Genomic DNA, 67215 nt, shown 5'->3' on the forward strand with positions numbered 1-67215 from the left:
AGATCAGAACTGTTGGCATCCAGACTAAAAAAGAGGAATTTACTTTCTACAGATACCAAAATTACATATTACCGTAGTCGAGAAAAAGAACTACTTCCGCTGTTCAGCTCAGAAAATGATCTAGTTTTTTGCAATAATGTTGGTGGTCTTTTGACCAAAATGGGTATCTCAAACTACCAGGCAAATGAATGGAGACTTTTTATAGACAGTTCTAAGCGAAGCTTAAAATGTGTATTGCTACATAATGGCAACAAGCATGGTGCGGTCCCCATTGCTCATTCCACCAAATTAAAAGAGGAGTACGAAAACATATCTCTCGTATTGTCAAAACTCAAGTATCACGATCATCAGTGGGTTATATGCGTCGACTTAAAAATGGTAAACTTTTTATTGGGTCAACAAAGCGGCTACACGAAATTTCCATGTTTTATCTGTTTGTGGGACAGTAGAGCTAAAAGCGAGCATTGGACTAAAAAAAACTGGCCTGAAAGAAAAGGCTTGACAGTTGGAAAGTAAAATATCATAAATGCAGCGTTAGTCAGTAGGGAGAAAATAATTTTGCCTCTATTGCACATTAAATTAGGACTAATGAAGCAGTACGTCAAAGCATTAGATAAAAATGGTTCCTGTTTCAATTACATATCACAAAAATTTCCTGGTTTAAGCAAGGAGAAAATTAAGGCTGGCATTTTCGATGGACCGCAAATTAGGCTTTTGATGAAAGACAACAATTTCGTGCAATCAATGAACGATATAGAATCATCAACCTGGGTTTCTTTCGTCAACGTTGTAAAAAACTTTCTAGGGAATTATAAGTCCGAAAATTATGTCGAATTGGTTCAAAACATGCTGGAAAATTTTAGAAAGCTTGGATGTAACATGAGCATCAAAGTTCACTACCTCTACAATTTAGACAAATTTCCGGACAACCTTGGCTCTTACAGTGAGGAACATGGAGAGCGATTTCATCAGGATCTAAAAAACATGGAAGAAAGATACCAGGGTCGATGGGATGAACACATGATGGCTGATGACTGCTGGAGTATCATGCGTGAATGCTCGGAACAAATTCACGCAAAGAAATCACGAAAAAGATATTTTCTTCATGTTCAGTGATGTAATGAAAGGTATTAAATGCGAAATAAATGTATTTTTCCATATCTCGAAAACTACACGTACATTTAAAAAAATATACATACCGTTAGAACCAGTACAATGAGCTTATTAAAAAACAGTTTTAGTTTTTCCGGCACCAAAACCACTGTAGACCTGTGTAATCGACACTGTTTAAAGCACGTACGAGCAATAACAAGTAAGTGCTTTGAATAATTGACATTATTAATTACTCAATTACATTTTTATTGGTCACATCAAAACCAATTTTAACTTTAACAGCTGACCAATAAAATAACTTAAGGTAAAATAAACGGTAAAACTGCGGTAGTAATCAATTGTGAATATCATTTTTTTAAAACAACTAAATTTTTAATTTTTAATATAAACACTAAACCAAAAGTAATGCACCAAATTCGAGTACATATCTTTGCTATTAGTTATTTTTCAAAAAAATTCTCGAACAGGTCGTTTTTATTTTTTTAAATACTACATTTTGTAGCATTTATGATGTCATTCGTTTTTGAGTTGTGACATCATTATTAATTTTTTTAGTGATAACCGACATTTCTGTTTACTGTTTTAGTTAGTAAAAAAAATCTAATTTAAAATTAAAAAAAAAATTCAATAAAATAAGAAAAAATAAAATAAACCTAAAGGGCTTTATCGTTTTGTTCTTGACTTATTTTATAAGCGGAATTTGTGTTTTTATTTTGTGTAAAATTAGCATAAAAACATTTAATATATGACACCCATTAACACAAAAATTTAAACAAAAAACCATTACCCCTTCTAAAATAAAGCAAGACTAAAACATAATAATAAAGTTTTTTGTGTAATGCTTTCAATAACTTATATAAATTTTTTACTTAACTTTTTTCCTCTTTTTTTGTTTTTGTTTCGCTTTATTTTTTGTTTTTTTATATTTTTCAAAAAGATAAAAATGTGTACTTTTTAAAACATTAGAATAAAGTGTCAGTTATTATGTAAAAAAATAAAAAATGACCCAAAACCGAAAAACATGTGAAATGTAATTGTAGTATAAAATGTAGCATTTCAAAAATAAATCTTGTTTAAAGATTTTTTTGAAAAATAACTTATTCACCAAAGATATGAATTTTGTAGGCTACTTCTGGTTCAATCTGTGTCTACGTATATTTTTTAATTCATTTGTTGCTCGTTTGTTTCCTGTGATGTCGAATTTGTACATTTTAAATGTTTTGTACGTCATAAAAGATCAATGGTGATTTTTGTTTCCGCTAACTAAAGTTAAAAAAATATGATCTGATGTATCAAAAATTTTACTTATAAATTTAACTTTAAAGAGCTGTATCACGTGAAATAGCGTTCAGTCAATTGTTATATAAAATTATAAAAGTAGTGTATTAACGACGTCCCTAAATACATTCTTGTTTAGCTAAAATTATGTTTTATATTGCTATTAACAAATGGTCAACGTAAAAGAATTGATTGGATTTTCCCGGCGCATCCACCATTTTTGATAAAATTAATTTATTTCATTGTTTAACAATTTTACTCAAATTTACTCAATTGTTTGTAAAATGATTTGAAAAAACAATTTCATATTTTATCATAGTATTTATTTCTAATTGGATAGCGTTTAAAATAAAAATTTTAATATGATAATAAAATTTTTGTTTGCAAAATATGTAGAACGCAACAGGTCTTGTACATCATAAAAAATGGCTAATAATTTTTGATTTCGCAATTAAAGTCAAAAAATTATGATTTGAAGCATCAAAACCTAAACTTAAAAATTTAATTTTGTGGAGCTATCTCGTGAAGTACGGCTCAAATAATATTATTTTTTATAGGAATTAGTGAAAGTAGTGAATTAATGACGTCTATAAATACATTTTTTTAGGCAAAATTATTATAAATTAATAACTAACTAACTAAAGAAAAATTGTTATGGGAATTTCCCGGCGCATCCACCATTTTTGACAGAAAGTAATTTATTTTATTACCAATTTTTTTCATTGGAATTCACTTACTTTTTAGTAAAAGAATGAAAGAACTATTTTATAATTTGTTAGTAAGTATTTCTAATTGGTTAACGACTAAAATAAAAAATTGTAAATATTATAATAAAAATGTGTTTGGAAAAGCAGGAAAATCGTTTTACCGCATTTCTTGGCACCTGGTCTTTTTCACAATCGTAGCGGAAGGTGTTTAAAGCATCCCCTTTTTCACAGTGTTTCGCTCGCGAAAAAAGAGTGACTACAATGCGAGGGAAGAGAGAATCAAGGTTGTAATCCTCTTTAGGTACTGATTCAGATGATATATAATACTGGACAAGATAATATTCAATTGTGGGGTTCGTAAACAGTGGAAAACATCTGAAAAAACTCACATAGGTAACTTTTAAAGCTTGTCAAATAGCCTTGGTCGCTATACTGGCTGCTGCTGCTTTAAATACATTACATTGAATGGTTAATTGAAAATCCACTTTAAAGTTGTGCAAGCGGCTTCAGAATTGCAATCAACGATACAATTTCCACATTTTTAAATCTAATTTTAATGTAATGAGAAGATGCGGATACAAGAGAAGGGCGTCTAAAAAAGAAGCACGTAAAATATAGGAAAGAATGCTAATTAATTATTCCGAGGAGCTGAGCCGTTGAAAGTGATTAGCATTCTGGGCTTAGCAGAGGTTTTCGAAACGCGATATATACCCCCGTCACACCCAGACTGTCTTTGGAATCATGTCGATTTTTAAACGACCGCCGCTCGGTTGCTACTGCATTCGATAGGGGAGTGACGTTTTGCTCGTTTTGGTGCATTTGAATGGGGTTTCATTTGCGGACAGATTGATTCTACAAATATTGAAATATGCACCCCCTTTCTTTATTATTTTTGATTGACAAGTTTAAAATACTAATTTCTACGTTAAAGCGCGCTAGAGAGACGAATCACTTACCTACCTGCTGGGGAAAAACAGAGAATGTCATTTTTTCAAAAATCTGGAACGAAAAATTTAAAATTAATATTGACTGGTGAGTTTATTTAAGAGCAAACAAGTGGAACAAAAACTTATCATTTTTAGTGTTATTGAAAAGGATAAGAAAATTAGCTGTGTATAAAAGCCTTATATGGCACTGCTAAAAACATAATGGCAATAATAATTCGTTCAAACTTAAACTATAAACTTACATGACATTTTTTGTTCTTCTAATAGCCGCAGATATAACGGAGAAAAAAGATCTCTAATTGTTTCGCAATAAAATTGGTGGATAAATTGCATATAAAACTATTCAGGAATTTCCAAAAATCCCATCATAACCACAAAGTTCACTACGTCCGAACTATATGAAATTTTAGAAATTACTTAGGATAAATTTAATTTAGTTTAAAATAAAACTGTAATTAAAATACCAAAAATGCTTTACAAGTCCTTAGAGGATTTTTTTATTTTAAAGATCTAAAAACTCATACATATTCCACAGAAACAGTAAATGATCTAATTTAATGTAAAATGTAATTATTTGATTTCAAATAATAAGAAACCGAGGTAGACCTTAGTAAAATTTTGGTCTAACATAGTTTCTACTTATGTAATTTTATTTATTGTCTGAAGATGGGAAAGGCCGTTTTCGAAACTTTATATCATAATTGAACCATAAAACTGTTCCATTAAATCTCCAGGAAAACTTAAAAAACTGAAATGATTTGGTTTCGGATTTATTCTTCTCTCTGTATGTAGTTATTTTTAATTTTTCAGTATTGTAGCACGTAGAGTTGAAGAAAGTTACAAACTATTCTGAACACTAGATTCGTCTTCAAACAATGCTAAGAATTTTATTTTTTACGTGTTTAGCTTCTTTTGCTTTATTAACTCTAAACAATGAACCTAACAATTACTTATTTATTACTTAATAGTTTATAAATGAAGTATTTTCCATAAAATACCAGCATGTAGGTAACTTCAAAATTAGAGCTTCTGGACCAAAAATGTTTAAAGAATAGCTTCTTAAGTTTGTTATCATTTTTTTTTATGTCCCTCTTTCATAACTCTTAAAACTGTGTCTAACGTTTCTCGCAAAAGCTACCTACACTAGAATTTTACGGTGACTTGTGCATTCTCTCCCAAAAATACTCCCAAAAATTCTAGTTTACTTTTTACTCCAAAAAAAGTTATCATCAAATTAATTAACTTTTTTTAAAATTCGACTATGAGATAGTGATTACCTTTTACATTTTCTTCTTTCCAACACAAGCAGTTAAATTGTAGTGTGACTTAAACCACCGTCTTTTCTCCAATTAGTTGCTAAAATATTTCTTCACATTTCATTAAAAAAAAAAATAAAAAAAATCCAATTTAATGGTTAGTTTGAATCATATTTCTAATAGTTAAGGCTTTTCAAAATTTGACCACAAGATTAACTCTTGCATTCTCTTCTCTTAAAAACAAAAAGATAAAATCTAGTTTGGCTTAAACCATCGAGGCATTTGAATTAATTTTACAATATTTGTATACATTTCATTCCAGAAAAAAAATATTTAAAGAAAGTTCAACGTTTGTTGTTTTCTGTGGTTAATTTGTGGTCATTAACGCTTTTCAAAATTTGCCAAGACAATACTTGTAATAATTAACTTTTGCATTCTATTTTCTCAAACGCAAACAGTTAAATTCTAGTTTGTCTTAAACCACCGTTTTTTTCAAAATAATTGCTAAAATATTTGTTCACATTCAACTCTAGAAAAGGTTATTTAGCATCTGTAGGTATTCTCTTATTATTTAAGATAATTAACGGTTTTTAAAACTTGACCACAAGATAGTAATTACTCGTAATTTTTGCATTTTTTTTCTTAAACACAAACAGTTCAATACTAAAAATACTATTTAAAAAAATCATTCTCTGTTGCTTTGTGTGGTTAACTCGTCTCATACTTCTAATAATTATTATTTTTATTGATTAATTTTTGCGTTCTCTTCTTTTGAACATAAACAGTTAGATTCTAGTTTGGTTTAAACCTCGGCCTTTTCTCCAACTAATTTTTAAAATATTCGTTTACATTTAACTCCAGAAAAAATTACTAAATAAAATTTTCTGTGGTTAATTCCTGATCCATAACACTTTTCAAAAGTTAACCGCATAATATGATTAATTTTTGCATTCCCTTCTTTCAAACACCCACTTGATTGCTGAATATCTGCTTACAATCCATTCCAAAAAAATATTAAAATTATTTAACAAAAGTCGAATTCAATGGTTAGTTTGTCTTTTATTTCTGATAATTACCGCTTTATAAAATGTGACTACAAAAAAGTGCTCAAACACAAACAGTTCAACTCTAGTTTGGCTTAAATCACCGTCAAATTCCGATTAATTCAAAAATATTCATTTACATTTTATTTCAGACAAAAATATTTAAAACGTCTGTTGTCTGTTGGGTTTAGTTCGTCTCTTCTTTCTGATAATCAACGCTTTTTAAAATTTGATAGAAAATAGTGATTAACTTTTGCATTTTCGCTTCTCCCAAAAACAAACAGTTAAATTCTAAGTTTGGTTTAATCCACCGCACCGCACCGCCTTTTCTCCAACTAATTGCTAAAATATTCGTTCACATTTCACTCCACGCTCGGTCTTTAATAGCGTCATTGTTATTACACGGCTATCGATTCCTGTGTCTCAAAAATCTAAATGCTCGACGGCGTCATTATTACAGCCAACACCTGTAGCACGCGACTCGATCATTATTTCTGAAAGCAGATAGCTATTGACGCTGGAATTAATAGCTTTCGATTATTTCCTGAGTCAACACGTACATTTATGGGATCCTTTTAATTCACCCACCACCACAAGACTACGACGTCGACGACATTTATTTGCGAGTAAATATTTCACTCCAACTGATGATGAAGATGATCGTAGCGTACGTAAGTACTTATACAACAGCTATGGAAAAAATTGTTGTTTATCTTTGGCTCATTATTTTGCTTTAAACGCCAAAGAAGACCATTAAAAGTTTCTCCTCTCTGCGCTCACATCACAAGTTTTGGATTAAATACGACACTAACAAGAAAATTTCGCGCAAGGTACGCGCCATAATTAGGAATTTTACGTGCTGATTGATCCGATTAGGAAGCAGGAAATAAGTTTGCATTTTTCAGCACTTTACTTTGGCTCAAATACTCGAAAAGAATTATATTTCCGCTCACATATTTTCTTAATTTCTTTTGCTATTATTTTTATTAATCATATCTCGTAAATGTGACATTGTACGCATATTCTTCTACTTATGGGAGTTTTAATAAACAGGGTGTTGGGGAATGGTTTAACAAAAATTTAAATGTAAATAGAGAATGGTAAAACAAATCGATAAAGCAAAATTTATGTAAATCAAAAATGCATAGTTCTTCCAAAAAATTGTTCTGAAAATGAAGTCTCAAATTTTGAGAACCGCTGAACTAGAACTATAAAAAATAGCGTAAATTTTAATATTATTGCCAAAACCGGAATTCGAACCTCCAGGTTAGCCACAATTTTGAAAAATTCTCAAAACGCCCAAGCGCCACCAGCTCCGTTTTTAATGAAAAAATTAACTGCCATAAGGCTCGCAGTGGCTCTCAACAGGTAGGTTAACAAAAAAACTGAATACAAATTTAAAAAAAAAATTCAATGAATGCGAATATTACAATTACAATTACAACGAATTTCATTCATCCATTCTATCAACTGTAATTGTAATTACAATCACTTACATTTATGTAATTAGACTAAAAATAAAATAAAATTTATAATAATTTATAAATAATAATAAAATAATTTTAAAATAAAAGAACATATTAATTTAACAAAATAAATCGTAGATAGTTGACTGAATAAAAATATAAACTGTTCTTTATTTTATGTCTGAATGCCTTTGATAAAAACAAATACAAAACGAGTGAATGTAATTGTGATGTTCTTTTAAAAAATCGAATCTTTTTTTATTCTCACGTGCTTCCTTTCAAAAATCCCTTTCAATTTCAACTTTATTGCTTAATTATTTGCTATTGTTTTAGCGTGGCAAAATGGAACACTAAAATGGATCAATTTTTTCTTTTTTAATAATATAAAATAATAAAAATAAGTTAAAATTTGTGAAACTTTTATGCTTCTTAGTGTACGTTAGATTAAATTAAACCAAACCAAAGTAACACCAAAAATTGCATTTGCTTTATAATTATTTCCTAGTATTTCTTTAGTCTAAAACGCAATTATTTTGGAAGATTGTGACACAAATAAACTAATAAGATCACCTTTTTATGCGAGATTTTGCTAAATCAAACGGAAATATCACCACATACATAAAATCAGATGGCAATCAATTTTGCGATATTTTGTCAATAAAAATTCAATTACTTTTAAATGAGTTTTTTTTAATACAGGCGTCTTTTACTTCAAATTTTCTTAAAAAAAAAAACGAAAAACCATTACCTTAGCGTTTTTCTTCATTTTCGAAAGTTTTTGGCTTCTTCTGGAGATTTGCTAAGTCGTCCATAAAAATCACCAAATTAACAATGAAATTATGTTACCTTTTCTTTTTTCAGTTTTAATATTGTATTACTCTGAAATGCGAAATTTCGTAGTAATCCGAAAAATTATTAAAGAGAGCCTTTTTCGAGCGTTTTGAACTCAAAACTCACCTTTTTTCCCCAAAAATTTTGCTAATACAACATTACAAAAAAATCAGAAATATAATTATTTTGGAAAAAATTTTGGAAACAAAAATTTTTTTAATGATTCCTGTTTAAATGTTTTTCGGAAGATGTTCACAAATTAATTAACTTTCTAAATTCATTATTATTGCTGTTGTGGGTATTTTCTCTCAGAAACAATTTGGAAAAGATTTCAAATAGCGAAAAATCATTAAACAAATTCGAAATTTGTGTTATCTTTACTTTTTAGGTGCCCTTTACTAGTATAATTTTTTTGGCTAAAATTCTGATTTTGTCCAGGAAAGTCTGCTAAATCGAGATCAGAAAAAACACCAAACTAATACTAAGGTTATCTTATAATTCTTTGGCAGTTTTAATACATTTTATGCTCTGAAACAGAATTATTTTACGAAAAGTCGTCAAAAATAATTCAAAAAATCGGCAAGAATGCTTAAATAGGTTTGCTTTTTGTTGGTTTTAAATAGTTTTGAACTAAAAGCTTACCAAATATATTCGGAAACGCAATTATTTTGCGATATTTTGTCAATGAAAATTAAAAATTTTATGAAATTAAATCGGAAATTGCATAATTTTCTGTTTTTGTGCATAATTTTCGGTTTTTGTAAGTTTTTTAAGCGTTTCATCTGCTTTTTTCGGAAGGGCCGAACAAATACAAATTATTTATTTTAAAATGACTTATATTGGGAATGCAAAATGTTGAAAGAACATAAATCGTTATTGAAAAAATAGATAATAATAAGATGCAAATAAAACAGTTAATATTTTAAAAATAGATAATTACTGTACTTTATTAGCCATTTTTATTAAAAATCAACTTTATTATTGTAAAATGGATCAAAGATAACATTCCTCATTTTATATAAATAAATTAGGAGCCTTTGATTAATTAACGTTTTATTTGTTCAAATGTGAGGAAATCGATCAAAACCTATCTTTTTCAAAACTCTACTTTAGAGAGGTGTCGTAAAGAATCCATCCATAGTTATCGATCCTCAAACCAAAATGTGACTAAATAACGAATGTAGCGGAAAAGAATGGTCATCCATCAGAAGGGCAATGGCTTGTCCACGTGAACAAGAACTTTACGGTTTAAATAGAATTGTTGGACAAAACTATCATTGGCCTTTCGAGTGGAAAATATCGTCTTATGGTCCGTTCACATGTATAAGATGCATTGCGCATTTATCTGTAATGGGCTGAATTTTTTGGTTTAAAATTTGAGAAAAGTTAAGCGTGACAAGGCAACGACTTATTACCACCGCACTTTGAGGACGAGCCGAGAACAATGGACTCGTTAATTAAGACTTCTTTTATAAGGCACGAGACTTGAAAATTTCATTAAGGAACAAGTCACATGTACCACGATTTTTTAAATAATTACACTAGTTTGCAACGTTTTTACTATAAAATGAAACGCTGACGGCGAAAAAAAATTAAGACGTCAAGTTTGTTAAATATGTATTATAATTAACTCTATTGGACAATTTTTGCAACATGAAAAATTTTACAAATTGCTTCTTCTTTTGTACTATTACCAAAAACCTTAATTACTTTCTTCAATCTTGATGGAAACATTCACCATGTTCATAGGTTAGGCTTCAAGGTTTTGTTAGAATAATTAAACACAAACAAAGAAAAAGTTGTTTGGGCTTAATTTTCATTCACCTAATCATGGATTTGTTTAACGAATTTAACATATGCCAAAGACACCACGAAATTCAAACTCAAAACGTTTGCAAAATTGACACAGATTTGGGTTAAGTGGGAGTAGCTTCGGCTAAACTTCGCCTGTAATAAAGACTATTTATTATTATTATTATTATTATTATTATTATTATTATTATTATTATTATTATTATAACTATTATAAATAAATAAATAATATAAATTAATAACTTTTTTCTTCTTTCTTCTTCTTCTTTCTTTTTTCTTTTAGTGTAAGTTTGTCTTATTGTAAGATATATTTTTGAAAGTTGGTACTCACCCATAATACGTTGCGTTCTGCTTAATGGACATATTTCCAAGATGGTTATTCCGGAAATCGCTATCAACTTTTTTATTTGAAATGGAAACGTAAGTTTAACCGTTTTTGAGAGATTTAAGATTTTTTAAAAGTTTTTGGAATTGCACCTGTCACTTAAAAAATCTGTAACTCTCTTAGTTTTAGAGATTTAGAAATCATATTTGGAGAGTTAAAAGAGACAGCCTATATTTGTTCTCCAGTGTGTTTAAAATTGGAAGAAAGTTAATAAACCCAAATATTTTAAGGTTAAGTTTGGACAACTTCAAGTACCCATAACTTATTTTTTTCAAATGGGATGTCCTAATTTTTATTATATAAGATGGAGGAGATTTTTTTTCTACATCGATCTGTATTAGTATTCCCTACACCTGTCTGTAATAATTTTCAAGTTTTGTTGTTTTTTTGACATTGTAAAAATTTCTTACTAACCACAGCTATTTTTGCATAGTTTGCCATAAAACCATTTTCGATTAAACAAACGACAAACTCTGTTCAAAATTGTGTTGTCTGTCCTGTGATAACTAAATAAATTCCTTGAATGTGGATTTAGAAAACTTTATTTTCTCACATTTTTTTTCTTATTTCTATGGCAAACCTATACGAAAATGCCGATGGCTAATAAATTTTTCAATCCCAACAAAAAGTTATTGTAACTTGAGAACTATTAAACGTAAGAATAGGGAATGCTAATAGAGATCGATGCAGAATTAAATTCTCTATAATCTAGTGACATGAAACTTGTGGCATTTTATTTGAAAAAATAGAGTTATGGGTGCTTAAAGTTCTGAAAACTTAACTTTAAACATTTGAAGTTTGTTATTCTTTTTTAGAAAATCGAAAACACCGAAGGAAATATCTAGGCTTCTTCTTTCAAATAAGCTAAAAAATATTTCCAAATTTTTAGAAATGGGTGAGTTATCGATTTTTGAAATTAGAAGGTGCAAAACCAAAAAAAATTAAGAAACCCTAAATATTTCGTAAATGGCTAAATTTAGGTATAGGGCAGATTTATAAAAACTACCTTAAAATAACTCAAGTAATCCAAAAACAAATTAAAAAATTAGGCTTTTCATTTAAAATTAGGAAATTGATAGCGACTTCCGGTATAACCGGAAGCGTCACCATCTTGAAAATATTTTCATTGAGCATAACTTAACAGATTATGGCTGAATACCAACTTTCAGAAATATCTTTATTAGAATCTTCAATACTTCTAATGTGGGGTTTAGACGGAACACCCTGTATACACCAAAACCAAAAAAAAGTTTCGGAACTTTTAGTGAATATATTTAAAAAACTAGACGTAATAGACAAATATGACCTCTATTTTATTTATCTGCCGAAAACAAAATTTGGTATAAATTATCTCTTAGTAAAAGAAAAAAAATTGTAAACTAGTGTTATTGTTTTGAAAATCGTGTGTATTATGTATTAATGATAAATCAATCGAGCAAAACTTCTCTTTCCTCCAGGCTGGCTATGATTGATCAAGCACCCCCTAGAGCCTTGCTCATCATCGCCCTTCCTGTAAAAAAGAATTTTCAGATTGATTTCGGCTCTAGGTGTGGTGGCACAGGTGTTTTGAGCCAAAGCAAGCAAAAGACGAATGAATGTATTAAGATAAGGTTGAGCCGCATGTGAGACTTTGAGTAATTGTTGAAAGTAAAAATCCCTTTGGAAAGAAAGGAAAGTTTGTCTCTCTAGCTGTAAGTAGACATTTGCGTGCCCGTAATGTTCGATTTGTCCCACCGCGCGAGTGTCTGCAAATGGTGATGAAGTGGGAAGGAGGAGAAATGGGGGTTGTATCGGGCACGGAGTCGCGTAACGCGGATTCCTTCGGGTCTCTAATGTAGCAGACAAGCTGATGAAGACAACTCACTCGCATGGGACAACGAACCGGAGGCGGGATGGACCCCACACATACACACACACTATACCGAGGAAATTAACGCCAACAGTGGCGTGCCAAATAACCGCAAAATAAATTAAGAAATTAAGAAAAGAAAAAATGACACAATCTAATTATAATCGATATTTGGAGTGTTTGCGTTTTATTCCAAAAACCGCCAAACATAGACTAAAAGTGAAACTCATTGGTTTGTAAAAACGTTAAAAATTAAATGTTTTGACAAGATATCTTCAAAAAATTGCGTCTTAGTCTAAAAATTTACTAAACTGGTCAATATAACAAGGTAAACTCGTTTTACTTGTAATGCTATTTCTGTTGCAATAACTTAAATTCACAGTTCAAATTACTTCCTTTAAATATCAAGCGTTCATTTAAAAAAAAAACTCTAGAGTGCTTTGAAATTAAAAAACAATTGTTTTGTATGTCTATGATTAATTCGTGCACTTACTTGTCAAATTGAAAGATTTCATAACCTTACTTTTTGACAATTAAAAAATAACACATTTTCGTAAAAATATTTATTTATTACTATAAAAACTGTTGGAAATGTCTTTCTTGTTGCTCAACACACATAACACAACGCCTTCGAACACTGTTTAACACATTACTCAGTTCAAGTGGATTTTCGTTAATTTCATTAATTTTCTGTTGAATGCGTCGTCTTAATTCACCAATAGTTGGAATTGGTGTAACAAAAATTGAATTTTTAATGCGTGGCCAAAGATAAAAGTCGCAAGGCGTTAAATCACATGATCTTGGGGGATAATCATTTGCTGTACTCCTGCTAATTATTCTGTCATCAAAAAACGTTCTCAGAAAGTCTAAAGTTTCTGCTGTGCAATGCGCTGTTGCACCATCTTGTTGAAACAAACCTTCTCGTAATTCATCATCGTGAAGTTCTTCGATAAAAGGCGTAAGAATTTCTTCGCGATAACGAACTGCAGTTAATGTTCCTAAAAAGCACATCAAACTGTAGTTTTAACACTAGCATTACGAAAAAACACTCAACCTTGAAAGAAAATTGGACCGACAATTCTTCTTTTGCTGATAGCTGCCCAAACACCTATTTTTTCTGGATGAAGAGGTTCTTCCACAATTTCATGAGGATGTTCTGTTGCCCAAATTCTCATGTTTTGTGAATTCGTGTAGCCAGACAGGTGAAACCATGCTTCGTCCGTAAAGAAAGTTTTTTCCAAAAGTTCATTGTTATTTGCAATGTTATCCAAAAACCACTGACAATACTGTAATCTCCTAGGAAAATCCACAGGTTGTAACTCTTGCACAGATTGAACACGATATGGGTACACATGTAAATCTTTTCGTAAAAGTTTATGGCAAGTACCAACAGAAAGTTCAACTTGTTGAGACAGATGTCTAATCGAAGTTTTTGGGTCTTGCTCCAAAATTTCCTGTGTAGCATGAATAACTTCTTCTGTTCGCTCAGTTGGTCTTCCACTACCTTCTTTACGCGAGGTGGACGCAGTTCCACGAAACAAGTTCACATTTCGGTGAAGGGTGTTTTTAAATTCTTCATAGACGATAACAACCTCAGGAAAAGCTTCTCGAAACTCCTCCAGGCACGGTTGAATTGAATATTTCCAAACACCGTTCACTTTCTGTCCATTTCGGAAATAACTTTCCAACAAAAAGGCTTTTTGTTCACTGGTATACACCATGATTACAAATCAAGAAAACACGAAATTTAGTATTGAAAAATACTGTTTTTTTATGTTCGGTAAACAGAATCAACAACCACAGAAAATCACACAAAAACCAAGCTTGTTTTGGTGGAAACTGGCGGAAACGAAAAAAATGTAAAGTTATGAATTCTGGTTTAATAGGCAACCAACAATACAATGCCAAAATTGTGTACTAGCCATGGGCATTAGCTAAGAAATACGTAAAAAATTCAACGCATGCTGCGAGTTTTTTTTTTAATGAACGCCTGATAGTTTTCGTAGAGAAGTAAAAGTTTGTTTCTTCTATATTAAATTTATCATCAAGACGTTGTTTTTTTTTCATGACTTATCTATACTTTTCTAGTATTTTTTTTTGTATCATGTATCGTCTAAACTTTGCCTAAATAAATAAAAACACTGAGATAGAACTAAAACTAACGTACAAAATTAATACTTTTGTTACTAGTCATTTTTCTAAAAAAATCCTGGAGATCAATTTTATATTGTTAATGGATACATTCTGACATAATAATGACATTTTTAACGTCATTTATTGAGTAATAGCACATAAACCACATAAAAAAGAAAAAATTAATATATAAATGTGTATTGCTTTGATCCAAGTGAGCAATATCTTGCGAATAAATCAAAAATAACAAAATTTTTAATGACTTAAGATTTTTACTTTTTACTGTCTAAGTAATTGGTTTCTGAATTAATTTGTAATATATTTTGCTCCGATCCAGCAACATTTTGCGGAAAAAGGTCACCTTTTAATTCCAAAAAAATTTAGCAAAACAGCAAGTATAGCAATTTCTTTCTTTTTAAATAATGTAAATACTGACAAAAGTATTAAAACTCTCAAAAAGCACACTAAAATAATTAAATTTTTGTTTATTTTGTAGTCTTCTGATCAATTTCCGAATAAAATGTGAACTTTTGGCCAAAAATTTTGTAATGTTCACAAAAATAGATTTAAGGAACTTTCGTGGCGAAAAATACTCTTAAACAAAAATAAAATAAATTTGAAGTACCTTCTTGCAATAATGATATTATGAGATCGAAAAAATAGTGAATTAGAGCAAGCCTTGAAAGTGAAGTGTAACCTTAGCTACTTCTTATGCTGTGTAAAACCAAAAGCTAGAATATGTCTAAAGTTTCGCTTACACTGGTGGCTCTAATTCAGAATATTTTCGAACTCATAGTATTTTATTCCATCGTAAATAATAACAGTATATTATCATACGAGCTTTATAAAACGCAAACCAAAGTAGAAAAAATAATATTTTATGCATTATTTACTCCATGGTAAAATGAATTTTATCGTCTAGAGAAATATGATTCACAAACGTTGTTTTTCTTTTTCAGCTGAAACCGATCGCAAAGATAAAATATAACTTTAACGTTTATAATAATAAATAACTATTGATTTTTTTGAAAAATTACATTTTTATATCATTTTTTTCAAGCTTCCCATAGCAACGTGTGTTAAATTAAAATGTTCGAAAAAACAAAATTTTGAATAACACTCATACGAAAACGCTTAAAGTTCTCGGGTGTCTAAGTACGTAACTCGCATAAGCTCGTTGCATAACGACAGTCCTCGACTTTAAGCTTGTGTTTTTAGAAAAGATATACAAATTCTTTTATAAATATAAATATAAAGGAATTTGTAGATTGTAAAAATAATAATTATTTTTAATAAAAATTAAGCGAAGGTATCGATAGTGCTATACTTATAAGTTATATTTCCGAACGTGTTAAAAAAGCAAGTCTTGCATGTATTTAAATTGTTTAGTGTAAATATTTAATTTTTGAATAATTTTTTGGTAATTTAATTGTTGAAGCAAGTAATAATTTTTCTATTTTGATTTCAGGTAGAGGAGCGGAGGCCTGGGATTAGAAGAGCCGAAAATAGGTGAGTAAAAATATCGTTTTGAGACCAAAAACCGATCTTTTTATATTGAAGCTGCCATGCATGATTTAAAACCCGCATATCCACATCTGAACCGCAATATATTATAGCGTCTAACTTTTTATTGGAAGCAGATCTATCATACATACATCAGTGCTAGCGTGACAACTTAAATATTTAACAGGAACAAAGCTTAAAAAAAGTGTCTTTCGAAGATTGCGGTTAATATTTTTAACAATTTGTTTTTCGCACAACAGACATGAAAAAAATAAATCAAATTGAAAATTTTGAATGCAAATCCATTTATAGGCATTGGCTTTTGGCGGTCAGGTTCTTGTAATATATAAAATAGCGTTTAGTTGGTTGTTATCTCGATGGTTGCGCCTACGTGACATATTGTTGGCTGAACAATAAAAAGCGAATGGAGTTGTAGGCGAATGCATAAATACTGTGGCCACATTTGCCTGCGACGCGATAAAGAAAGACGAAGGAAAGGAAACCGACAAAACTGATGACTAATTTGTCGAAAGTCTTTGGAGGCGGGGAACAGCGATAAGAAGCGGGCTTGAACGGCGTCATGTGCACACAGACTAACGCCATGTTGGCCTGATTTACGACACTTGCGGTGGGATGCTCACCTGACAATTTTATTCTTTTATTAAATGGGCGGAACCTGATGGTCACCCCTCAACTTATAAATTAATTGGTTTAAACAAAATCTGAAGGTATTTGAAACCTTGGGATTGTTTGGACGGGCAAAAATCTTTGTATTTTGGTGGATATTTGTAATATAAAAAAATGTTTTTTTAGAAAAAAAAACTTTCTTTTAAAGATTATAAAAATAAAAAATAATGTTTTTAAATTTTAAATTTCAAATTCTAATTTGAAAAAAATAGCGACATTTGTTTGTAACGAAACCTAATAAAAATGATTAGGTATTAATATATTTCCCATTGACCAACATACCGTTAATGTTGGAATAAGTTACGGTATGTACACATCGAAAACTTATTTGTGAACATAACCTAAAACTTCAAAACCCCATTTAGGGGGTATTTAACCACATTGTATTGTATTGTTACGCAAATTAAGTAAGTATGCAAAATTTCAGTTCATTGGAACAACGAGGACCCTTTCAAGTTTGGCTCCAAAAGTATGAAACAGACAGACAGACAACAAAGCAAGTTAAATAAAAGCTTTTAAAAATAAAAGTTTTTACAAATAATAACTAAAAAATTATTTATAAAGTAAGTCTTGTCATGCTATCACTATTAGTGACATGTCCGTTTTAATTTTTAAACCTTTTAAATTATGTAATTGATACTGCTTAAGTTCCTGATGATGTTAGAATTAGAATGAAACTAGTCGACCAAAGCAATTTTGTTTTTATTTCTTGTCCCTGTAACTGGATCCATCTTACCATCATAAATTTCCAAGGCAGCAAATATTTGAATTTGTTCTGACCAAGTTGCAACATCCAACTATTAAAAAAAGCTGCCCAAAAATTTATGCAAAATTTCTAATCGATTTATAATGATGATTACATTTTTTGCCGTTTAATGAAGAAAAAAGTGAGACATTTCAGTAGAAAAAATTGACATCTCAAAACATAACTTTCAAAATTTGGAGTTTGTAGACATATTCAATTCAAAACCTTTCTTTCTCATTTGATTCTAAAGTATCCAAAAGTTTTAAACTTGTCGATATTTGAAGGAAAAAGCTACAAGTATAGAGAAAACTGGTAAACATTTCTCAAAAAGAATTTAACTAATTTAAAAACACAATAAGATACACAGGTTCTAAATAACACGACTAGTTGCAACGTTTCGTTTCTATAATGAACTTCATCAGGCGAAAATTGTACATAATCACCACAATTAATTTACATACCCTTCAACTCGCTCAAATTCTTGAAAGTAACATTGAAAGATGGAATTGATCTGAATGAATTTTGAATTAATTTAAAAGAGTAACAATATTGAGATTTACAAAACACACACAACACTACGTCTTGACACCAACTCATAAGGTCTTAGTTCAAAAAGTTTAATTGGGGATGGGTGGAACCTGTTGTTATCTTTGTGCAAAACGGACAAATGAAAAAATTTAAAAATTGATCTAAATTGCTGAAACTATTGTTTTTAATAAGATTTGTAATAAAATACCAACAATTTGAACGACAACCTATGAGAAAAGACCTATAGCTAATGAATTTCTCAGTCCCAACAAAAAGTTATTGTAACTTGAAAACTATTAAACACAAGTACAGGGAATGCTAATTCAAATTGATGCAGAAATAAATTCTCTACGATTTAATGAAATAAAACTTGGGCATTTCATTTGAAAAAATTGAGTTATAGGTGCTTATAGTTTTGAAAACCTAAACTTAAATATTTGGGATTTGTTTTTCTTATTTAGAAATTTGAAAACACCAAAACAAAAATCTAGGCTTCCTTCAAATGAGCTAAAAAATATTTCCAAATTTTAAAAAATGACAGAGTTATCAATTTTTCATCTTGAAGGTGCAAATTGAAAAAAAACCTTAAAATTCAGGTATAACGAAAGCTTATGAAAGCTATCTTAAAATTACTCTAGTGATTCAAAAACTCATTAAAAATATAGCTTTTTATTTAGAACAAGAAAGTTCATAGCGACTTCCGGTATAACCGGAAGTGTCACCATTTTGAAAATATTTTCATTGAACAGGACTAAAAGACTATGGTTGTATAATATATTTTCAAATGACTATCACTATTGAAACTACCATTACTTCTAATGTGGGATTCAGACGGAACACCCTGTATAAGTTGTGTTGCTCTTGTACTTTTGTAATTTATGTTTAAAAATACTCTAAAAATGATTACTACTTTTGTTCTGTACTGTGCTAAGGATAACAAGCACTCAACAAGAACACTTATTTAGTTTTTTAGGTGATAAATGGTGGATGCGCCGGGTCATTTACACATAAGTCTAATTTTGTAATTGTGATCGAATGTTACATTTCCAGTAAAAAGTAAAAATAGATAATTAAGGTTTTTATGCAACAATAATACTAACACTGATCTGTAAAAAAGAAATCTAAGTAAAGTCCAAAAAAAAGATTTTTCTAAGATTTAAATGGATTAGAGTTGAGTTAATGCAAAACCAAACACAACAAGTATAGAACTTTGCGACAAGAGATGAATAAATCACAAATAATTTTGGGAGAGAGGAGAAGAAGAATATGCTTGCGGACCAGTGAAATTAAATAATTACTCTTATTCATTTTAAATACATCTATGATAAAATGTATTTAAAAGTCAGTAAATAACAAATAACAAATTTAACAAAATAAAGTCAAATAACAAATTATGTTATTGAAATGAAAACAATGTGTAGATTCACAGAAAAAAAACAGTTACGTAGCAATGAAATTGTAATTAGCGCTTCAAAAGTCGTGTCAGAGTGTCTAAAGGCTATATTAATAAAAAGGTGGAAAAATTAAATGTAAATCATAACGAAACAGTACACAGAAAAATGACATTTTAAATGGTTCTTAATTAGCAAACTAAACCCACTCTCTTTAAAAAAGATTAAACCGTATGTTTGTGAAACGTCGTAATGCCAGATGACTGACATGAGCCGCTGCGGCTTTCACCCTTTAAACGAGGGGAAAGCCGAAAAAAGTAGACCTATTAACCCGATATACGGGTCATTCTTTTACTTGCCGCTTCTATGCGATATTGTCATTATTTTTTTAAGAAGCTGACAATACGAGGGGAATTTAGATTTTTAACGCGAACAAAACTATTAATTACTATTTAAATTAGTTTTAATTGTAAATGGCAGTTGTGACCCATCTTGAATATGCAAAGTGTCCCTAAATGGGTATGTTTATCGATGAGTTTGTGAAATGTCTGATGCGTCCTAAAAGCTACCGATATGAATTGTCATCTGATTTTAAAATGCAATTAGCATTTATACGTCTATACTTTTAATGAAATTTTAATCAGAAGTTTGAACTGTCAGCGCATGAAATGTGTGTAAAAGTGTTCAGTTTTCATTTCCTCGGACGAGGGTCGCTTAAGGGTTCATGCGAGCATAACGCCATGCTCTCATACACAGGCCTCCAGAAATTTCATTAAATCAAAACTATTTTTGAGAGTCTAGTAGGTGGTGGGGATTATTTTTGTACATTCACACACACACACAAATCAAAGAGCGATTTGTGAATGACGTAGCCATAATTAGAAACGGGGCAAAGTAAGTAAGCAAGCAGCTCGTATATCAGAGTACGAAAGCATAAATCTGGTTATATTTACAGACAGGTTCATAGATCGGTCCGAGATATCGCGTATGGTGGATTTCTTAAGGCGGCTGGGCCATATATCACCCAGTATATCACGTCGGGCCGATAAATCAGGGCGCCAGAGCGGACGGTATATGCCAGGTCGCAGGCGGCACCGACGTCGCACCCCCAACTACCTCCGACGCTTCAGGCCGAACAATATTTTCGATAATTACGCTTGCACGTCGACCCGGTTCAGTTCGACGGTTGTTTGAATACAAACCCCTTGGCTTTTCTGCACGAGAAGGGTTTGTGCATGGACGATGGTGCCTGATGCAAAAATAAATAACCACGGCTGAAATTTTTGGCCCAAAAATTCATTGAGAACTAATTATTTATCATTAAAAGTACTATGAGAGGCTTGATCGATAAAAATGTGTTTTAAACAAATCGTTTTTACAAATTTATACAATTGGCGCAGTCGGTAAGAAACGCAAAAAAGGGGTGAAATTATTTCATTATATATTTGGGTTGAAAAATAGAAATGTCTTTTGTACGAATTACTATAATTAGCTTAGTTATAGGAAACACAAAAATGGCAGACCTTTTCTACAAAAAATTATTGAGAACAAATTATTTCACTAATAATAATACATGAAAAACATGGAAAATACAAATTTCTTTTAATCAGATCATTTTTTAACAATGTCAAACAAATTGGCGCAGTCGGTAGGGAACGCAAAAAAGGGATGACATTTTATGCAAAATCTATTGATTCATAACAAATTATTTCATTACATAATAGGGTTGACAAATAGAAATGCCTTTTAAACAAATCTTTTTTACAAATTTATACTACAATTAGAAAACACAAAAGTGGCTGACATTTTATACAAAATAATTATTGAGAAGAAAATATTTCACTAATCATAATAACATGACCGACTTGGAAAATACGAATTTCTTTTAACCATATCTTTTTTCAAGAATTTTATACAAATTGGCGCAGTTGGTAGATAAGGTTAAAAAGGACAGAAATGTTTATAAAATAACAGTTCGTTGAGAACAAAGTATTTACCATTAGTAATAATATTAGTACTAATGCATAAGAGACTTGCTAAATAGTAATGTCGTTTAATGAAATCATTTTTACAAATTTGTATAATTGGCGCAGTCGGTAGGAAACGCATAAAAGGGGCAACATTTTATACAAAATCTATTGATTGATAACAAATTATTTCATTACATAATAGGGCTGAATAATGGAAATGTCTTTTAAACAAATCTTTTTGTGCAAATTTATACTATATTTGGCGCAAAAATGGCAGATATAATTGGCGATGTCGATAAATAAGGTGAAAAAAGACAAACATTTTTATTAATAATAACTTGTTGAAAACAAATTATTTCGTTAGTTTTATTCGAAAAAATTGATTTCTCTACATATAATTTCCAAGCTTTGGAGTTAATACAATTTTAAAATATTCAAAAATTTTGAAGTTATCGAATTTTAAAGAAGAATGTATAAGGAAACTTGTCAAAAATTACTTAAAAGTAATTCAACTATTTCCAAACCACAATAATAGACACTGTTTTTTATTTAGTGACAAAAAGTATATCGATTTAAAAAATTGTCACGCTCTAAGAACTAATACTTTCTTCTTTTCCACATTTTTTCAGTCTAAATTTTTTGATTAAGACAGTGGACGTTTGTCTTGTCTACTATGTCATTCGTAAACTTTTTTACTTTTCCAAATTGCATTAATTATTTACCATTAGTAATACTAATAATACATGAAAGGCTGAGAGACTAAGTAAATAGTGATGTCGTTTTATTAAATATTTTTTTTACAAATTCATATAATTGGCGCAGTCGGTAGGAAACGCAAAAGAAGGCAGACATTTTATACAAAAAAATTCAATGAGAACAAATTATCTCACAAATAATATTACATAAGAGACTTGAAAAATACGAATTTTGTTTCTAATCACATCTTCTTTTACAATTCTATAGAAATTGGCGCAGTCAGTAGGAAACAAAAAATACAGATTTTTTTTACAAAAACAATTTAATGGACACAAATTGATGAAAAGCTTAAAAAATAACAATGTCTTTTAAACATTTTTTAACTATCTTATAAATATTGGCGCAGCCAGTAGGAAAGGCCAAAATGACAAGCATTTTGTGCAATAACAATTTATTGGGAACAAATTGTTTTGTTCATAGTAGCTTGAAAAGTATGCGGTAGGAAATTATGAGCGAAATTATGAGACACAATTAATATTTTAAAGCTATGTATAAGTAAAATGTTAGAAAAATCTAGTTTTGAATGTATTTTTGTTTTTATATTTTTGTATTCTTATTTTGATAATCCAGCAAATCTATGAACAAATTTCGTATTTTTTATGTCATATGTGTAAAAAGATTTGTTGGTCTACCCGGAAACCCCAGAATCCGTAAAACAGTGAAATACTTATTATTTTTTATTGTTTTTTTTATTTTATTTTTTTGTTAGTTTCGGCAAGACTGAGGAAAAATTTTACATTCTTTGAGATACGCAGACATAAAACGTGTTAAGAATCGAATAGTGTCGACAAGATCGCAAAAAGCTTAGCGGTTTTGAAGATATCTCAGAACATGAAATTTATATTAAATATTTTTTGTATTTTTTTAATCAACTTCGGCAAAGACAAAATAGATTATATTTTTAGTACCTACCATGCGTATGTAAAATATTCTGAGAAATCGGTTGGTGTTCACAAAATCGCAAAAAACTACATTTTGAAGAATATTAATAAATGTTTTTATTATTGAAACCGTCATTAAAACTGCTGTAGCCAACGATGAAATATTGAAACATGCGGTTTCCATCACTAGACATCCTAGAAAACAACGAGCTTCACATACGAACCGCATTAGTGGCGCCATCTCCCGCCTCCAGGTTTCAATATTGTACTGGTGATTTAGACTCAGCTTAGTATTAGACAAAAGTAATATTCCCTTATTTAAAGCTCTGTAACCCCCGTTGAAAATTTCCTTCCAGTCAAATGTAAACAGTATCGATTCTGCAAAATTCATGTCAGTTCATAAAAAGTTCACTTTAATTTCAAACTGACGCTAACTTAGTCCGAAACTTTGCCGACACAAATTACACTTACGTTCTTTGTACTTTCTCTTTCTAACTCGCGTGAACTAGTTAGGCAAGTTGATAAGGTAGGTCTAAGAGTCGGAATTAGGGAAAAGTTTTTACGTTCGCTAACCTCCATCAAGTTTGTTTATTCCCAACGACCAACGGTTCGATAATTAAAGCAAAATTTCAGTGCTAGCTTTTTTAATATCGTGTCCTAATTTTTGCTAGTGTTCCCTCTGTCTGTCCCCTGTGCTAGATATCGACGAGTTATGGCAAAGGGGACGACTCCTTCCTTCCAGAAGCGAGGGTTGCATTCTTTTAGTTTGCGCGCGCTGCATCCACCACCAAAAGCTCCGAAAGCTCCTGCAGTTGCAACGTTGTGCGTGTTGCCTACGCACGTTAGTCCTTTGCGAGATCGCGTGCGTGCGTGTACTAGTCGCGTGTACGAAAATCAAATAAAATTGGTGATTTGTGGACGATGCTACAACGATGCAGTCTGTACTAGCTAGGTGCGTATTATCTCCACTCTGGCTCACTTAAGCCCCTTAAATCTCACTTTGAAGAAATCTTGATGTTCGAAAGTCGGGCTGGCTAAGGATTACCAACCTTAGCCAGGATAGTCCTTATTTTAGCTATCTGTATTTCGCAGGAGCTCAGGGATTTACCAACTAACTTACAGCCAACTGACGTACTTCTAAGCTGGGAGAGATAGTTTGCGGTAATTGTTATACATATTTGCTAATTACGTGGACGAGGCTTGATACAAGTACAAACCAAACGAATTTCATTCGAAATTTACTTTGTTTTATTTTAGCGAACGTCGGATCGTTCACATGCGGCGGCGAAAATGTTAAACGCATCGTTGAAATTTCCCAGTTTTGTGATGTTTACTAGCTGTTGTGCTGTATTTTAGCGAAATTTATACAACTCGCTGATTTTATTACATAAAATACTTTTCACAAATATCATGATTATATCGACTATTAACAAATATTTAGAAATTCATTCGTTTCTATAAGTTCTACAACTAAACTAAAACTGCAAATGTGATCGTAAAAACAAAAATTTAGTTCCAGATAAAAATATAATTTCCAAAATAAACAATAAACATAAACAAAAATAAAACACGCAACTGTTAGCTTTTGAATTAGTTGCCGAATTTTAGTTCAATGTCTGTTGGTGATCCACTGGCTTGTCGAATTCGGAATTCAATTTACATTTGCGACGTTAATTGTGCCTCCTTCAACTACCCATTAATCTATTCACATACAGATTCCTTAACTCATTTACCTAATTATTATTATTGTTATTTTTAATATTGAAGAATGTGAATTAAAGTTATCGATAGTTTTGAGAACATCATAAATATCATCAACTTCTAATTTTCATACTTTAATCTATATTTTATATTTTAAGATTTTAAATAATTTACTTAAAACTAAATTACTTTACCGTTAACTAGAATATACTTAAACTCTAAGTTTTAGAAAAAAATATTAATATAAAAAATTCCAGGAAATTCTAATGTTTTACTTTAGCTATTACTTCCTTTTACAAAAGGATATTGTTTTTTAGAAAGACGATCCAAATACACAACTTGCTGCTTACCAATTATTATTTTTTTCTAATATGTATGTTCGGTCTGTTTGTAATTTTTACCAAAAACTTAAGGACTTAATACTACTTAAGACCAAATTATTTTACTGTTAACTAGGAAGTAGCACTTCACTTGCTTGATTACCAGATTTACTTTTTCTTAATTTTTAAACATAAAAATTTATTTAACGTTTTTTTTTTCATTTTTAGAAAAATTCTAATGGTTTACTTTAGGTTTTACTTCTTTTTAGAAAAGGATATTTTTTTCTGAGGAAAAAAGCAATCTAACAACGACGGCTACTTTTAGCAAAAACTGTCAAATTTCGTAACTATTTTTCTCTTCTAATTGGTGGATTTTTAAGGTTCTTTTGACACTCGGTTTACACTCTTTAATACTGATGATTATTTTGACCTAAACTTTATGGACTGGTTTATAGAAAGCTTTGTTAAAATTAAACAGCACGATTGGACCAATCAAATTGGTTCAATTTGATCACGTGATCAGTTGATCACGTATTTAATTGCAGATTAACTTAATGAAGCTTTTATAAACCGACCCTTAACGATGAATCTGCATAGTTTTTAAAATAATTGACCATTTTTGAGAAAAACAAAGAGTTTTTATAAATTTATTACACAAAAACTAAAAATATCTAGAAGAACCATAGAGTTTTCACTATTTTTGAAGAAAAAGGTTTAAACTTAACTGTTCAGATGTATAGCGCATTGACAATTGAAGAAACATGCTAATGTTAAAAGTTAAGTTGCTGTTTTACTGAAAACATAAAGCAAAGTTAATAAATGAAAGAATATTTAACCTTATACAAGGTGAGTCTGCTAAAAGTATCTTACAAGTTATTTCAAAAATTAATAGTTGCATCAAATTATGTGTTTGCTATTCTACATTTTATGTTTTTCTCTACGTAAGTGAATTTTTAAAACTTTTTTTTCTCTTACTCTTAATTAAAATTAATTAATTAAAATAAAAAAAATAACTTAGAATTCATAGTAACATTTTACATTTTAATACAAGAAATAACAAATGTTTCCAGCTACTTAATAGTAATTTATTAATTAATTAATTTTAATTATTGAAAGGAAATATAGAAAAATTCTGAAAGAATTAGATAGTATAGAGCAATACACAAATCATTTGACAGCAATTGCTAAATTCTGTGCGATTATTAGTTTTTGAGATACAAGAAAATATACTTTCAATTGACTCACCCTGTAGATATTTCCAACTGACTGCATCACCTAAAATTAGTATTTTCAAGTACACAGCATGTTTTAGAAATGAGTTTTAAATGAAACACCCTCTTAATATTGAAGATTTCAACTTAAACTTCTATTGGTCAATTCTTCATATTTTTGACAAAAATTGCCTTTTTATAACTGTGCCACGCAAATAAAAATATGTACTAGAAAAATAAGGTTTTCATCATTTTCATCATGGTAAAGTTTAAACTAACAAAAAGTTTGTTAAAAGTTAAATAACTTAAAAAATAAATAAATGAAAAAACCTATTTTTTGTTTTTGTCTTACAAACTACAGACATCGTTAAACTTTCTAACATCAAAAAGTCATAAAAAAATTTACGTTAACAAACAAAAGATTTTTAACTTTATACACATATAGTTAAATAGTATCACTGTTCATCAGAACTTACTGAAATTTGGTAAACGCCTAAAAGTAGGTATTTAAATTCTATGATCTCAAAGGATTCTCAAATTTCTATCTCCATTTGATTTGGAAATAAAGGCTAACTTAATTTTTTTAATGTCGAATTTGATATTTTTAATAAAAGATTTTTTTTAATTATCGACCTTATTTAGCTTTGGAAATGTTGACTTTGTCTTACATTAGCTCTTTGGAGTCTAAACCTGACCTGACCTGACCAAAAGCTAAGTAAGAGTTAATTGTAATTGGCAAAAATAACACTTTTAATTAAAAAACCCACATTTTATTTAAAAAATTATTATAGCTGTATCTGTATTTATTGCGACCCTGTATATGTTAATTTTAGCAGCACTTTAATTCTAGCAGAAATTAATTATTGGTGTTAAAGCTACTAATAATAAAGAACAAATAATGGCCTAAACGTGAAACATGAAATTGAAAATGCAGCTGAAAATTAGCTGCAAAATGGTATTATTTAACTACTGAAACAATAGTTATGTTAAACAACTTTTGGGTAGTCAGACAGACACATTTATCTGTTAATATTTGTAAACAAGCAATTTAAAAGCCTTTCAGATGCAAAAATACAAAATAGTATGGTCGTTGTTCCATTTGAAATCCCTAACCAGCTTTCAAAAGACTTCTTCAATTTCTTTAAAACTCAACTACAACTCTCTTAAAGCACTGAAGCTTACAACCTTCTTCTTTCAAACTTCCTCAATTTTTTAATGATTCTTGGTTTCTTGGTTTTGTGCATTACATTTTTAAAAAGAGTGTGATTTTTTATCAACCGAAGTTTTGCTTCAAAACAAAATACTAAAAAATGTAAAATTAAAGAGTCTTTGTGTTTTTTGTATTTTCTGAAGCACTATCTACTTGAAACTAATTTTTGAGTTCGAACCTATAAAATTTGCACAAATGTACAAAAAACAGACATTTAATTAGTTTCTTTGTTGGTAACATTTTAAACCTTAATTTTAATATCTGAATTATAAACACTATTTTAAAACTCGTTCCCCATAGCAACGTGTTTTAACTATTTTAAAACACGCTTCCCATAGCAACGTGTTTTAAATTAAAATGTTCCAACAAAAAAATTTTAAATGACACTTAAAATTCTCGCATACACTCGTTGCAAAACGCACTTTGAGCTTGTGTTTTCGCTCTCGTATTATTGAAAACTATTAAATTTCCTCAAAAAATGTGATTTTTGGTTACAAAAATATTGTTTTTTTTCCAGAGCTAGTCGCCCTTTTGGTCTACCCCAGTTGAAAAAACGAAAACTGGACGACTCTAGCATGGCAACCGTTTCTAAAATTTTTTCAAACTCTCTCGACTCTGACGAAAAAAAGCGCCGAAAACCTGACGAAATAGAGCCAGCACCAAAATCTCTGATTTTACCACAGAAAAAGCGCGTTTTGCCTGCATCTTCAACCACCAGTCCTCTGAAAAAATGCCAGAAACTGTTGCCGACATCGGACGAAAGTGCAGCTGATGAAACACTAATTCGGGAAACTGAAGCAGCACTTAAGAATTTGTCGGGAAGTTGGCCCGGACCTCGAGGATCTTCGTACCAGAAAAAACAAGACGAGTCACCGGCTTTCGAGAATTTATTCGATGAGAAAAAGAGTGTTAAATTATCGCCTTCGTCTTCGAGTAATGGGAGCAATGATGTGTGCTCTTTGAAAGACGTTATCACATTACGAGAACCGCATGAAGAGGAGGAGTTGAAAGGAAGGACTCGAATTAAGCTGGAGGACGAAGGGAAGATTAAAATTAAGCACGAAACATCACAATACGAACCGCCTGATTTTAACGAATTGGTGGATGACTCCTCCAATGAGCTGGAAATAGACATGTCGGAAGCGGCTTCCGAGAAAAATGATAACAAGAAGGAGAAAAAAGTTGATTGTGATGACGGAAAAACAGGTATTAATACACTTTTTTGTGTTTTTTTTCTATTTTTTTTTATAGCAGATTGTAAAAATTGCTTTATTCTACTTATACCTGGAAGGGTCTGTAGGTAATATAATCAATAGTTGCCGGATTTTTAGAAGAAGGCATTAAAATCTGATATTTACTATTTAGAGTACAGCTGGAAAAACAGAAAAAAATATTGCACTAAATTCAATTACAATAATAAACAAAATAAAAAAAATATTTCGTTTTTTTGTAAAAATTCGTCTCAATCGAGGAAACAAACTCACTGTATGGACATATCTAAAGCAGATTCTACGAAATAACCTAGAAAAATGAAAAAGAAAACTAATTTTACCTCGTAACTATAAGAGTATAAAAATGTATAAATAGTTTAAATAATCTTTAAAAAAATTTTAAACAGGAACTGACCAAGAAATTTTAAAATTTAAATCTAACGACCTTTTGAAAAAATCTAAAGATATAAAGATAACTTCATTGAAAAATTTTCATAAAATTAAAATATTTAAAGAGGAATTGACAAAGAAATTCGAGAGAAAAATTTGAAGAAGGCTGTTAAAGTAAAATGTATAAAAGGAGTGAAAGAGTCCCTATAAAAATTTAAAGAGAAATTGTTAAACGAAATTTGAAAATTTAAATCTATCTAACTTTTGAAAGAATCTGGAGATAGTTTTATTGAAAACTTTTAATATAATCTAGGACAGAACAATATAATGAAGAACGAAAGAAGAAGAATGTATAAATGTGGAAAAAATAATTAAAATAAAATTGAATAGGATTTGACAAGGAAATTTGAAAATATAAGTCAAACAACTTTCTGGAAAAATTTAAAGATGGCTCCATTGAAAAATTTTGATAAAAACTAGGAAAGAACAATTTAAGGAAAAAAGTAAAATCTGTAAATGTATAAAAGATTTCTTACAAAAATTTAAACAAGAATTGACAAAAAAATTCAAAATTCAAATCTAACGACTTTTTGAATCATTTAAAGAACGTAAAATGTGATTTGGAAGAATCATAGACAGAGAACATTAAAAATAGATTTATAAAAGAATAATATGTTCTAACTAGACTGGTCATCGCACTTTCCCTAAAAAAAGTAAAAACAACAAGTAAAAAAGTTTTATGCACTTTTCTGTGTGTTTAAGACTCTCTACATCTCTTAAAAGTGTAAAAAAATCAATTGCTTCGATTTTGAATTATTTGATTTTTCCATTTTTTCAAAATTTTTGTTGATTTTAATTATCTATATTAAAAACAAATTGTTCTCCGACTAATAGTTTTTGAGAACAAAAGCAACAGTAGGTAAAATCCATAACTTAAAATCTATTGATAATTTAGCGAATTTCCAAACATTTTACACTGGTCTATATCAAACTATAAGATCGAAAGACTGGAAGCCTAAGAAAAAAATCTCTAGATGTAAGCTTAAAAAACTGTTAAATTGGAAAAATATCCAATTTTAAATGAGAAAGGTTAAACATAATTTTGGGATGTTTGAAACACATTTAGGATACAATATGTCATAAAAATGCGTCAAAACAAATTGTAAATTCCAAGAAAAATCCTTAGGAATCCTACTAATCGTCAGCAGTAAATTTCTGCTAATTCTGCTATGGAAAAAATAGAATTTTACCTAGTATGGAGTTAATTCACTTGCGACAGCGTCGCTCAGAAATAACAATTTTGTTAATCTAGGCCCTTTACCGGCAGAAGCGACGTTTGTGGGCTATCCGGTTGCCAGCGAGGATAAAACTAAAGTGGTCAAGGATGTGGAAAAATCTTCAGAGGACGTAAACAAGCAGTATACAATTTTACAGCCAGCTGCAGCGGGCTCAAGAGCAGCTAATGCCCTTCAAGAAGTGGCTAGGGAAGGAGTACCGAGTGTAACAGCCGTCGCCAACGAACCCAAAATGATTACGTCAACAGCAGCGCTCTCCCCCAATAGCATAGGAAAGGGTGAGTGAGAATTTTTCTTCTTCCTCCTGCCGCTGCATTTATCTCTACCTCAAATGATCATCAGCTATACCTAAGTGATACTTAATTACACATTTTTAACCGAAATTGACCGCGACAATGAATAATAAACCACAATTTTTAACACGATTTCAATTGTGGAAGGTTATTTCGTGAAAATAAAAGCGTTTCATTTTTTCGGCACAATTTATTTCCATTTGGACTGCGACGTCAAGTAATTAACATAGATAAGAAAAAAAACAAATACTTTTCATTTAAAGACGTATCCTCTGTTCCGATCATTAATGTGGTGTTGGAATCGATTATAATTATTTTTAAATATTTAAAAAGTTCGACTATTACAGGACCGTAATCAATGACAACTGCGTAGTTGTCTCCACATTTTTATTAACCTTAATCGTTTTTAAACAATTTTTTAAATTACGTATGAAGTTTTTTTTAAATGGCTTAGATCCATTTTTTACCTAAATGTTTGTCGCATATTTATTGATTATACCAGGGTAGGATTGATTATACCAGGGTAGGACAAAAAGTAATAATATCATATCGGTTTTGAATTTTGTAATTTTTTTCAACATACGCGTGTTTCCCATTCAAAAAAGTATTTTTTTTAGTTATATACAGCCATTTTTTCCCTCACGCACTCACTTATTATAATTAGAACTATTTAATTAAAGTTCGTTTCAACGAGAATGCAGAAAAGGAAATAAATTATAAAATTTTAACTTGGAATAAGAATTACTGAGGTACTATCTATAATAGGTATTGCCTAGTATAAAATTCAAATTCAAATTAAAGTAACTGTCATCAAGAATTTGAGAACAAAACAGTTCAAAGAGAAATTGAATCGTATGGTCTTCTAAATGGTACCAAAAATTGCCTCCTAGTGTAAGATATCCACTAACCAAATTTTAAACATCTAGTGCGATTAATTTTTTGCATTTTTAGCAATTGTTTGAATAAAACTCATTTCATTATTATCAACAGTTTTTTTCCAAATAAAATTGAAAATACATATACTTGTAAGACAAGTATATGAATTTTGAAATTTACTCATAAGATAAGTATATGAATTTTGATTTCTACTTGGCATGAACAGGTACTATTTAATTTTCTTAAAGTTTTTTAACACTAAATAGCTTTTTCTGAAAAAGTTCTAATTGCTAAAGGTTTGAATTATAGGTTCGCATAATCGAGGTCCTACTGTATATTTTAGTTTTTGATCGTAATTATTGTTCTTGTTAACATAGTTCTTTATGAGTGAATATGAATAATGATCAATCAAAAATCAATTTAACACACGAACCGAAGCCGAGTGCGATAATGTTTTTGTTTATAAAAAAGTTGTTTTAGGTTTTTTAAAAGTTTTTAAGAGTCATTTTCTCCATTGGCTAGTAAATTTGTAAAAGTCCGTTAAGAACAGTGACCGATTTAAATGTGATATTTTGGTAATTCGTGTTCTCAATAGCAGATTATAAGTAAAGTGTTCTAAATATTTTATTCATTTTATTCACACTCGTACGTTTATGTTATAATATAAAATAAAGAGATATTTTGTCAAATTTATTTGAAAGAAGGTATGCAGTTACTGCAAATAACATGTATTAGTGTAAATCAATACTTGTGAATATTAAATATATTAATAATAAAACTCTAAACAAATAAGTTTTTACCTGTCTTAGACAAATCACGTTGTGGATTGTTATAAATAAAAAAATAGACACTTTTGCATTGATAACAATGGTACATTTGTGGAAATTGTAAACAAATAAACAAAAATGAGATTACAGAACAAAACGTAAAAGAACGCTAAACAAGTGTAACTTATACTCGTATATCATTAACGTTATAGCCTAATAACAGCGTAAAAACCCTTACGAAAAATTCAAACAGACTTACAGTCACTCAAAATGAAAACAGCGCATCCATAACGTGTAACTTACTAGTAGTTTCGATAAACATACATTTCGTTTATCATTGATCATTGTTTGAAATGATTGCGATTTTTTTTTGGAAAAATATGTGGTTTGCAAATTTAATTAATTATTACTTTGTTGTATAACATACTTTTTGTATAACAAAATTTTGGCGAAATATTACGTCTCTGCGTTGAAAACGTGCTAATAAAACGTAAAATTTTAAAAATATAATTTTTGAGTTTTGACCCATTTAGGTTTATTTAGGTAATAAACTCCAAAACATGTTGAAAAAAGTTGAAAAAACAGACTTTCTGACCAAATTCTCATTTTTCAACGTATTCATGTTGAAGTTCCGTTCAAAAACAAACGAGATCGAGTGAAACAGGTAAAGTAACGTCAGTTTTATTTTATTCTTGTGATTTTGAGGCGTGTTTTAACAAGATCTTGCAAAATACATGAATTTCAAGCTCAAAAACCAACAAAATTGGCTTTTTTATTTTGAATGCGTGTTTATAAAAAACAAATCACTTACTTCTTTCCTCTCCGTTAGACGAAAAATGAATACAAATTAAACCAAAATACGTTTATTGTATGAAATATTAACAGTCTAGTCCTCGATCTTGACATCAGCTTGCAATCATCGACCAATACAACTCGCTTCAAATTTTTCTAGGATTTTTTGCCTTATTCTTAATAATTTTTGCGAAATAATGTTTCTGCATCAAGGTAAAAGAAAGAAGAATTGAAAAATGTTTTTGTATTTTTCAGCTCGGTTTATTTCGGTAATATATTGAAAAACGTGTTTAAATGCTCGAAAAAAGTAAAAACAACTATTTTTGACGAAAGTTTGTCATTTTTTAGCCAATTCTTGACGAAATTTCGCCCAAAAACAAACAAAATCGAGTGAAACAAGCAAAGCAACATTAGTTTCGTCTTATTTTTGTAATTTTTAGTCTTGTTTTGTCAAAACACCACGAATTTTGACTTATCTTGGACGCGTCATTTTCATTTTGGGTGACTGTAAATTGTAAGCCTGATATTCGTTCTGTCGTTGATAACACAATAAAACCCTTGACTATAAGTTTGAATTTTTGTACACTGTTAAATTACTTTCTGCCAGTATTTCTTACTCGTTCTTTAAAAAACCGTAAAGGTACAATTTAAGCTCCTAACTCAAAATCTAGACGTGAAAAGACGTTTTTGCTCATGTTTTCTCGTTTAATTCAATGAAATAAATCCAAAACAGGTAGGTAAATTTAGTGCAGTTATTAAAAAAAGTTTTTTGTTGGTAACATTTTAAGCCTTCTTTTTTATATCTGACTCCAATAAGCTTATAAACACTATTTTCAGATAGCAACGTGTTTTTAGAATTTCAAAACACGCTTTCTACACCAACCTGTTTTAAATTAAAAAAAATTAAATAACACTCATACGAAAAAGCTTAAAGTTCTTGGGTGTCTAAGTATAACGACAGCGTGTTTTCGCACTCGTATTATTAATAACAACACAAATGTCAGTTCAAATAAAATTTTCGACCACCTTTATGTTTGACACTACACTGATGCAAAATTACCGAAATACACATGGATTTTTTAAACACAACCAAAAATTTGCTTGTTCTAACAAAAGACAAATTTTGAAAAGGCAGTTGTGAGACAGAAGATACGAGGTTAATTTTTAAGTAAATTCATAGGACATGGTAAGTTCTTTTAATAAACATTCGAAAAATCACGTATAACAAGTTGTTTCCTCGTCGTTTTTCCTTGTAAAATAGTTTGTTCTTGTTTCGTAATATAGGCAAGCATTAGATACATAATGTTCCTCGCCCGTCCGTCCCTTAAAGTTGTAATTGGGGGTGAGGTGAGTAAATTCTCTTGGCACGTAGCTGTCACCTGGCTCTCTGGCGCCATCTAAGACGCAAGTAGTATTATGGGTTTACTTTATACAAGTTATAAGCTGGCATGTCAGCGACAGCGACGTGACTCGCTTCCGAACTGTGATGTTTCTTAACCCTGTCTTCGTCATCAACCCTTTTAAAACATAAATAATTACCAACACATCGTCAATAATGGCCGAAAGCTGGGATGATTTTTTCGTTCGTTGATTCAGTAGCAGCACCTGATTTAAGAAGAATCGTGATCGATTTTGGGTGGTGGTGGAAAACGCTTCGGTGGCGGCGGCGTCGGCGGCCGGCCAACCAGGGGGTGGCTGAGTGCGTTGGCGGCGGGCGCAGTTCGCAGGTGCGGTGACCGAGTCCGCGCGCACCCGCAGCGCTCTCCATTCACGGCTGTGGTTTCTTTTTTCCGAAAAAAACATTTTTACACTGAGTCTCCACCCGTTATCCGGGATAGGCTAATCGACCAACCAGGGCGGAGTTTTACGGACAAGATGTACACAAGAACTCGTCCTTCTCTTTTAATTTAAGAACGACGCGAGCTTTGCTAACTTCGGGAAGGATTCCTGACAGGGATGGAAATTATTAGTATTATACGAAAGGCCAGAAATAGATTTTTAAAAATAGTGCATGAATGCAAGGCGACAAAAACTACCTCACTTCCAGATGGATATTATTTTCATATTTTAATAACTTTTTATGACTTTACTGATTAAAATCTATGAAGCATTTCCCGCCCACCGGAATAGACTTTAGACAGACTGAAAAACTTGCGCGCTACGGTGATATAATATTTATTTTAATAGTAGAGGATTCGTATACCTCTCCTCTCTTTACTCAAGTTTTCAAACTTAAATCCGTTAACTGTACTATAGTCTGGCAGATAATGGGTACAATAAAACAAATGGAGTGGAGTACATATACCTACTTTATTTGTGAAAAACTCTAATAATGGAACATTATTTCGAGTAATGATCATAATATCATCACAGATTTATAATGTCTAAGGATGATGGGACCATCTATAACTCCGTTTTTACCTTTAGTTTGGTTTCAACATTTGACAAATTCAACCAAAAGACTTTTAAAAACATGCTCTATCACTTTATTACTTATTTTTTGGACTTTAGTTACTTTACAAACAACGGCCCATTTTTACACTAATTAATTACACTAATTTCTATAATTTGAACTGATTATTGTAAATTACCAACTTTTTTATAAAAAATATTGCTAATCCTATACAGGGTGCAATTGTTGTGGCATATTTCTAACAATTTCTTAGATTCAGCCAAATATACGGCTGTATTTCCCAGTAAGCACACAGACGTAGATCTAACGTTTTTTTAACGTTATAATGGTTGATAATGTTATACGTTGAAATTTACAACGTTGTTACTTGGTTGTAAGATTACGTTTTCCTTTAACGTTTATGTTACGTAACCTTGAAAACCATTTTTATTTGTTTTACCAATTTTTAATGTTTAAAGTACGTTTTAAAAGTATAAAAAAATGAATTTGGTTTTTTGGCTGTGTCTAACCTTTTAATTGAACGTTATATTAATGTTGTGGAACTAAATATAAATAAATGTAACTAATTAATTGTATAAAATTCTTGTATCTATTTTTGCCAATGATTATAAGATATAAAAACTGTTAAAAAATTATTAAAAAACAAATAAAAACAGCCTTTTTAGAATAATATCGACTTTTAGAAAAATAGGAAAAAGTACAGTGCTGGTATTACACAATACCTCATTTAAAGTTTTATTTAAAAAATAACGAGTTTTCAAATATGTATTTAATAACTGTGAGAAAAGCAAGTAAAAAATAGTATTTTAAATGTACAAAAAAATACATAAATAAATTGCACTCATGTTTCATATAATAGACGTTGTGGAGGCCTAGTTCCCCACATACCTGACACGTGGCGCTTAGCTCTACCTTTTTTACATACTCTTCGACCGAGTCACGTTATAAATTTTAATAATAGAATAAAATTATCTGAATAGATACAGTCCTTTTCATACCTAACTTGTTGACTTTTTGATTTTTGGTTTTATATTTTCTATAATTTTACGTTATATGTAACGTTAGTTTTACACTCATTTGATCAAGTTTTTCCAATAGTATAAGAAGGGCTACGGTGTTTTATACAAGGTCGCTAAAAAGTATAGATACAGTTAAATATTTTCAGAACGGTTTAACAACAAACCTTGAAATTTGGGAAACAGTTAAAAGTGTTTAAATTCTATCATCTGAGATTTATTTCAAATTTGTATCGTCATTTATTTTGAAAATGCAAGGCTTACTTGATTTTTTTTAATGACACGAAGGGCCAATTTTAATCATTTTTAAAAGAGCATTTTTTTCTGAATTCAATGATGTAACAATAATACCCACTTTTACATTTATTAAAAGGAAAAAAATAAAAACCCAAAAATTGTCTAGAATAGTAAAACTAAATTAAGTTTGAAAATATTGTTTTTAGCGATATCTGTCACTTGTATATTAGCCAAAAATTAAACTTGGGTGCAATAATTTGTTTAATAAAGGTACGTTTAAGTAAAACTGAGCGAAAAAAATTCTCATGTTGGGAGAAAGCCAAAAAGTTAGTGGAAATCATTTGCACATCTCTTGTACCATAAAAATCAAGTATTTCGTGTTTACATTTTTAAACTAAAACGTGTTCTTTTTCCGTTAAAACTGCTACTTAACAATTATTTTTAACTTTTGCTTATTTTATGGTCAATGTTTAAACCGCAAAGAGCAACGATTGTTAAAGACAACATTCCCAAGGATAACATAACAAAATTTTCGAATTTTTTTTTAATGTCGATTAAATTAACGTATGCATGTGTTATATTATAGAACTCAGAAAAAAATGCTTTTCTCAAAAATATTAAATTAGACCCTTGTTGCGGAATTTACATATTCTTAAGCATACACCAAATTTCAACAAGTTTTGATGAATAATTTTTGTAATATGTAACTGTATTCATACTTTTTAGCGACACTGTATAAATCGATAAGAAATGATAAAATATTACAAAATAAAAACTTCGCGACGTAATTGCTGAAAAACCTACTAAGACGCTTGCAAATGCAATAATAATTTACGTTTAGACAAAATTATGTAAATTTTAGCGATGTTTTAAAAAACTTTTGTAAAATAAATGAGCTTAGTTCTAGACCTATATCGAATAAAACAAGCTAAAATATGACCTAATTAATAAATTAATCTAATCTGCTGTTTTTTCGTCGAGTTTCAACAAAAAATAAATAAAACAGCTCAATTTTAATCCGAAAAATGTGAACTGAAAGCGAAACTCACAAAATGCCGTATTACAAATTTCTTAATTTTTGTGATATTTGTACTTACTTATTTTTTTGTTAAATAAGGAAGCCTGCATTTTAAAAAGTAATTCTATCGAGCGAAACATACTAAACTAATATCAATTTAAATTTAAATTTAATTTGATTTTTCAACAAGTATTGATAACACCCAATTCTATAGGCCCATGAAAATGTTTCAGCACTTGAAAACTATTCTTTCTATGTCTGGCTTAAAGAAATTTAATCTAGTAAAATAATAACAAATAACGCCATTTTTAACTAGTTAGGTGTTTTTTCTGTTATTTTTAACAAAATTTCGCTAAATAATTTCTTAAATTCAAGGACGTCAATTTTGATCTAATTTACTTTCCCTTATCTCTTATCTGACATCACATTAATATCAAAACTGATTTTTAAATTTGTATGTTTACGGAACTACACAAAAAATACACCAAAATGTAAATAAATAAATAGATTAGTGATTCGGCTAAAATGTAAAAATAATTTTTCAGAAGGAAGCAAATGTCCGACTCCAGGATGTACGGGTCAAGGTCACGTCACTGGACTCTATTCTCATCATAGAAGGTAATTCTTTATTTATCAATATTTTTAAAATTTTCTCCACGCTAACAATAAATTTGATACATAGTTTGTCCGGATGTCCACGTAAAGATAAAGTAACACCAGAAAGTAAGTCTGAGTGAATGTCCACATTCACAAAACAATTAGACTGGAATGTGAAAAGTTGCAATCTGATTGTTAGTGTAAACTTTGCCACCATTGCTTTTTCCTTGTGATCTCGTCTTTTTTTCTTTTACGGGGTAGAGAGCGTCAGTTTTATTTATTTTTTGCAATGTGTAGTTGGTAGCAGCATCCCTTGCATTTCCCGCATCCCCCTGTATAAGAATCGCTCGACACATTGAGTATAACGACAGAAATAATGTGTGTGGTCTGAAACGGTTTTTATTTTTACTCACTCTCTACCCTAAAGTTTGTGATGGTTTTCGTTCTGGATGTACACACACACATCAAAGGTTTGATTATACTCAATGTGGTTCTGGTGCAGTCCTGGCCATGCACGAAACCATCCTCAAGTGTCCTACTCCGGGCTGCAATGGGCGAGGTCATGTTAGCTCCAACCGGAATTCACACCGAAGTCTTTCCGGTTGTCCCATTGCCGCGGCGAACAAACAGGCCGCACGTGAACAAAAATACCAAAGCAATCTGCACCGTATCAAATCGCCCCATACCTCTGCATTTGGTAAGGGGATTCCCCCAACTATCTAACCCTCTATTTTTTTAAGTCTTGCTGAGGCGGCTCGCTTGACCTTATTTGTACTTTATAAAATTTATACTAGCTTTCAAACAGAATCAGAAGTAACTAAATGACTAAATTATCGGAACATCGACTATTTTCTTTTTTATGCTCAATAGAGTCCTTTAACACAGTTTCCGTCTTCAATAATTCAGTTGTTACTAGATACCGGATTTTTGGAAATTAAAAATTTTATTTAGGTGTTAAAAAAGGTTACAAAAAACAAAAATTAGATAGGTATTAACATCTGGTAATTTAATATACTATATAACTAGAGTTCGGACTTCATTATTACGGATATAAGCGCTAAAACAAAATTTATTTATCAAATGTTTTACAAAAACAATAAAAAAAAATAATTAGTAGTTACATCAAGTTTTTTAATACTAAATATTTGCATTGTTTTTTTTACAGTTGTAAAATAAGTTCAGTCTTCTGTAAGAATTCATCCCAACTTAGAAAATGGACTTACTGTATTTCTATACAGTCGTATACATGCTAGTATACTTAAATCAGGCACATCTGCATTACTACTCATGTTATTTATTTTTTTAATGAAAAAATATTAAAAATAATAATAATAATAATAAAAAATGGCCACCCTCATTATTAGAAACCCCCAACTATCAATATATTTTTTTCAATTAAAATTTTAATTGTCAATAGACGCGTATATAAGTTTGTTTGGAGAGTTTGTCTTAGTTTGCCACTAACTAAAGTAAGTTATTTTTCAAGGTGGCTTAACCAAAATAATGTTGTGCCTTTGCAGGGATTGGTGAATCTTTCCAATTAAAAGACATTGCATTCTTAAAAAATAATTAAATTGACTACAACTGGTATTTCCAATTAATAAAACATATCAAAAATGTTTTTTTAAAGCTTTTATTTAAAAGATGCACTAAAAAATCATGTTTTTCAATCACAGAAGAATATTTTCTCTTACAGTTTAAAATTCTGTAATTTATAAAAGCTTTGTGAGTTATAACACTACGGCAATACAGAGTTATGAGTACGTGGTTCATTTCACAATTCCCAAAGCTTTTGTAAATTTTGGAATTCTAACCTGCAAGAAAAAATATTCTCCAGTGATTAAAATTGCATGATCACGCAAATTACGTAAGTATGTGACACTTCAATCCATTCAGACAACAACAGTAACCCTCTCACAATTGGCTCGGAAAATATGAAACAGACAGACATGCAACAACACAAGTTAAATATAGAAGCTTTTAAAAAGTAAAAACATTAGAAATTTAAAAGCTAACACAGAAACTAGAAACACAAAAAACAAAATAATAGTGGGATTACAATTCTGAGAGACAATGTGACCGAAAAACTGGGAAACTGAAAAAAATATAGAACTGAAAAAAAACTTTAGTAAATTGAAACAATACATTCTAAACAAAAAACCAAAAGAGTTTTACAATATTCAATTTTTTTGAAAACTCATTTATTAAATGAAAATAATTTTAATTTTACGATTTTCTTAAATTTCTTACGTTTAAACTTTTTTGTCATTTTAGTGCTTTTTATTTTCAAGAGATGATAGCCCACTAATTGATGGATAAACAGCCCAAAGGATATTTAGAAATAATGACTAATTTCAAAATTACGTTTTATTAATTTTTGACAAACGTTCTAGGGCATTTGCTCCTGAAAAAATTTAAGCAATTCCTAGACCACGACTTAGTTTAAAAACAGTCATAAGGGAATTTAGATTCATTTTATAGTTTTAAATTTCAAAGTTTTTGTTTTTTGCTAATAAATAATAAACCATTTTTATTTGAATTGTGGAGAGTACAACTTAGGAGACAACGTCTAGCTATTCGAACTTAACAAAATATCAAGTACATAAACAGAAAAATAAGTTGATAAATAAACAAATAAACGAAATAAACTTTGCAAAAATTTTACAGTACGAAAACCAAAAAGTAGTGAAACTACCAAAGAAAGAGAACAGAAAATTAAACAAAAAGAATATGACAAATGTAAAAGCGAAAAGAACTTTCGAAAAAAATCAGAAGATTAGAAAAATATGCTTCTATTTTCTAGCAAAAATTGTTTACCAAAAGTTCATCTTTAATCAAATGAAAGTGTATAACTTCATTGTAGGAGAGGGAAAACGTGATGGAAACTTGAATGAAATATTTCATTTTATAGATAAATATTGACAAAAAATAATTATTTATTTACTTGGCCAACCAAGTTATTTTCCGCACTATAAGGTCATTTTTTTAATTTATAAAAAACGAGAATTCGATTTCTTTTTGTAAAATAGGTTGAAACGATAGTTAGTTTAAACTTAAATAATAAACAAAAAGACCATAGTTAAAATTGGAAAGCACCAGTGACTCGTATTTTAGTGGAATATAACAATTTTTTTACAATCAAGTTGACAAAACGAGTTTTGTAACAAGAGGATTATGTTTTTTTAATTCTGCATCAAAATGTCCAAAAATAAACATTGGTTCCAATTTAAAACAACAAACATAAGAAGCTTTAACGTTTGAAAAATTTGATAGTAAACTGTGCTTAACGTGTACTAAATTCAGATCAATTAAAATTAAGTAATAAGTGTGTTAGACCTTGTTCAGTGCGTACTTAGTAATAATGTTATCAAAAGGACACTGTTTGTCTAACTGTTATTAATTTTTAAAACTAAAATTCGATATTTTCTTATTGAAATTTATTCAAACTTATCCTAGATTCGATTTGAAAAAAAGTAGCTAAAAGGGCACTTTTTTGAGACACGATACAGGAATCATAAATGCGCCCTAACGTATAAATAACTTCTTGAAAATAATTATCAAAACTCCACCTTTACTAATAAACTAATAACTGAGCTACAGAAGACGAGAGCTGTGCTGAAAGACCCTGTATATTATTTTAGTGTTAGCTCTCGCTTAGTTATGAATTCACGAGCCGCCACTGAACTTTTAGTTGTTTTTTTCAACCCTATTTCCATTTCTAGCAGTTTCTGGTGAATTCGGCCCACATTCATCCAGTTCTGAAGACGTAAAACCCAGTTACTTGGTCAGTTATCAACACTCGGACCAAGAAACGAAATCATCGTATGAACATTTCTACAGCAAAGCGAACCCATCTCACAAATCCGACTTAATGAAAATTCCAAAGACCGAAATCAACCAAAGCAGTTGCTGTTCTGGCCAAACTGAACTTTTAGTACCTAAATCTGAAATAAATGCTAGTACTTGTCGGTCATCACCGAGGAGTACCTACGAACCTTACATTAACCAAGATTCAAATTCGTCGTCTTTATCAAGTATGGATACTGTCAATTCGCGCGGACCTCCACACCAAATTCACCATTTGAGTCCACATCAAAGTTCGCAGTCTAACTATGGCATAGAGCATCAGATACCTCATCGGTCACCCTACCACCAAATGTCTGATGATATGTACCATCGGTCAGATAGGTCGTATACGGATATAACTGATTCGATAGGCGGTACTATTCCAAGACCAGTGGTTACGTACTCTAATGAAATCGTGACACGATCTTATGATTCTTCCGTGGTCAATTCAGCAAGTCATAGACCATATGATCCTGGTACTGCTACAGCATTCGAAAGATACGATTCTGCTCAATGTCTAGCAATGCAACAGGGTTTAGTACCACCAAGAGTACCACCACAAGGAATGTATGGATATGCTGCGATGGAAGAACAACAAGACCAAAGGTACCAAGAGGGAGTTAGTGTTCAACATCATCAAATTGCACCGCAACAAGGGTTACTGAAGACTGAAGCGGGGCAAGAAACGTCGGGACCTCTCTATCCCAGGTAATTTGAAATAATGACGATTTTACATTAGAAAACACAAAAAAGAAATTTATTGTACGAATATAGAACACCTACAAAATTTAGTAATGTTAAACAACCTGCACATGCTCATCAACAAAATAATATTAGTTTAAATGCTGTTATTATTGGTAATATAAACAAATAAAAAAGGAATATTATTTTATTGGTGTAGAACTTCTTCCACTAAGTAACTTAACAGTTCATTTGAATTTTTCGACAGTTTTTTGTCTACTATATAAAAACATTATTGTTTTTGGTTACTTAAATATTAAAGATTAAAGTTTTCGCAATAAACTTGATGATTGCTTTAATACGTTTGCATTTGTACAACTAATAAAAATGGAAACTGCTACCATGGAAACATGCTTCTATAAGAACGTCCCATGTGCTGATGAAGGAACGTAACAAAGGATGTAAAAAATCATACAAAACTAAATAGATAAAATATTGAAATAAAACAACTCAGAAATTTAATTTTACCTGTTTTACTATAAGGCACAAAAAGTAAGTAATTCTTAAAGTAAGTAAAATGCGGCTAACAGTTAATATTTATGGAGAATTCTAAAAAAAACTAATACCAACGCAACAAAAAAACTGCTTTCTCTGTTTCTAATCCAAATAGATGGCTATTTTCTATCAGTATTTTTTTATATATTATGGACAAAAAATTCAAAACAAATAATAAGTTTTCGTTAATTCTTATAACTTGTGATGATGTCTAATAATTTCTTCATTAAAATATTTATTGTCAAACTTCGTTGTTTGTAAGTTTTTATTTCATATTATACATTGTTGTATTGAGCAAAGTTATTACATAGAAGATTGAAAAATCGCATTAATTTAATCTTTACCTAAACAACATGAATTAAATGCAGTTTCTAGTTGAAGGGCCATTAGTTTACTACCAATTCTGTAAAAAGCGGATCCAGAAATTATCCAAAAAATGTTACAATGCTTTATATATTTCTTAAATAAAACATCCTATGTTTTGTGCATTTTTGATTTCAAAGTAACACAAAAAATATAAATGATTGTAATTGTAATTTTTCAAAATAAGCAAACAAACAATCAACTTTCATACAATTAAACAAAAAGTTAAAGCCTTTTATGTGTAATTAATTATCAATGTGTTTTATGCCTTTTTTACTTTATTTTCTTTGTACTTTGTACTTTATTTAATTTTTTTGTACTAACAGGAAGATAAAAGAATATATCTACTATCAAAAACAGTAACCAAAAACATTGATTGCCATTTAAAAAAATGAAACATGTCATCATTATTCAGAAACCAGTGATGTCTTAGATGTTAACATGGTGTCCAAACGTTGTATTTACAAAAATAAAATCGATATGTTCGAGGATTTTTTTTTAAAATGGCGTACAACTTGGATCACATTAAGAAAAACAAAACACTCTTTTTAAAAATTAAAAAAACTACAAAGTAAAATACAACTGTCTTGTATTCCTCTTTGATTATATGATAATAATTCTTTGGTTATTATTTAAAAATCTTTTGTTCATTAGGCTTTTATATTAAAAAATTTAAATAAGCTCTTTTTCTACATTCTCTCTTGAACACTGTTAACATTGTTAACAACATGTTGTCAAATATGCTAAAAAAGCACTAGTTCTACTTGAAACAAGTTGTAAAGAACAAGTAAAATCTTATAGAACATTTATACTGCACATGTATTACCTATTTTAAAATATTCAAATCGTGAAGCTCTTGTTTTGCAGATGACACTCATGTAGTACGCTAATTTATAAAATGTATAAAATCAATTAAATAATGATCTAAAGACAATAATGACTCTGAACTTAAAACAATGAAGCGAACTGTTCAGTTTTATACATATTTTGCTCCTAAAAGCTATAGAAATATTTTAAAGAATAATATTACTATTAACAAAACTAGATTAAACGTTTTTGAAAAAATTAAAAGCCTAGAGCTAACCATTGATAATGATCTCCGATTTTAATCACATGTTTCAAACATTATCAAAAAATGCTTTATCTCTTTGAAACTCTTAAATATTTTAATTATCACATCTTAAATTTAATTGACAAAAAAACGTGTTGAAACTTTGGTAATTCCTTCCATCTATTACTACTTTATAGTGATTTATCTTTGTTTAGACGCTGTTAATAAATATAGTGGGTTGCAAAAAATTCAAAATAATTATTGCAGCTTTATCATTGGATTAATAAAAATCTCATGACGTCTCTAAGTATATTTCGGAGTTATAGTGGTAACAAATAACATATATAGTGGCGGTCAGCTCGATTTGCGTGTGCGTCATCAATTTAATTTTTTCATTACCAACACAAAGCTATAAAAAATTATCAAAAACAATGCAAATTTAAACAGCTAAGGGCTATCTAAGGGTGGTATCCTTGAACATTAATTTACATGTGCACTTCGACAACACCGTCAAGTGTCACGAATTTGTCAAACTGACATTGACAATAAATTATAGACGTCGTCGCATGGTTGTCGAAAGTGTTATCGGTGTTAATCGCAAGTATTTTCTGTTCGTTTATTGTGTTTTGTGATTTGCGTTTCGTTAGGTTTTTGATTCTGCGTTTATTAGTTCTTGTTTTGTGAATCTGTATTTTTTGTAACAACTCATAATTTAAACACTTCGTAACCTCAAAAAATATTTGGTAGTTTGTCACCGCTATGCCCCTGCTATGTAAACGTAGTGACAGAAATGTCAGATGACGCACACGCAAATGGAGCTGAGCGCTACCATAGCAATGTTTTTAACTTGTTGTTTTTTCTAAACTCTAAAACTAATTACCATAAAAATAAATTCCATGAACGACAAATTCTCATACTTGCTCCTTTTAGTCTTCGTAACGCAACACAACTTTCATTACCTAGGTTTCCTACATTTCTGTGTCTTAGATCTTTCACTTTTAAATAGCAAACTTAATCTCTTTAGCAACGTAATTATATTAAGGAAACTTCGAAAACGAATGCGAAATAATTTATCTGAAATTTAGTTTAGTGTTTACGGTTTTATTATCCATTTGTTCCTATTTTGTTTTTTCTCTTTCCTTCTCAAATTCACTCTTCTTTTTTGCCTACCGTTTTTTATTATAGTATAATTAGACATAGTCTATAATGTACGTTTCCTTTTTGGAATATCAGTGTAATTATAATCTTTAAGTTTTACTGTATTCTTATAAGAATAACTAAACTTTGCTCTTTAAATGAAATATTATTATTATACAATATAATACAGAGGAGCTAAGAACTTTAGAATGCATTGCTATAATGTGATGTACAGTAAAATAAAATCTTCAGTGTATATTTTATATTATTTTATTTTAAAACGTCTTTTTTGCAGACCGATGTATCAGTACGATTCATCGGGCGGTCCACCACTGCCTCTCGGCTTCTCTGCGATCAACTTGTCGGTAAAATGTGTAACAACAGCTCAAGCCCAAATAAAAGGTCCTCATACGTCCCCTGGTGGAACAGTTATCGACCTTTCGACATCGAGCGTTACAACAACGAGCCCTCAGGTCTCTAATCGTTGTCTCTTTTGAATAAATAATGATTTTGGTTGGGGTTTTAGGTGGCCTACAGTTCACCACATTATGGTGGTCAGCGAGTGAGTGGTAGTCCACAAGCGGCCGCAAGTCCACATCTTTCAGCTAGCCCTCAAGTTCCTAGTCCACAAGGTCAAACTTTAGATCTTAGCGTCAGCAGATTGTCCCACAGGTAGGAAAACAGAAAAAGGAGTTTCAAAACTATATTAAAAAATGCTCAAAAATATATAAAAACCAAAAGTCACTTTCTGATCTGATCCAAAAAAATAATTAAGCATTAGTTTAGTTAAAAATATCTGGTTTTGTAAGATTTCCTAAAAAATGAAAGAAGCTCTATTTTAATAAAGAAAACACATAAATTTTAAACTGAATACAGACGCTTACTTTCGTGAAATTAATTAATTTTAAACAACTCCTCAAAATAAATTGTCAAAATTCACCATCAAAAACCAAAAAAATCGTATTATTATTATCTGGCCAAAAACGACTATTTAGGCAGAATTTTAGTTGAAAACACTTGACTTTCAACGATTATTTGAAAAAAATATTTAAAATTTTTAATGATCCCTTACACTTAATTTTCTAGAATTACTAGAATATGAATTAGAATTAGAATACTAGAATATGCGAATTCTTTGTTTGATAAACATGTAACAATTTATTTAAGTATGGACGTTTTAATTACAGGTAAGCTCAAAGATTTACCTTTACTAAAGGTTTAATAAGGGTTTATTTAAGTAGCCAGAAAATTTTTTAAACGCGATAATCAGATTAAATTAATTTTTTGTCTCTAGTTTTGTATCTGCTGTTAAATTCTTCAATATTTTTAACATTTTAATTTAATAATCAGCATCAGGAACTTGGAAACTCAACGGAAAATACTACTTCAATGTAACAAGCCAATGTCTCAGCCCCTCGCATTTTAGCGAATGATCTGCTGCGAATTCGTCTGATAGAATAGTTTAAAAAAAAGATTTCTAATAACTTACTTAAGAAAAAAATTGTTTTGGAATGAGCTAAATCGCCTTGTTTTGAACGAAAATAACTATTATTGATATTTATACTATAGTTTCATGGTCGGTTTTGTGAGAACAAGTTGATTTTAGATGATTTTCAGTTTATAAACAAACTTGGAATAACTTAAGTCGTCTTATTTTGCCTAAAAATACCAGTTTTTCTACCGGTTTTGTTAAAATATCTTGATTTTTTACAATTTCTAGCTTAAAAACGAACCAATGCTTTTGTGGAAAAACCTTGATCTTCTACGTCTTATTATCGAGCCAGTTATACCTATATTTTCTCTGAAAATTATAATTTTTGAACCAGTTTAAAACGAGGCTTATCATTATTTCTTGCTTATAATTAGTCTGTGAATAACTTAAAATTTCTCTGGCAATTTTACCTATTACAAATGTCTTATTTTTTATGTTCCCAATTTTTTAGTACTTTTTTCCTATTTTTAATTTTTGATTTCGAACGCTAATACGAGTGGGTTTTTCGTTCGCATTTCAAAGTAGTTTTTATTTTTATTTTTTATAAATAAACTGAATCGATAATGATATTATTTGACAATTTATCGTCCAAAACATAGTGTTATTTTTATCTTTTTCGGGTGCTTGAAAACATTTGTGCGCTAAATACTCAATTTTTACGAAGGTAAATAAATTGCAAAAATGAATGTAGTGAATTGAAAATTTGCACTTAGATACTAGGGTTTTGTACCGTTGATAAGCAACTTTAGTTGGACATCTCTAATGATAAAAAAACAAATACTTTTCGAGAAAATCTTAGAAACCAACCAAAATATTTCTGATAGTTGTCAAAAAAAGACTGAAAGTGAAATTTCCGAGAATCCTATTCTGCATCTTATTTATACCTTTGTTTATTACTTTTATTCTTTATACCGGTCATGCTTTTGACTATACACCTAAAGGCAACAAAATAAACGAAAAACATCACCTAAAATAAAGCAAGAATAAAAATAAAGCTTTTTGTGTAATGCTTTCAATAACTTTTATAACTTTTTTACTTTGTTTACTTCTTGTTTTTTTTTTGTAATACTTATCTGAAAGATCAAAATGTGACAACTGTATACTGTGACTGCTGGCAACAGTATCTTCGTTAGTAATTTCCCACATTGTAGCCGTATTCTGTTTTTCTTGATAAATATTCAACTTACAACCCCACAAGATTGTTGCATTGTTGTTATCCTTTAAAATTTAAATTTAGAATTGACAAAAGAATATCTGAATCAATCTGTATCTAAAACACTAATGAAAAATGTCAGTAGTATAATATAATATATTATTATACTAGTTTTATACGACGTTCTATTGTAACACGAATGGTTTTGGAGCACAACGAAGGAGTGTTCTGTGGCGTCTTGCCGAATAAAATTAAGAATCAAGTGATAGATACACAACGTACATTTGGTAACAGTTTTTAAATAAAGAACAAGTTATCAAGAAAAATAAAACAAGAATTAAAAAAATGTTTCTTAATTTTTTGATTTTGTGGATAACACATCTATAGCTCCAGTAGAATGAGTGCCACAATTGAGTCTTATAAAATGAGTGTAATATACGATTTTTTCTACTTTCTATTTTGTCGTTTGTTTTTATAAAAATCTGTTCAAACTATTTCTTCTTAATTTTGTTAATTATTCGGGCTTTATCAATAAACGACTTGACGCTGTTGACAGATGACACACTAAATTACAGTGATGACTGATGACACCTAGCCCAGCACTGCCAATACAACTCCTAAAAATTTTACAAAAGTTCTCTTTGTGAAACTACTTTTGATTTCACAATGAATAATTTGTGAAACTAAAGTAGAAAAATGTTACTATGGGTTGATTAGAAACCTTTCTTCGTCCAGACCTCGAATTTCTATTTATTGTTCTTAGTTCTCTCCATTTGTCCAAACTTTTAAATTTTCATCAATATTGTAGTACTGTCCTCCAGCTTTTTTTGACTAGTAGTTTCAAATTTATTCAACAAAATTTTGTCATAACTGTACTTAGTACTTTGTACACAACTGTACTTAATGAAAAAATCTATTTTTATTTCACAATTTTGAACTTAGCTTTTAAATTTAGTCCAGTTCTCTTGAATTTTTCACTATTTTTCGAGTATTTTCAAAATATAATCTAAAAAAAATTCTGGTATCCCTTTGTAAGTATTTTTTAAGTTCGTAATCTCTTCTAACTTAAAAAATGATGAATTAAATCCGTTAACGCTTGTAGCAACTAATATTTAAAAAAAAAAATACACGGAAGGGATTGACTTGGCACTCTCTATTCATCCCTTTGGTACAAACTTTCTATTTCGAACTTTTGTTAGCAGTAATACAAGTCCTCAGTACCAAAATGGTCATGGCGATAGTGTTCCTGTACAAGGTTTTGTGGGTCCTCGTGACGAACAAACGGAACCTGTCGACTTTTCAACAGCAAATGAACCTGTTAATTTTAGTGGAGTACGACCTGTTGCAACATTTGCTGGAACGGTACTCACACCTGGATCGGGATACAGCCGCGAATCAACTCCAGATAGTGGGGGATCACATTATATGGACGCTTACAGAGATTCCGCAGGTAAAAATATTCACCAACTCCAGAATAGTTATTAATAATACGAGTGCAAAAACACAAGCTTAACATTCGAGGGCTGTCGCCACCCGAGAACTTTAAGCGTTTTCGTATGAGTGTTATTCAAATTTTTTTTGTTGGAACATTTCAATTTAAAACACGTTACTATGGCAAGCGTGTTTTAAAATAGTGACAACATTAATTTAAAACACGTTAAAACACATTCAGGGTATGGTCCCATGAGTCCGCACCCTGGCTATGGTATGACTTCCGTTGGTAGTGACTACAGTTCAAACCCATACACGCCTTACCCCACCAGTGGGTATTCTTGCGCGGGGGGATACCCAGGTACAGTGACAACAGGGTATCCCGCACCTCCAGGCGCTTATTCTCCTGGTCCTTGTTATTCAATGCCACCACCACAGCACACAATCTCCCAACATGAGAAACCAACAAATAAAGACAGCAGGTGAGTTGTTGGTTTAAATGAACGCGTCCCAAAAAATAAATTGCTTTATCGGAACATAATGACGGCTTTTGATGGCAGTTCGCGTCGACCTATCTACAACGGAGTACGTCCCTGTGCTAAGGGCAGGGACGGTAAGGAGCTGATTCAGTGCCCGACAATTAACTGTGATGGCATGGGACACGTGTCTGGCAACTACGCCACCCACAGAAGGCAAGCATTCACTGTAGAGCTAATTGTCAGTCCCCTAAATGAGGCTATGTTCATACCGACTGTACAAAGTTACTAAATTTTGACGTGTCTTATACCATATATTTTTTTAAAAAATTTAAAATTGCACAACATATCGCAGTTAAGTACTGCTGAATACAGCTTACAGGTGTTCCTTCTAAACCCACATTATACAGGCTGTTCCGTCTAAACTCCACATTAGAAGTATTGGTAGTTCTAATAATGATAGTCATTTGAAAATTTATATACAACCATATACTCTCTTATATACTCTCTTAAGTCCTGCTCAATGAAAATATTTTCAAGATGGCGATACTTCCGGTTATACCGGAAATCGCTAGCAACTTTCTTATTTTAAATGGCAAGTTATATTTTTAATGCGTTTTTGAATTACTAGATTTATTTTCCGTAAATTTTGCCGTTTACGAAATATTTAGAGTTTTTTTTTTTGAATTTGCACCTTCCAGTTCAAAAATAGATAACTCTGCCATTTAAAAAAAATGGAAATAATTTTTAGCTCATTTGAAAAAGGGAGCCTAGATCTCTTCTTTGGTGTTTTAAAATTTTTAAAAAAGAATCACAAACCCCAAATGTTTAAAGTTAAGTTTTCAGAACTTTAAGCACCCATAACTCAATTTTTTCAAATGAAATGCCACAAATTTTATTTCATTAAATCGTAGAAAATTTAATTCTGCATCGATCTGTATTTTCTACAATGTCAAAAAAAAACAACATAACTTGAAAATTATCACAGTTAGGTATAGGGAATGCTAATACAGATCGATACAGAAGAAAATTCTCCTCCATCTAGGCAATAAAAACTGGTACATCCTATTTGAAAAAATTAAGTTATGGGTACTTGAAGTTGTCCAAACTTAACTTTCCAATGTTTCGATTTATTAACTTCTTTTTCAATTTTGAACACACTGATATAGGCTCTCTCTTTTAATTCTCTAAATATGATTTAAAAATCGCTAAAACTAAGAGAGTTACCGATTTTTTAGGTGACAAGAGCAAATCCAAAAATTTTCAAAAAATCTTAAATATCTTGAAAATGGTTAAACCTAGGTATAGGGAAAGTTAATAAAAACTGCCTTAAAATAGCTCAGCTAATTCAAAAACGCAGTGAAAAAAATAGCTTTCGATTTAAAAATTAAAAATAAAAGAAAGTTCCAGTACCTATACCTAATGTTAATTTTTTGAAAATATTCATAGAGCTCTTATCTGCAAAGTTCTCTTCGGTCATGTCAGGCCAGATCGGTAATTAATTTTGATATCTTAAGTATAAAACTAATTTTTGATTGCGTTTTTGGATTACTTGTGTTATTATTGAGTTTTCGTCAGCTGTCCCCTTAATTTATTATTGAATTTTGTACTGCATTCCCTATAACTAAAAAACCTAAAACACTTTTCTAAGTTATTTTGATTTTTTTGATATTTCTAAAAATTCATTACTAACCATAGCTGTTTTTGCACATAGAAATATTTCTCAAATTCTTTTCAAAATTGTGTTATAGGTTCTCTACTTACTAAAAATTCTCATTTTAAAAAAATTTGAAGGAAATTTCTGCAAATTTGTTTTAACAGTTTTCCGAATTGACGATTGACAATTTCAAGTTAAGATAAAAGCAGTTGTATTCCCAAGAGTCTATTACAGGGCCAAAGGTATTTTATGTTATCTTTAACATTCATAGTTGATGGGAAATAATGTTCAAAAAGCACCAACGTTTTTTTTAGTTTTCAGGATTTTTTTTTAATTAAGTAAAGCACTGATTTCATTTTAAAAGACTTTCTCCCCTAGAATCCAAGTAGAAAAATGTATCATGTAAATCGGTTTTATAATTGTTACTTAAAATGGTTGTAAAATATTGAAAAAAAATATAATGATATTAAAGATTTTCCAAATATAACTTTAAAAATTTGGGTTTGTCAATTTTAAAAAAAATTAAAACATCACTAAATGAAAGACTTAAGCTTTTTATTTGAAATGCATTAAAGCGATTTCAAAGTATGTATTTAAATTTGAGAAATTTACCGATTTTTGCAATCCAAAAAATTAAATGTGCAAATATTTCAAAAACTTCCGTCTATTTTCACACATTTTTAAATAACTAACTCACAAATTCAGCGATGTAACACATTTGAATAAAAAAGTAAAATAAGCAAATAACAAAAGCGTAAAAAGATAATTATTGTAAGAAATACAAATTCTCCGATTATTTTTTTTTACTTTTTCTAAATTGTAAAAAATCTTGTATCTTTTCTCTCTTCATAAACTCGCTAAACCATATTGTAAATAAAAAAAAAAAGACAAAGAAAAATATCAAAGTTCTCATCCTGGAAAGTTATTATGTTATTAAAAATAATTAATAAGGAAACTTGTTTATTTTTGCAACTTTCTGTGTGTATTAATTTACGTGTTTATTTACGAGTAGATACAGACAATATATTCTAATATTTCTCTTACCGTTTTCTAATGACTAAATTTGATTAAAGAAAACAATTAATGTTGTGAACTTTAATTTGTTTCATAATTTTTTAACGAAAATTAACAATGAGGACATAAGAATTTTTGGTTAAGAATAACTTTCATTATCGGTAATTATGGTCTCCAATACAATAGCAGATTATTTAAGTAATATTTGACAAATTTAGAACCTAATTTTGCGATTTCTTGCATCATCTGGTTATATCTGAACCTTTTTTTAAATTTCTTGTTTCGGTTTCAACTTGCAAACTTTTATTTAGGAAGTCGTCACCAGAAATCAGGTATAAGCAAAGCCTTTTACTTCCAGTTCCTGCTTTGTAGTTGTTGCTTTCCTTCGCATTGTTGTTATAATAAAACTAATAAAAATGCCGTCTGTGACCATGTCTGAACAATTGGCTGAACAAACTGAGTCAGATCCTTGATGTAAAAATGCGACTATTTATAAAACATTGACTTCTTTTTAAAACATTTAATGATAATTAATTCTATAACATTTTCAGTTTGTCTGGGTGTCCAAGGGCCGACCGAAGTCAAATTCAAGCACATTCTCAGGAATTGAAATGCCCTACTCCAGGATGTGACGGTTCCGGACATGTCACTGGAAACTACTCTTCACACAGGAGTCTTTCGGGATGTCCGAGAGCAAACAAACCGAAAAGTAAACCGCGAGATGGACAAGACAGCGAACCTCTAAGGTAAAAGTCTCAAAATAAACAATTTCCGCAACTGAGCAAGTGTAAACTTGTTGCTTATTAAAAATCTTGTTAAAAAGCACTTTGAAACAAAGCGAAAAATTTTTAAATTATAATATTGTGTGTAATAAATAACAAAGAACAACGAACTAAATGTAGAAGAAATTAAGAATATTAAGAATTAAGGGAATTAAGGAAAATTTAAAGATTTTCCTGTTTATCAAGTTACTTAGCTTAAAATTAAAAAAGAATTATTTTAATTTCCAAATTTGTGTTTGTACTATAAAGTGCAAAATAAAATTCAAGCTCATGGTACAACAGTTTGACGAAGATGGACATTGGACAAAGTTGTTACAGAATAATTTTCATTTTCTCAACACTTTTCTTATTTTATTAAAATGAATTTAATAAGATAAATTAATAAACAATAATAGTCATAATACAGACAATTTATAAGAGAGTATAGGATCTCAGGTGGAAAAAACCGCAAACTTTTAATACCTACTACGATCCTACACTCTTTCATAAACAGTCCAAATATTAAATAAAATAAAATAAAAATCTAATTATTTTATAAAAATAATTTTATAATAAAAAATATCAGTCATGTTTATTAATAATTTCTGCGTATATTTAGTTACACTATTAATCACTAGAGACCGTATCTTAGGAAACTTCCGTAACCTACAATTTTAAGGGATTTTCTTTAAACTTTCTTTAAACAAATCTCTATTGTTAAAAGTGTAAACAATTGACTATTTTTATTTTTCCTAAAAGCCCAAATCTTAAATGTGTTTTAAACATGCTAAAGCTGTTTTAACCATCTTAATTTACAATAGGATAATTTTTAAATCTTTCTAATAGCATTTAGTTTAAAAAACAGTACATCAGATTTTTCTATTTGATTGTATTTTAACTTTATATCCACAGATTTTTTTCTTTACTAGGTTTTTAGTCTTTCAATCTCATAGTTTCTTAATATCTTAGTTATACAGTTTTTAAGTTTTTCAGTATTTCACCTGTTTCGATTTCGTATTTATCTACTAATTTTTTCAGTCTTTCGTGGTTTTATTATCTCATAATTTCAGCTTTTCAACTTGCTAATGTCCTTATTTTGCAGTTCTAGTGTTTTAATAATTCCTTACTGTTTTAATCACTTAGTACAGAATTTCATTCTCATACTGTATTTTATTTTTTTTGTATTGACATACGTTCAGCTTCTAAGTTTTTTTTTATAGTTTTTCAGTCTCTTAGTTTGCTGATTTTTTATCTAGAATGTGAGTGTTTCAATTTATTGGTGTTTTTTTCCCAGTTCTACAATTTTTTCAGTTTCTCACTAAGTTCTTCAGAATTTCATTCTTTATATTTATAAGTTACTGTGTTGTTATTTTTACAGTTTTTTACTCAAAAATGTTAGTTTTTTAGTTACTTTTCATTTGGAAATACTAGTTGTAGGTACATTAAATTATTTTTTAAGGTTCTGAAGATTCACGAGCTCTTGCAAAAGCACAGTCTTATTTTAGTCAAGCCACTTTGAAAAACGACTTATTAGTTTCTCATTTTGAAATTTTAGTAAATAGAATAACAATACTAGAGGGAGCACACCTGTCATTTATTGAATAAATTTCAATTGTACTCGTGAATAAAGTGTAAATTTTGTAAAAAATACTCCAGTTCTAGATCTAGAAAAATTATGTTGTGACAAACTGCCCAAAACCAGTTCTGGATATAAAAATCGGCTAAAAATGAAAATGTTAATTGAATGAAAAAATATTGGTAAGGCAAAGTTGTCTCGTTTTATTACCAGTATGAATTGCAGTAAGTTCGATTTCTTACAGAGGAACGTTCTAATTTTATAACAGCAAATTTAAAACAATATTTAGGTTCAAATTTTAATTAACCATTTATAGCTTTTTTGCGCTACAAAGATTTTTTAGATTTTTACAAAACTTTTTCGTTTTATTGCATTTTTTACTATGTTATGTAGGAATTAATAAAAAATGTATGCTAAATCCCCACATTTTAACTTAATTTTGATATTTTTCAAACTTCTATTGACACCTATATAATGTTTTTAAGTCCCCAAAATATCCACTCTCTGACTATTTCTTTTAAATGTTTTACACTTTTTTTTTTAACACTCTATAATAATTTCACGCTGTCAGATGTCCCATCCCGGGTTGTGATGGTTCTGGACATGCGACTGGAAAATTTTTGTCGCACCGAAGGTAACTGAATAACATTTATGTAGTTGTTTCCTATTTAATGGTATTTCATGTTTGTTTGTTCCTAAATCATAATTCACAAATTTTGTTTTATTAAAATATTTGTTTATTTTTAGTGCATCTGGCTGTCCCATTGCAAATCGCAACAAAATGCGAGTTCTGGAAAGTGGCGGATCAGTGGAACAGCATAAAGCAGCAGTGGCTGCAGCAACTGCAATGAAATTTGAAGGAGTCAATTGTCCCACTCCTGGTTGTGATGGTACAGGACACATAAATGGTTCTTTTTTAACCCATCGTTCTTTGAGCGGCTGTCCTGTGGCAGGCCAGTCAATTAAAAAAGCAAAATTTCCCGAAGAAATGCCTTTTTACACGAAAGGATACACAGGTTAGCATATTAGGTTTTGTTGAGGGAAAAATTCTTAACAAAGCATAAGCTTTTTATAGGTTTGGAGCAGCCTAACAACGGTGAAGATCTGATGACTTTGGAGGCCGAAATCACAGAACTCCAAAGAGAAAATGCAAGAGTTGAGTCACAAATGATTAAACTCAAATCTGATATCAATGCTATGGAAAGTCATCTAAGTCACGGCGAAAAGGTAAAACATTTATTTTTTTTTATATTAAAATCTATGCTTCAATTATAATATTAACCCGTTTGCACAATAACTACAAAAAAGTGCAAGTGTACAATATTTTATTAAAGGTAAAAGGTGGACCAGAAACATTTGCGTTTTTTGCAAAATTTGGCGCTTGGCTTCTTCTAAAAAACATGTCAATGTATGCAAAAGATAAACATCTGCAAATAAAATTTATTCACAATTTTTTCAAAAAAAAAAAATGACTGAGTGAAAAACTACAATTATCTTCAGTATTTTATGGAGAAATCAGTTCAATTTAATAAATTTTGGTAACTTGATGAAAATAATAGTTGACACAAAGGACAAAGTCAACACACTTAAAATAGTGCAATAAAAATGCTCAAAATTGTTCTTTTTTTTGTAAATTGGTAATTTTGAACACTCAGCTCAACATTTTTGACCTAATTTGGGACTTTGATGCTTGAATAAAAGGAAAGATATCCAACTTGGCTATTTTTTGGCACATTTTTGAAAAAAAATTACGAAATAAGTGGATGATTTGATAAAAACATGTACAAAATGGTAAAACAACGTCATTTTTGACACAACTTTGTGATTTTGTTGGATTAGTTTTCGTTTAAAAAATGGATAATTTCTCAATTATCTAACTCATTTTGTCAGTTTTGATTTAATCCTAATAACGTTTGCTCTGTATTGGCGTTTCTGGCTAAAAAATATGCTAAAATGTTCAAAAATATAGAAAAACAGTATAATTTTTCAACCTAATTTGAAGATATTTTTGTCGATTTAAATTTAATGATTTTTGGTCAGGTCAGGTCAGGTCAGGTCAGGTCAGGTCAGGTCAGGACCTAACCCAACTTGACGATTTTTTGGTTTATTTTTGAGAATATTTTGTGAAATAATTGGATGTTTTGATTAACAACGTGCAAAATGGTAAAATAATATCATTTTATACACAATTTTGTATATTTTTGGATTAGCTAGTAAAATTTCCGAAAAAAAATTTTCTAAAACTTTAGAAAAATAAAAAATTGCTCACTTTTCCAACTAATTTGGTGAATTTTTATTTAATCTTTTTCTCTATGTGTCTCTTGCCTCCGAAAGTGCAAAATCTTTGTATAAAAAAACGTGCAAAAGTAAGAAAAAATGGTAAATATAAGTGATTTTTGCCACAATTTTCCCATTTTTTGGATTAGTTAGCAAAATTTCCTTAAAAAATCCTTCTAAAACTGAAGAAAAATAGAAAATTGCTCACTTTTCGAACTAATTTGTTAAATTTGTATTTGATCTTTTTCTCTGTGTGTCTTAGGTCTTAGAATGAAAAACGTGCAATGGTAACAAAATGGTAAAACAGTCATTTTCGATACAATTTAGTGATTTTTTTGGCTCAGTTTGAGGAAATTTCCTCTAAAAATGAAAAATTGTACACTATTCGAGTTAATTTAGTGAATGTTTATTTAATCATCACGAACTTTTGCTTTATATTCGCCTCTTACACTGAAAATGTGCCAAAATGTTTAAAAATAGAAAACCAGTATAATTTGTTGAACTTTTTGGTTAGGTTTAACACAATCTCACAAAAAAACTTAATTTAGAAGTTAGAAATTTTTGACGCAATGTGGCAATTTCTTGTCCTCTTTTTTTCGCTAAATAATCTAGTGTGAAAATCATGTTCAGATGTTCACTAAAAAGCATTTAAATGATCAAAATGTCGCACAAAAAACAAGTTATGAGCCTAAAAACAGGTTTAAACTATAAAAGAAACAAAAACACAACACTGTGAACTTCGTTTAGTTATTTTTTCACTCTCTTGATGCAATTTCGCGAAATAATTAAAAAATAAAAAAAATAATACTTGTGATAATAAATAAAATGATTGCACCAATTTTTTTAAATAAGCCTATGTGACAAAATTGACATAATTTTTGCACATTTTTAAACCAAAAATCAAGTTTTTCTTCTTGTTTTTATCAAACTAAAAAAATTTACATTTTCTGAGTGTTTGTTCAGCAAAAACACAATTAAACAAAATTTCTTAAAAAGTAAGTCAATAAATCATAAAATATTGTCAAATATGACTTTATTTTTGCAAGTTCTAAGGATTTAACAAGTTTTTAGGCCAAAAATCAAGTCTTGCTTCCTGTTTTTATTAAATAGAACGCAAAAATTATTAAATTTGGTCGAAAATCACCAAAAATTCACTTTTTCGAAGCATTTATTCAGCAAAAACTTAATTACTACGCATTTTTTTAATGACCCAATAAATCATAAAATGATATGCCTGACATTTTTTAGAAGAAGACACAAAAGTAAAAGAACAAAGTTTCGGAAAATAAGACGTAATTTTAAATATAATGTTTGCACATATTTCTAGTAAAAACTTTCTAAATTAGTACAACTAATCACTTGTACGTTGAATTTTCGCTAGTGGTTTTTATTGAACTATTGTGCACATGGGATATTTAAATAAAGTCACCATGCATTCAACTAAATTTCTGTTGGCACCATTGAGTTGAATTGTTCAATGTTGTCAACTTAATTTTAATAGAAATGTAATTGAAGGCATGTAATAAATTTGAATGAATTGGCGTCTGCACCTAACACATAGTTTCATATCCACCAGCGTTATAAAAAAGCAATAGGACTACACTAACCCTTTCCCACCAGGAAACTCAAGCACTCACTCAGCGCTCCAACAATCTAAATGAATACTACGAAAGCTTGAGAAACAACGTCATAACATTGTTAGAACACGTCCGATTGCCTGGCGGTGCTCCAACGCCTGAAAAAATTGGTCAAGAAAATTTCGACTCATACTTGACCAAGCTACAAACACTCTGCACACCCTCTGAAGGATACTGTAGTGATGAAAATAGACCACTTTATGAAACTGTCAAGTGTGCATTACAAGATTTTACGGTCCTTCCAACGCCTATTTAAGTGTATGATGTGAGTGTTGAAGTTAAATCATTTGTACGTAATTAACTAAGTATAAATTGTGATTTAATGTAAATAACGTTCATTTGTATAGATATTGGATTACCACTTAGGATAATTAAGTACGTAACTATGCTGTATATTTTTGACTGTACATATTAACAAAATACGAAGACGAACCTTAAATGTATAAACGTTCATTAATTTATCTCATTTTATTTGATCCACCTTCTCGTCTGCATTGTTTGTCAGTAAAAGTACTACAATTATTGTAGTTACCTACGTATTAGAAGTTTTTACTTTAATAAGTGGCAGAAGAATATGTAGACCCTTGTCATTGCCATATTTTTAGATCTGTGATTTTGTAATTAAGTGAATTGATTTTGTCTAGACTCCAGTGTTATTTGTAATAGTATAAGTATAATATAATGTGCAATACGCAGTAAAAAACTCGATGAAATGCAAGTTTTTTACTACCTACTCTCAACTCGTTATTATCCAAGCCAAGTTTCTTGTTTTGTTATTATTTTTTTTATTACTCAAAGTTTTTTACTGTGCTGTTTACTACTAAATTGTTGTGTAATGTGTAAATAAAATAAATGAGCATAGCCACTCTTATCATTAAATATTATTTGTTCACACCAAATGTCTATGTTAACATAAATACATGTGTTGTTATTTATTACAAATAAACTCTAAAAGAACCAACTGTCTTGATACGAAACTACTCAACCAATCAGTAAGATAATATGATCAAGAAGAAGGCGGTGGAAAGGTTCAAAGCCAGCTAGATGTTAAAGTTTCTCACTTACATGTTATGGTAGAAGCACCGCAAAGTTGCCCAGAAACAGTATCGGTAATACAGGACACTGCCCGTGTGACGTCACTCAGTATGCTTTACGAACAATATTTATTTAAGCATAGAGGATAATTTAAATTTTAAGTATAAAAACAATAAAATAATAAATTATGCTCGTATCTGAAAGAAAATTGGATGTGTCATTTCTAATTTTTGAATAATTGAGAAAATTAAAAAAATTGTAATTTTTGTTTTTATTTTTTTAAACGAAACTCAAAAATACTAGACATTTTAGGTAGGACTTTCTTGAGGCACTTTTTTACAAGTTATCTAAATCTGTCATCGCCTTTCTCAAGGCATTCTTGACAACACTAAACTTTGTCTTTTCTTACGGACGCCATATTTTATACTTGTATTTTTAAAAAGTCTTTTTGTTCCTGATTACAATGGTTTTTCACATGATATGTTCGAATCTTACACGCTAATTAAAATTAAAAAAACAACTCAAAAATGTTTAACACCCTAAATTTTGACAGTTCTATTATTAAATATGCGAGCAGAATTTTGATAACTTGGTTTTATTCTTATCTAATTCAAGCTTATCATGTTTAGTTTTCAAGTCAGCAAGCTTGACCGATATGTAAATGTTTTCGATCTAATTTCAATTAAACATCCAAAATCTAATTTGCTAAGATTCGATCATATCATGTGATACATCGTTGTAATCAGAAATAAAAGCACTTTTCAAAAAATAGAAAAATGGGATGACAGATTTAGATTTCTTGTGGAAAGGTGCCTAAAGAATGTTTTTGTTAAACACGTATAGTTCTTTTAGTTTTCGCTTGAAAACATTAAAACGAAAATTACAAATTTTTGTTTTTTTTCCAATAATTCAAAAACTAAAAAAGTCACATCAATTTTTTTCAGATAATTGTTCACCATTAAAATGTGCTACTTTGCTGTTATTTAACCGATCTCGTATCTATTATAATACATGACATTCTTATGCTGAAGCTCGAAAAACAGACACCCTGTATAATACTGTATAATGATGTTGGTTGAGTCTTCTGAAAGTATATTTTACTATAAACTGAAACACCAAAAGTCGCACCGAAATCCGCAATTGTACTTTATATTAATTTTTTCTATGCGTGAAAATTTTCCAAAAAATTTCTACAGTTTCTTAAAATAATAATTATATAATAATAATAATAATAATAATAATAATAATAATAATAATAATAATAATAATAATAATAATAATAATAATAATAATAATAATAATAATAATAATAATAATAATAATAATAATAATAATAATAATAATAATAATAATAATAATAATAATAATAATAATAATAATAATAATAATAATAATAATAATAATAATTTATTTGTGGCAATAAAACAGTTACAATATAATTAGTTACAACAAAAAAAAACGATAACAGAATTTAAATTTTCTAGAAGTTGTTCCTACCACAAATTAGACCAAAAGATCAAGGTTTTTGCTCAGACAATAAATGAGAAAGAACAAAAAATAAAAATATACAATGTGATTAAAGAAAAATAAAAACACATAAAAAATAGAAAAATCATTTTGTAAGAAACATTTTGCATTTATGTTTACAAAATGTTTATAAATTAATTAAGTAATAAAGATGTTACAAAGAAAATCTTTCTTTTTTATTAAACAAACAGTTTATAAATGTCGTTTTGTGTATAAAAAACTCTCACTGGCTCCCAAAATTCATGCAAGTAAGCAAGTAAGTTAGTAATTTTAGAAATCAGAAAATTTTGATTACTCAGTATTTCAATATTTAATTAATTATTATAAAGAATTTTGGAAAAATTCTACTCAAAATAATTACATGCACAGAGAAATAACTAAAGTACCATACGATCATTTCAATGTAATTGACAAATAATAATGATATATTAGTGGAAACTGAGAGGTGAAATGTATTCTAAATTTTAGATAAACATTACCGTTCTTAATATGATTTTTGATTTGTCAGCTTGATTAATTATGATAAATTACCCTTTTTATACAAGTTAAAATATGTTTAAGCACTAAGTATCAAAATCACATGGCCTACATATTTAATACAAAATGTTGAATCTGTGTGATAATTAGTTTTTGATGTACTGTAAATGATAATTTATAAAAATGTTCTTTATCAAGCTTTAGAAGTATTGGAAAGTTTTATGTATTTGTGAAATTTTGACTGTTCACTTTTTTTTCACTTTTTCACGTTTGATCAATAAAATAGTAATTTAGGGTGGGTTTCACAATAAAATGTATAATTAACAATGCTTTAATAAAATACATTGTAAAGTATAAACCTTCAAAATATCAAAGCTCCAACAGCTGAGCTAGACCACTCTGTAGATTGTAAATTTATTGTTAATTATATTATCCGGATTGCCTTATTTGCAAGCTTGTTGTGTATTTTGTACGAAAAAAATTATAGTTCGAACAATGTAGTTCAGTGATGAATAAATACGAACATACAAAAATTACTAAGCATAAATTTAATTCCGTAAATTGATTATTTCTCTACATTTAAAATTGCATAGCGTACGCAGAAAAATATACTTTTTATTCAAACACAGAACACGCATCAATTTTCTCAATATAAATACCCAATAAACAATACCTGGAACTTCATTTAACAATTTCTTTTCGGAAGAATAGATACATATTTGTTTGTCCCGAATTTTTAAACCTATTTAGTTACATGGCCATAAAAATTTGCAAATTTACTCGAAAAAATATGCAAATTAGCTTAATATGGCCAAGAGAATTTGAAGAAATTAATCCTGGAAAATGGTACTACATAAGAATCGTAATTTTCTTGATAACTTATGGTGTTTTTCCTTTTTGCACGTTTTTGCACGCAGTTGTAGTAATACACAGTAATTGGCTGCAATGATTATTTGCAATTTTTAACTAATAAAATTGTAGACAATTTAAATATTCGTATTAGTGAGGACATTGGAGCAGTAGTTTCAAATATTGGTATTTCTTACATGGCAATAATTTACGTGCAACAGCAAAATCAAATAGCACATCTCTTGAAAGAGTTGTCAGATTTTAAAGATTTTGGGAAACCTCCATTTTTTGAGGAAGAAAATAAGAGATTAAATTTTTGGTCAATTTGCACATTTATTTATCCAACTTGTGGTGCTTCTTTATATAATTTATCAAAAATTTTGGAAAAATCAAAATGTAACGAAATTAACGAAGAAAATGGGTTACCAGCAACTTGTGGATTTATTTTTCCAATTTGGGTTCCGTTTAACATTAACTATTTTCCGCTTTTTCACATTATGTTAATCAGCACTTGGTTTTGCACCACTATGTTCGTAAGACTACATTTATCAATATCCTACAATGCGTTTGAAATCGCACATCATATTATTTTGAGGATAAAGCATTTAAATGGGATGATAATCACATGTTTTGATTGCCAAGATTACAAAATCAGTCGGCAAAAATTTACGACGTGTAATCTGTACTACAAACAAATATTAGAGTAAGTAATTACAATACGGGGTGTCCGTTTTTCGAGCTCCACCACCATGAGGAATAAGGGCTAAGTTGTGCATTGTTATGCTAAACTATTACCTCAAAGAAAATTTAATGAGTTATTTTTAATTTTTGAATTAACGAGAAAAATCAAAATTTTGTAATTTTCGTTTTTATTTTTTAAGCAAAAATAAAAAAAATAAAAAATGTTTTTTTTTGAGAAAAAAAGTAAAAAATAATGTTTTTTATCAGAAGAGAATATTTGTGCTTACGCATTAGTATTTTAAAATTTATAATAAAAGTGTTGGGAACACTGCTCAATTTAAGAACGTAATTCTGTAAAATCTAGTAAAATCCCAGTTCGTAAGCAAAAATATTCTCCTCTTTAATTTTTTTTAATTTTTTATTTATTGCTTTTTAGTCTTTACTTATTCTAAACGTCTTTTTCTCTGAGATTTAGTTTCGCCGTATTATTGTAACCCCATTATTTTGCTGATTTGTACTAACTTGTCTAGTGATATTTGATAGAAAACAGCTGTTAGCATTGAAAGAACATCCTAATCTCTGTTCTGTGTATATACTCTATCATCCAAGATAAATGAAATTAAAAAAATAGCGACATTTATTTGTAACGAAAGGTAATGAAAATGATTAGATATTAATATATTTCTCGATAACCAACATACCGTTAATGTTGGTGTAAGTTACGGTATATACACATCGAAAACCCATTTGTAAACATAACCTCAAACTTTAAAACCCCATTTAACTCCTTTAAGGGGTATTTAACCACATAAGATTGCATTGTCACTCAGATTAAGTAAGTATGCAAAATTTCAATTTATTGGGACAACGGAAACCCTTTCCAATTTCGCTCCAAAAATATGAACCAGACAGACAGACAACAAAGCAAGTTAAATAAAAGCTTTTGAAAAGAATTAGACATTTTTAAATAGGATATTCTTTTTACAACAAATCTTAATTTATCATTACCTTTTCCAAGGCGTTCTCGATGTCAAAGTTACAACAGTCAACTCTAGTTTTTCTTACGTTCGCCATATTTGATACTCGTATTTTTGAAAAGTCTTTTTGTTCTCAATTACAATGATGTATGATATGATCTTACACGCTAATTAAAATTAAGAAAAAGCGATTTTTGCAAAAAGGGCTTTGAAAAAAACGTCAAAAATGTTGTTTAACACACTAAATTTTGGGAATTCTATTAAATATGCAAGCATAATTTTTATAAATCTGTATTGTTTTGTTTTGCGAAGAATAAAATTCTAGCTTATCATGTTGTTTTTTAAATAAGTAAGCTTCCAGAACCAAATTCAATTAAACCTCTAAAATCTAGTTTGTTCAAAAACAAAATTGTTGACGTTTTTTCCAAAGCACTCTTTGCAAAATGCTTTTTTCTCCATTTTGATCAACACGTAAGATTTGATCATATGATGTGATACATCGTTGTAATCAAGAATAAAAACGCTTTTTAAAAATACATGAAGCAAATATGGCTTCCATAAGAAAGACCAAAGTTGAGTGTTGTAACTCTGACATCAAGAACGCCTTGGAAAATAATATGACAGATTTAGATACCTTGTAGAAAAGTATCTGAAGAACGTTCTAGTTAAAAACGTTTAGTTCTTTTGATTTTCTCTTAAAAAAATAAAAATGAAAATTACGAATTGTAGTTTTTTTCAATAATTTAAAAACTAAAAATGGGTCATCATATTTTCTTTGAGATAATTTTTCAGTATAAAAATGTGTAACTTTGTCCTAATTTAACCGACCTCATATCACTGATAATAACTGAGATTCTCATGGTGGAGTTCAAAAAACGGACACCCTGTATAAATTAAAGTAAATAATTTTAGTTTGTCAAATCGACTAAATCAAAGTTTCTCAAGCATTATGTTTGTTCATTTCACTATGACCTCAGCTGTTTGCGGGTGTTTGGAGAAACAATTTGTTGATGTAAAACGTGTTTTAAAAATATGAACAAATTCACAAAATTTGGTTCTAGGGTGAATATGTAGGTGGTTTTATTCACTTAGTTGGATGGATTATATCATTATTTATCGCTTCAGTTGGAGGACAAGATCTTGTTAATGCTGTAAATTATTAATGTAATTGTTTTCTATAGTAATTCAAAAAAATTGTTTTTTAGAGCCAGTCGATTTCTGAGGCTATTTGGTCATCAAAATGGTATTTGGCAGACATTAGATTGAAAAAAGACGTCTTATTTATGATAATGAGGTCGCAGAAAGATCTTCATATGAGTGTGGGTTCATTTGGAGTTCTCTCTTATGCATTTTTTGTTTCTGTAATAATTGTTTTGTTTTTTCTATTAGTTTAAAAAGATTTTTTGCAGGTTTTAAAAATGTCGTACTCAATTTTGGCAATGTTGACTTCATAAAATGAAACACAACAGAAACTTATTCACCCATCTATTGTAATAAAACATCAGTTTTATTCAGTTGTGAAAACAGCTTGTGAAATAATAAATTTTTTATGTGCAAAACTTGTGAATGGATTTTATTTTTTTATCAACGTATTATCTCTTGACTGTTAATTTATTATGAGGTGAGAACACAAAGAATAGAATAAGACATTTTCAGAACCTAAAATGATAAGTAAATCAGACTTATTTTTACTATTTATTTTTTATCTTACTGAGAGAAATAGGGCATAAGAAACCACCCCAAACGGTCCAGCAGTTATATGAAGGTCCCGTTGTGACCTCATCATCATTAGTAGTAAATCTTTTCTTAATCTTAAATCAGCGTTGTACCATTTTGAAGCCCAAATAGATTCCGGAATTGTATCACTCTGTAAAAAAGTAATTAATTGACGTTTACATTTTTAAAAAACTTACGGCATTAATAAAATGTTGGCC

General features: G+C 29.7%; 2 protein-coding genes and 1 long non-coding RNA gene across 12 annotated transcripts; 2 read left to right on the forward strand and 1 right to left on the reverse strand.

The window, feature by feature from the left end:
- Positions 1–13260: 13260 nt before the first annotated feature.
- LOC135265333 (uncharacterized) lies at positions 13261–14513 on the reverse strand. Its single transcript, XM_064354721.1, has 2 exons — positions 13742–14513; positions 13261–13685 (listed from the first exon to the last, which is right to left on the reverse strand). Exons 1-2 carry the CDS (start codon positions 14406–14408, stop codon positions 13261–13263), a joined length of 1092 nt encoding a protein of 363 aa, XP_064210791.1. The 5' UTR covers positions 14409–14513.
- Positions 14514–16292: 1779 nt separating this feature from the next.
- LOC656465 (uncharacterized protein) lies at positions 16293–60696 on the forward strand. Of its 10 annotated transcripts, none has more exons than XM_064354870.1 (17): positions 16293–16329; positions 28241–28929; positions 30637–30897; positions 38577–38649; positions 38714–38754; positions 39131–39325; positions 42351–43182; positions 46557–46734; positions 46788–46933; positions 50106–50356; positions 50579–50819; positions 50898–51029; positions 54036–54230; positions 56393–56455; positions 56569–56837; positions 56897–57048; positions 59719–60696. In XM_064354870.1, the coding sequence occupies exons 2-17, from the start codon at positions 28299–28301 to the stop codon at positions 59989–59991; spliced, it is 3933 nt and encodes a 1310-aa protein (XP_064210940.1). In that variant the 5' UTR covers positions 16293–16329; positions 28241–28298; the 3' UTR covers positions 59992–60696. The 10 variants fall into 10 exon arrangements, with proteins under 10 accessions (XP_064210940.1, XP_064210945.1, XP_064210936.1 ...); XM_064354866.1 differs by lacking the exon at positions 16293–16329 and adding an exon at positions 24101–24233; XM_064354868.1 differs by lacking the exon at positions 16293–16329 and adding an exon at positions 24101–24233 and having other exon boundaries at positions 50109–50356.
- A 2799-nt stretch (positions 60697–63495) lies between these two features.
- Positions 63496–66432, forward strand: LOC135265428 (uncharacterized). Its single transcript, XR_010333084.1, has 4 exons — positions 63496–63706; positions 63756–64326; positions 66194–66293; positions 66343–66432. It is a non-coding gene; the product is annotated as an uncharacterized LOC135265428 (long non-coding RNA).
- The last annotated feature ends 783 nt before the right edge of the window (positions 66433–67215 follow it).

This window comes from Tribolium castaneum, chromosome 2, assembly GCF_031307605.1.
Source record: "Tribolium castaneum strain GA2 chromosome 2, icTriCast1.1, whole genome shotgun sequence".
Lineage (NCBI taxonomy): Eukaryota > Metazoa > Arthropoda > Insecta > Coleoptera > Tenebrionidae > Tribolium > Tribolium castaneum.

Excerpts from the sequence above, each read along its gene's own strand:
- LOC135265333 (XM_064354721.1), bottom strand. The coding sequence starts at position 14,408 with ATGGTGTATACCAGTGAACAAAAAGCCTTTTTGTTGGAAAGTTATTTC. Across the intron at positions 13,686-13,741 it reads CGGTCCAATTTTCTTTCAAG|GAACATTAACTGCAGTTCGT; the intron begins GTTGAGTGTTTT and ends TGTGCTTTTTAG.
- LOC656465 (XM_064354866.1), top strand. The coding sequence starts at position 24,214 with ATGCAGTCTGTACTAGCTAG. Across the intron at positions 24,234-28,240 it reads ATGCAGTCTGTACTAGCTAG|AGCTAGTCGCCCTTTTGGTC; the intron begins GTGCGTATTATC and ends TTTTTTTTCCAG. Across the intron at positions 43,183-46,556 it reads TCGGGACCTCTCTATCCCAG|ACCGATGTATCAGTACGATT; the intron begins GTAATTTGAAAT and ends TCTTTTTTGCAG.